The 61,226-nt window shown below is 43.7% G+C and overlaps 2 protein-coding genes and 1 long non-coding RNA gene across 5 annotated transcripts; 2 read left to right on the top strand and 1 right to left on the bottom strand.

Annotated features, from left to right (window-relative positions):
• Positions 1–17,237: 17,237 nt before the first annotated feature.
• Positions 17,238–25,049, top strand: LOC116871700. Of its 2 annotated transcripts, none has more exons than XR_004383485.1 (3): positions 17,238–17,376; positions 22,152–22,269; positions 24,913–25,049. It is a non-coding gene; the product is annotated as an uncharacterized LOC116871700 (long non-coding RNA). The 2 variants fall into 2 exon arrangements; XR_004383484.1 differs by lacking the exon at positions 24,913–25,049 and adding an exon at positions 23,627–23,951.
• Positions 25,050–25,393: 344 nt separating this feature from the next.
• Positions 25,394–37,232, top strand: TMEM14A (transmembrane protein 14A). 2 transcript variants are annotated; one of them, XM_032864532.1, is made up of 5 exons: positions 25,394–25,445; positions 28,900–28,991; positions 33,756–33,857; positions 35,357–35,444; positions 36,943–37,232. In XM_032864532.1, the coding sequence occupies exons 2-5, from the start codon at positions 28,922–28,924 to the stop codon at positions 36,980–36,982; spliced, it is 300 nt and encodes a 99-aa protein (XP_032720423.1). In that variant the 5' UTR covers positions 25,394–25,445; positions 28,900–28,921; the 3' UTR covers positions 36,983–37,232. The 2 variants fall into 2 exon arrangements, with proteins under 2 accessions (XP_032720423.1, XP_032720422.1); XM_032864531.1 differs by lacking the exon at positions 25,394–25,445 and adding an exon at positions 25,497–25,787.
• A 1,613-nt stretch (positions 37,233–38,845) lies between these two features.
• On the bottom strand, positions 38,846–52,740 carry LOC116871734 (glutathione S-transferase-like). Its single transcript, XM_032864555.1, is given in 6 exon segments — positions 38,846–39,016; positions 42,377–42,518; positions 45,178–45,310; positions 47,531–47,582; positions 52,297–52,395; positions 52,687–52,740. Coding segments are annotated over 6 exon segments (618 nt in total). The 5' UTR covers positions 52,708–52,740.
• Between the last annotated feature and the right edge of the window lie 8,486 nt (positions 52,741–61,226).

Raw genomic sequence — 61,226 nt, 5'->3', positions numbered from 1 at the left:
AAAATGAAAGCGGGATTAAGTGAAGACTGACTTCGTTGAAGATGAAAAGGACAGTCCTCCGGAGGCTATGTGAAGCAAGTTTTTGAATCCACATAGAAATAGAGTCTGGGTGCAAAACCTGTCGGATCAATATTTCCTTCTAATGACATGTTCTTTCGTTCACAACCCAACAACGTCTCCTGTTGAGTTGGAAATTGCAGACAAATGTGAAGGGCCTGATATCAGGCCTTACCGATTTGGGATTAGAGACTATTCAGTCATTGAGAAGCAGGAGCTGGGTGACTTCCAGGAAGAAAACAGGGGCTGGGGCTGTGCCATGCACAGAGGAGGACACACAAAGGCACACTACGGCTGTGTCAGTTCCTTCACTGCCCCTGTTGTGAAGTAGCCGGCCACAGTGTTGAGACTGTGTCTCAGTTATAGATATTCAAACTGCTTAGGAATCCAGGGAGCAGCTATTTGGTCAGGAAAAGCCCAACCAAGAAAAACACAACTTCAACCAAACCCAAACGTAATTGTGATGGAGAAGCTGAGCACCTGCTCGAAGGTGGTTTGTGACTTTGCTATGCGTGTGTTGTCTGTGCGTGCCCTGTGATCTTTTGGCTTGAACAAACCCTTACTCACAGTGATATACCTTCAGGGGTCCCATCACTGCTTCCTTTTTCTCTCTACATTTCCCTCCCTCACAGTCTCCCCTCCAGCCTTACAAACTATTTGTCCACTTGCTAAGAAACATAGGGAAAAAGCAGGATTGTGTGAACATTTGAGAGTCCTGTCTCGAGTAGTGAAAACTATCTATTTCAGAAAGAAAGAAACATAGAGACAAAAGCACAGAGGAAAGGAAAAGTAGACACAAAGAATGAAATTGGCAGTTCGGGGCACCTGGGTGGCTCAGTCAGTTAAGCATCCGACTTTTGACTTCGGCTCAGGTCATGATCTCAGTGTCGTGAGATACAGCCCTGTGTCAAGCTCCATGGTCAGCGAGGAGTCTGCTTGAGATTCTCTCTCTCTCTATCTCTCTCCCTCCCCCTGCCCCTTCCCCTGCTCATGTGTGCTCTCTCGTGCTCTCTCTCTCTCAAATAAATTGGCAAGCAGAGGACATGACAGGCAGGTACTTTGACAGAGAGAAAGAAGAACAGACAGTACAGGACACAGAATGAATGAGACAGAGACAGGGAAAACCCAGAATGAGAGAAAAGAGAGAAGCCAAGAAGGAAACTCAGAGAGAGAGCTAGACAGAGAGAGATGGCCAGTCAGTCAATGGAAAGAGAGAGAAACAGAGAGTCAACAGAGAAAACCAGACCGGAGACAAAGATGAAGAAAGAAAGGAAGAAAGAGACAGACATGCTGAGAGGAGCACAGAAGACGGAAGAAAATGAACAGGAAGATGGAGGTGAGTAGAGGGGCAGAGCCAGGCAGGAGTGTGGACGGTTTTGTACACATTCTTGTGGTGAAATGAGAAGCCAACTGGTTTGCCAGAAGGGACAGCCTTCCCAGTCAGGGCTGTTGGAGGATCTGAGTTTAGTCATGCTAAATAGAAACAGGATTCCTTCCTCCCAAGCCTAATTCTGTTCCATCTGGAGGGCAGTGTGGTGAATGTGGTTTCTATGCCAGCACTCTAGGCCACGGGAGGACCTCACAGAACTACAGAATGTTGGAACCGAGATCCTTGTGGTGGACACGTGTGGCTTCCCGGCCAGCCCCTATCCATTTACCCCATTTCCAGTAAAAGCCTCCAATATTTGTGGGGGAGCCACCCTTTCCCACCTTCAGTCCTTGTGGGTTTTGTGGCATTGACCGTACCTCCCCACCATCTCCTATCCAGGGATAGTGTATGACCCGGAGCATCAATTTCTCCTGTGGTTTCACTGATTGGTTCAAGGACAGGCACATAACTCAAGGGAGGCAAATCAGAGCCAATCAGTCTCACTTGGGTTTTCTTTCTGGGCTTCTGGGTTTGCCCTCAGATCCAGACTTTGAACCATGGAGCCATGCTGGCTGAAGCTGGGGCTACTATCTTGCCAACTTATATAGTCTGAAAATGAAGCCAACATCCACAGCAGCAAAGAGTAAAAAGAGGAACAACTGGGTCTTGTGGCCTCTTCTGAACACTGATCAAGCTGTTCTGAAGTCAGAATTACTTCTAGACTTTTTTTTTTTTTACAAAAGCTAATAGATTATCTTTTTCTTTAAAAGTTTAAAACAGTTTGAATTAAATTTCCTGTCACTTGCAACCACATCCTAGTGATATAATTTCTTAGAGATAGATCAATATTGCCACATTCTACAAAAACTGAGTTTAACTTATATATGATTTTAGCTAGTTAGCGGCAGCATATGAAGAAAGGTCTCATCCACTTTGTACCCCAATGAACTCACTCTTTCATTCTCTCCCCCTTATTATAAAATTAAGTTATAGGAAAAAAAATTAAGTTATAGGGACCATTTCCAGTAAATGTCTTTACTCATGTGATTTTACAAGATCTAGAAGCACCAGCCCTAAGCAGTGCTTCCCTTTGTTCTGCTAACTCAAGCCCCTTCCTATGTTTCTCTCCCTTCCTAGTCATGGTAAGCAGAATACAACAGATATCACAGACACTTTTATGTGAACTTACCGAACAGAAACTTTACCTTTTAAAAGAGAACAGTAAAACGAACTGGAAGGAATACATATCTAATGTAGGAATTCCAAATATCATAGCATGTGGGTAGAGAACATACTTTACAGTTGCTGAACCTTCTTACAATTTTCTGAACCGTCAACAATTGAACACTAGGTCCAATATTTTCTTTTATAAGATTGCGAATGAAGACCTCTGAAAAATATCTCCCATGTAATATACGTTTAGAGCAGCTGTTCTCAAAGTTTATCGTGCATTAAATCACTAGACACTTGCTAAAACCCTCTGTGAGTCCCACCCCCAGACCTTCAGCTTTAGAGGATGTGGGGCAATCCTGAGAAATTTGCATTTCTAACGAGTTCCCCAGCGATGCTAGCGATGCTGACACTGCAGGTCTGAAGGGCGCCATACTTAGAAGAACATGTTCCGATTTTAAAACACAACTCTGAGAGGGCTTGGCCCCGGTGGCCTAAAGCCTCAGCAGCGCTCTGCCCTAGTCCTAGAAATTAAGGCCTCCTACCACCCCAGCAGAGATACAGGCTACTGTTTTGAGGTGCAACCTGCGTGATGGGGGGGTGGGCGGGCCCTGGTGCCCCCCGGGTGAGTCTGCTGGTGACTCAGATGAAGGACGATAGCCGAAAGTCCATGAGTGCTAGGATCGGCAGATACGTGCTGGGAAAAGAGTTTTTGAAATGCGAGTTTGGGTGTTCTCTTTCTCTTTCTGATAATTCCTATTACTCTCAGGATCTTCCCCTCCCTACTCTTCTCACCCCTCCCTCACCCCGTTCCAGGCAATAGCCAGAACCGTTGTATTCCCATGGCCCCAAGGGATGATGTCATACAGAAAAAAGCCTATTTCCTGGCTTTTCTGTATCCAGGTACAGAGGAAAATCAGGTTAATGCGGCCAGTGCTGGTGCGCATAGCAAGGTGCTCAGAAGGGCCTGGCATTGGGATTTAATAATCTGCAAAGGCAGTCTTGAAATTCTTAAAGTTTTAACTTGGAATGTATGATTTGTAGAGTAGACTGTGACAGGGCAATGGAGCAAGACCCTAGGGCTTCGAGCCTTGGCTCACAGAGAATCCCGCCCCCAGCTCTCTCCTGGGGTGAGTTCCCCACCTCTCGCCCCCTGGTGCCCTGGTGCCATGGACCTCTTGGCTTCCTTCCACACCTGGCATAGGTGCAGAGAGGAGGAGATGGTGCACAGGCTTCAAGGCAGCTGGAGGTGAGACCAAGGCAGGTGCCTTTGCACCTCAGGTGGCAGGTGCCACAGCCATTGGGTGGGCAAAGCAGTGGACTGTGTGGGGGCACCTGGGTGGCTCAGTGGTTTAAAGCCTCTGCCTTCAGCTCGGGTCATGATCCCAGGGTCCTGGGATCGAGCCCCATATCAGGCTCTCTGCTCTACGGGGAGTCTGCTTCCTCCTCTCTCTCTTTCTCTCTCTGCCTGACTCTCTGCCTACTTGTGATCTCTGTCTGTCAAATAAATAAATCAAATCTTTAAAAAAGGAAAAAAAAAAAAAAAGCAGTGGACTCTGTGGTCTACCCTCAGTCCAGACATGGGGGCATACATATGGATATGTGTACGGCACATGTGTATGGCATGAAGGCCACAATTACCTCAGGATCATCTGCTGGGGGCCCATGACAGGGGGTGGTTGACTTTCCCCAACCCCTCCCCAACTTTATGTTTTCATCTTGCATGGGGCCCAGCAAATGATGTAATCAGCCAGCACTCGGGCTTTGAAACAGGCCCCACACACCTTTACACCCCGGAACACCGGAGATGTGATGAAGGCCGCTGGGAGCTCCATGGAGGTTTTCACTTTTCCCAGCATTGTATGGGAAGAGAAGACCCATCCCCTGCAGCTCAAAGTAGTGAAAAGTCCAGCTGAGAGCAAGCTGGGGCTGGAAGAGAACTCGGGTCAAGGATGACTTAGCTGCTACCCCCACAGCCCAGAGGCCAAACAGGAACAGGCAATACTCAGGGGAGGCTAGCAAGGAGAGACAGTGACCTAGACTAGATGTGTGTATGTGTATGTGTGTGCATGTACGTGTGTGTATAAATCCCACACTGACATATTAAACTCCTTCCATCCAACGAAATGGAGGCTTGAAGTAGAAAATAAGTGGCTTGCAGAAAAAAAAATAAATCTCTTTGCATTCCTGAATGTGCAGATTGATGTTCACATATGCCACACTTGCCCCCAGAATGGACAAAGGCGTTTGTAGAAGCATAGCGTTAAGAACATGCAAGGAAAGAAACCACTTACAGGGCTGAGAGCTGGGAGAGACTGGTCAGGCCTGGCAAGGAACGACCACTGTTCAGAGGATCTAAGAAGGAAAGTCTGAAAGTCACCCACAAAGGCCAAATTGCCCAGGGGCAAGAAGCATAAGGACTGAGGCTGGTCAGGGGAAGCCAACCTAAGGAACAGTATCAAGGCATCGCTTCCTTACAAGAGAGTTGCTGAAATTGTCCATGAGGATATTTTGTTCTATTATGGATACATGTCCCTTGTGTACTTTATTTTCTTCAAAGCAACTTAGCTAAAGTGGTGGGGGGAAATGCTGGGGGCTCAGAGCACCATCCAGATACAGGGTGGTAATCAGAAGAACAAGACTTGATGGAAATCAGCAGGAACTGAGTCTCAGGAAGAGTGGAAATGGAAAGAGTGAAGCCATTGAAAAGCCTGATTTTTTTTTTTATTGGGAAGGTATTTTTGGAGGTTTCTTTCTCTCTCTCTCTCTTTAAATCTCTCTCTTCTAGTTTTTCTACAAGACACATCCTTTACTTGTACAGTTTTTACAAGGGGGAATCCCCTAAAATGAAAGAAAATGTGGGGATTCATAATACTTGTAGTGAAGATGCATTTATGATTCTCATTTGCCTTTCTCTGCATTTGGGAGGAGACAAGGAATAAAGGAGGGGGAAAAAAAGAACCCAAGTAGCTAGTTTCATTCTCTTTCCTATTAGTTGAATCTAGACATAAATGAGAAAACAAACATTCCCAGGGAACAACCAGAAGGGAGTAGGGGCAGGGAGGTCCCCCACAGGAGGCCAGGTCTTTTGAGGACCCTAGGATTCCTCCCCCAGGAGATAGCTCAGACCAAATCTTTGCTGACCTAGACGATGTACCCCAGCAGGTTACTGGGCCTCTGGGGTGGTGCTGGTGGGGCAGGGAACAGATTCTGTGGCCAAACTAGTTCCAGTCAACAGAAATTCTTCTATAACTAAAGATGTTCCAAGTTGTAATAAATAATACAAAGCTCAGATAAAACCGAAACCATTGTGTCAAAAGTAGATGAATAGTACCCTGGAGCCCCTTGGAACTGGATTTGACTTATAGAAGGTTGAGGGGGTGGTTATTTTATTTTAGATTTATATTAGATTTTTATTTTGGGGCACCTGGGTGGCTCAGTTGGTTAAGCAACTGCCTTCGGCTCAGATCATGATGCCGGGGTCCTGGGATAGAGTCCCACGTTGGGCTTCTTGCTCAGTGGGGAGCCTGCTTCTCCCTCTGCCTGCAGTTCCCCCGGCTTGTGCTCTCTCTCTGTCAAATAAATAAAGTCTTAAAAAAAAAAAGGGGGGGGGAGATTTTAAAGTAATCTCTACACCCAATGTAGGGCTTGAACTCACAACCCAGGATCAAGAGTCTCATGCTCAACTGACTGAGCCAGCCAGATACTCCCTTTATTTGTTTATTTTTAAAGGTTCTATTTGGAAGGTTTTAACTTGTCCACTTGGTGCCAATTCTTCCATAAGAGAGAACTCCCAATATGGATGCAATTCATACCTGGGATAAACCAGGACAGAAAAAGCCAAGGCACCCAGAGGGAACAAAAAGGGAGCAGAAAAAAGCAGATGCTGAGAGAAACGGCATGCAACGACTCAGAGCAGATAACTAATTTGTTCCTATGGAATCAGTGAAAAAGGCTTCTGCAGAAGGGGGTCAAGTCCCCGACACATTTAAAGGATGCACACCCTCTTTGGTGGGCTGTCCTTCACTGGTGGGGCCTCCGTGACAAGAGAATTGGACCTGGTTCTCAGAAGCTTGTGTTTCTTTTCTGTTAGAGATCCTGTTTAGCTCCCAATGAGAATTCTGTCCTCATCAGCATTAGTTTCCAAAACTCCCCCCACTGACACAAAATTAAAAGGGAAGCAGAGTCCCTTTGGGACGTTTTCTATCATGAATCATCAGGCCCTTCCTGACTCTCCTGGGAATCCCATCCACACACAGAGGTCCCATTGACTCCTGGGGTCCCTGTCAAAGGCGAATTCAAGAATGGAAAAGATGAGCTGGAGTCGATTTCATGTTGGACACATTGGCTGAGTCCTGTCATGGGGGGCAGGGTGGTGGGGGTCACAGCAGCTTAAGATTAAAGAGCCTGCCATTCAAATACTTGGGGGTTTCTAGCCTTCTGAGTGTAAATGGATCCCATAATTCACATGCAGACTATTTAGAAGGAGAAGAATGAACAGCAGAGCTCCGCAGAGTTCTTTTTAAACATAGAGTGCCACCTGTTTGCGTGGGAACTCAACCTTAAGAAGTGCCACTAAAGGAGGTATTTGGCCAGTTTGCATTATTTTATTTTAATTCTGGAATAGGCAAGGGAGGAACAGAATTTAAGAAAGTACATTCTCAAACCTATACAATCAAAAGCCTTTCCAGAGACATAGCAATTTTGGGTTTTTAAAATACATTACTGATTCAAAGATTCAACAAGAAAAATTATTTTGGGGGGACACCTGGGTGGCTCAATTGGTTAAGTGTGCCTTTGGCTCAGGTCATGATCTCAGGATCCTGGGATTGAGCCCCAAGTCAGGCTCCCTGCTCAGTGGGGAGTCTGTTTCTCCCTCTCCCTCTGCCCCTCCTCTCCGCTTATACTCTCTCCCTCTCACTGTCTTGCTCTCAAATAAAATATTTTTAAAAATAAGAAAAAATTATTTTTTTTATGAACTGAGGCTAGATCCTCTCTGTAAAGGATCCCATACTCTCCCAGCAAGAGAATCGAGGAACATTGGCCATGGCATGGATATCAGAAACTTTTCTTTGGAAATGTGAATTTCTGTATTATTTGTAAGTAAATCATATGACTTCAATTTGTTCACTCATTCACTTTGTTCATTCAATGACCAGCTGTTAAGTCCCTTCCATGTATAAGGCACTGTACTAGGCATGGGGTGAACAAAATGGTGTAAGATAAATTTCAGGGTTCCATGTAAAATGGACTAAGCTGGACTAACTCACATTGTCTCTCCCACTGAATACAGTTATAAAACCTAGACAGAACACAAGGAGCAGGTATTTACTAAGAAAAGTAAATAGTTGCAGGTGGCTTGGGGAAAAAATGGAAATTTGAAGGACCACTAAGCTGGTGGTAAGCTCACCACTTTTCTCCCCCTGGTCCCCTGCCCTGGATTCAAGGCAGCCTAAAACCTGGAAGGGAGCATTGACAAGGACAGACAGAACTTCAGGAAAGGCCCTGTTGTTTTGATATGAGCAGCAGGAAAAGGATCTCCCCACATTCAGAGACAATGGAGGAAATTTCCCATTTTCCCTTAATCTTTCAAACCCCCCTGCCTGTGATAGCCTGCAGGTCCCTAAAACTCTGAGGGATGGAAGGAACATCCTCTCTGATCCTAAGAACAGTGAGAGGGGCACAAATGCCTGCTGCTTTTTGTTCCCCCGTCTCTGTCTTCCCACCTCTTGGCCACTGTAATGAAGAGTCTGACTCGATTTTTGATGTTCGATTGCAGACAGCTCTCAAGCCTCACCACTCCTCCTTCCCTTCCTGCCCCGCATCTGGACAAAGCTGATAAGAAGGCTCAGTTGCTCCTTTGCCACCAGTGGGAAGTCCCCACCATGGAGCTCCAGCCCGTCCCCATTCCTGGCTCTTTCAAGCCATTTTCAGACCAGCTTGGGAGCCCTCTTTGCTCTCTCCAGAAAGTTCCACGAAGTAAGTAATAAACCTTTCCATACTTCCTTGTGGATGTATGGCTCATTGATCTTACTATGCAAATTAAAAAAAGAAAAAACTGGCACAGTGCAGTGGGGGAGGTCCATCCCATTTCTGCTGAACGAGAATAACATCCCCAGATATGGGCATAGTTCCTTGGAAATGCACAGCAGATGAGGACCAAAAAGGGACTCTTTAGAGAACCAGAAATCACCGGGGAAATCTCAGAGAGGAGGCAGCTGGGAGGCACTGGTCAAACTGTTTAAGAACCCGGGCTTATTCCCAGGCTGTGCAGGCACGAATCTGACCATGAAGTGTATCCTAGATGGAGAATGAACCATTGGAGAGATCATAGCCCTGGGGTCGGACTGGCCACTAGGTGGCGCACACATCAAATTGATCCCAGTTGCGCTGCAAAGGCTTTGAAAACGGCGGACTTTAAAACCATAACCCACAGGAGGCTGCTCAGAGCCTGCAGCCTAAAGCCAACTGGGTCGATTGCCTGCTAAAACAAAACAAAACAAAAGTCAGCATTCCATCGGATTTAAACAAGACCCAGAGTCTCATAACATAATCTTCCAACTGTCTAGGATACAACCCAGAATTATTCAGTACGCCAAGAACTAGGAAAATCTCAACTCTAATAAGTAGAGTTGCTTACAAGTACAGAGTGTAGTGCAGGAGACAGAATCATAAATGGATAATGACAAAGCCTTTAGTACTGATGCTGTGAGAAATACGGATAGGACAATGTGGGAGCACAGTACCTGCGGAGTAGAATCAGGAAATTGGATCAGCTTCCTGCAAGGACGGACGTTGTAGTTAAGTCTGAGAGAGCAAGCAGACAAGGAGTTAGGTGAAGCAGAAAGTATTCACAGGGCACCTGGGTGGCTCAGTCAGTTAGACTCTTGATTTCAACTTGGGTCGTGATCTCAGGGTCATCAGGCTCCTCGCTGGGTGTGGAGTCTGTTTAGGATTCTCTCTCTCCCTCTACTATGTCCCCCCCAAAAGAGGAAGTATTCACATCTATGAAAGGGGCAGCAAGAGAAAAGAGAGAAGACCAGGTAGGCATGGGGGGCTACAAATAGTTCTGTTTTGATGGGACACTAGCTGGATAGTGGAATGCCCAGGCCCAGGCCATGGAAGGGTTCAAATACCATCATCTATCACAGTTAACCTTATCGGTCATCCCACCTGATTTCAGTTCTGGCAACACAAACACATTAACACGACATAAAACAGTGGTCATAATGAAATCGTGGAAATCATGGTATCCTCTGGGTCTTGGCTTCTTGAGGCTGAAAATATAAATGTGCACCGATGACCAGTCTGGTCTTCTGTTTCCCAGCCTCCCTTGAAATTAACTTGGCTGTGACCAATTCTGCCTAATGAGTGTGAGTGAAAGTGATGCATGAAACACTCAGGGCTCAGATGTCTCAAGCACCCAGGTGCCTTTCCTCTACTACCCCCCCCCTTTCATGTAGATCTTAGAGGCCATGTGCTTGAGGGACATGCAACAAGATGGAAGGAACTTGGGTCCCTGGGTCATCACTTGGAGGAGAGTCACTTCAAGAACATTCAGGAAGGAGTTTGCACAAGAGAACAATAAGCTTTTCTTGTGTGAAGCCACTGGGATTTCATATTCCAGCCTAATACAAGTTCTCCATCTCTTTACCAAGAGCGTGATAAACCTCTCTCCAAAGTCTTTCTCAGCTCCATAAATCTGACTTTATCTAGAGAAGGTCCTCCTCCAACCATCTTTGCCCAAATTTTTGGGATCAGTCCTGACTACGTTCTTCGTCTCTAGGACACTTCTGTATCTTCCCTTGGAGAAGGGTCATGATGCCAGAGACACTCAGGTTTGGATAGACTCTCAAAACTCACTATTCTAACTTCCTCATACCTGATTCACCTTTCCAATGGTCCTGGTATGTGGTGGTCCAGGGTCTGGTTGAAAACTTCCAGTAACTGGAAATTCACTGCTCTGACTATATAAACATTCTTCCTCCCCCTACATTCTAAGAAATTCACTGCCCTTAATTCATAATCCCCATGGACTGTGCTTAATCTCCTCATTTTACTCTTTAAATGAATGAGTAGTAACTCTACTCGAATGAATGAGTTGTAATTCTCGCGCCATGTGAGCCTGTTCCTGGCCTCTTCCCATCATGGCAATAAATCTTTTTTTCCCTAAACAATGAACTATTTATTTGGTGATGTTGTATGGTCTGTGCATGATAGTCCAGAAATTATCCTTATATTCATCAATTCCATGTGCCCACGAGTAGAGAGCTCTTTTTTTTTTTAACATCTTAATTTTATTTTTTTCAGCGTTCCAAGATTCATTGTTTATGTACCACACCGAGAGCTCTTTCTTTGAGAGGATCTTGTCTGTAATGTTACAGACAAGATCTGATAAGCAGTAGCAGTTTTGCAGTTCAAATCTTTGGAAGCTGTAAGTTTACCTTTATGTCCATGTGGTTTCTCTGAAACTATAAACATCTCTAAAAAAGTCAGTACAGGGGCGCCTGGGTTAAAGCCTCTGCCTTCGGCTCAGTCATGATCTCAGGGTCCTGGGATCAAGCCCCGCATTGGGCTCTCTGCTCAGCAGGGAGCCTGCTTCCTCCTCTCTTTCTGCCTGCCTCTCTGCCTATTTGTGATTTCTGTGTCAAATAAATAAATAAAATCTTTCAAAAAAAAAGTCAATACAGCTAAACAAGAAAACAGAAATGAACATCCTCATCTGAATGGAAATTTTAACATGAACGGTTTCTGTAGTGAGGTACTCTATTTTCTTCAGTGCAAGTTCTGCTTGGTTCATAATGCTGGACGGTCCTTGATCAATGTGAAGAACAATCCATAAAAGGAAAAACTGATAAATTGGACTGCATCAAAATTTAAAACTTTTGCTCTGTGACTCTACTGGAGGCATGAAAAGACACGTTCTTTACAGAGTGGGAGAAAAGATTTGCAAACCACATATGTGACAAAGAACAAGTCTCTAGAACATATAAGGAATTCTCAAAATGCAACAGTCAAAAAAAAAGCAATACAAGTAGAAACTGGGTGAAAGACATGAAGACACATTTTGCCAAATGGTGGTAAATAAACTCATGAAAGATGTCTAACATCATTCACTTGTAGGGCAATGCAAGTTAAAACCACAGTGTGCTATCACTGTACATCTCTCTGAAGAGCTAACATATGAAGGAAAGACTGTCAAATGCTCAAAGGGATGCAGAGAAACTGGATAATTCATACACCGATGGTAGGAATGTAAATGGCACAGCCGTTCCAAAAAAAGGTTTTTTTTTTAAAAGCTAAACATGCACTTGCCATACAGCCCAACAATTCTATTCCTGGATGTTTATCCCAGAAAAATGACAATATATGCTTACATAAGAATAATAGTGAATTATCAGATCAGCTTATTTCTAATAATCAAAACCTGAAAGCCATCCTGATGGTTAACAAACTGTGGTATATCCATACCAGGTACTATTTTACTCAGGAATAAGAAGGAACTAACCATTGATACAGGCAACAACCAGAGTCAATCTTCAGATAATTAGACTGAGCGAAAAAAATTAATCCCCAAAGGTTACAAACCATAGGATTCCATTTATATAATATTCTTGAAATGGCAAAATTATAGAAATAGAGTACAGATTGAGTGGTTGCCAAAAGTTACGAGGAGTTGGAGTGGGCAGAGAAGTGGGTTTGATTATAAATGACCAACATGAGAGGGGGGGCCCTTGTGGTGATGAACATGTTCTGTATCTTGACTATATCGATATCAATACCTAGTTGTGATATTCTACTACAGTTATGGAAGATGGTCCCCTAAGGGGAAACTGGGTAAAAAAAAAAATAAATAAAAGGAATCTCTCTATATTATTTCTTACAAATGCATACATATCTACAATTACAGAAAGGTTAGATTTTTAAAAAAGATTTTTAGAAACATTCCCCATTCTGCAGCTTATCCCAGGTAAATTACAATAGCTGGAGGTGAGAGCCAGGCATTGGTCGTTTTTAAAATACTTAGGTGGTCCCAGTGGGCAGCAGATTTGGGAACCACTAAATGAAACATCTCAGAAGGCTCCAAGGGGATATTTAAGAAAAAGGGAGGGGAAAAGTTTTGTTAAATTTCTGTCTGTAGATACATCTTTGTAAAAGGGAATGACCCAGAAACAACCTATAACATTTTGACCATAGGCTCAGTCAGTGTGTGGGAGAGACTTACACATTTCTTATTCATCTGGCAAGCTCCTGACCTGGAGACTTCACTAACTGAACTTAAACCTAAAAGCCAACCTTATTAACCACTTTGCTAATGGGAATAATTTACCAAAAATTTTTATAAATGTCATTTCATAAACAACGCAATTTCTTCCTCTCCACCTTTATCCTGATAATCTTCATTAAATCTCTTAGGGCACGTGGGTGGCTCAATCTGTTAAGTGTCTGCCTTCCACTCAGATCATGATCCTGGAGTCCCAGGATCGCCCTATATCAGTCTCCCCACTCAGCAGGGAATCTGCTTCTCCCTCTGACCCTCCTCCCTGCTTGTGCTCGCGCTCTCTCTCTCTCTCTCAGAAATAAAATAAAATCTTTGAAAAAAAACTTCATTAAATCTCACCTGAGCCGGTGAGATATACAAATCCTACTAAGTGTTCCAGAGCCTGCCCACGGTATTACAGGTGTGTTGTTGTTTTAAAAGTAGCACTATAGAGGCACCTGGGTGGCTCGAGGGTTGAGCCACTGCATACGGCTCAGGTTATGATCTCAGGATCCTGGGATTGAGCCCAACATCGAGCCCCACATTCTCTCTGCTGGGCGAGGAGCCTGCTTCCCCCCCCCCCTGCCTGCCTCTCTGCCTGCTTGTGATCTCTCTCTGTCAAATAAATAAAATCTTTTTTTTAAGATTTTATAAAAAAATTAAATTAACAATCTATCCACACCTGATTTCAATTTTAGCTTTTTTTTTTAAAGATTTTATTTATTTATTTGACAGAGAGAGAGATCACAAGTAGGCAGAGAGGCAGGCAGAGAGAGAGAGAGAGAGAGAAGCAGGCTCCCCACTAAGCAAAGAGCCCGATGCGGGGCTCAATCCCAGGACACTGAGATCATGACCTGAGCCGAAGGCATCGGCTTAATCCACTGAGCCACCCAGATGCCCCTCAATTTTAGCTCTTCTAATAGTCGTTGTCCTTCTTTCCAAGAAATTTGTTGGGAAATAATACCTAAACTTGCCATAGCAATTAGCCTCTGAGACCCAACCATAAGGAGAGAGAAAGGGATGGAATCTTCCCTTTCATTAAATTTGGACCCAGTTTCACCTTTACAGTCAGCCGCACTGCCCTGCTGAGAGGACTTTTAGAATGTTCTTCAGTTGTAGCTTTTCAAGTATTATCATGCCCTATTTTTCAGTCTACACTTTCTCTTGGGACTTTTCCTTTTCAATAAAAAAACACTTTAAAATGTGTTATCAAAGCAACATTAATGTAATGAGAAAAAGCAGCCTTATCAGATAACCTGCTTTTCCTCAAAGATGCTATTTTTATTCCATTAAGCACTGTCTGCTCAAAAAGATCTGAAGAAGCCAAATGGATTAACCCCATACATCAAGTCCTCTTTCTCAAGAATCCAATTTTCTGTTTGATTTTTCCACTCTGAGTATCACAAACACAATAGTAGCTCCACGGAGACCCACAGAACAGGAAAAATGGAGCTATCTTTAATTTTTGCCTTGTTTTATTTCCAAGAAATCTCTTTGGGCTAAGATCAAGTTAGGCATGTATGCTAGTGAATGTATGTAAATCCATTTTACCATAGACACAAACATAATTCTTTTACGGTTCAGCAAAACACGAGAGTGAGGAGTCATTTCATTGGAGACAAATTCCGGATTTAAGTGTATGCAGAGACAGAGCATTAAAGTCAGCTGAGGACAACCAATGAAAACCAAGCTGTGCACAAAGATGACCTCTCACCCCATGAGGTTTCCACACAGCAACATCTGCAGGCTGCACAGTCCAGATGATTTAAATAGAAGACTCAGAGGCAGGAAACCATGCTCAGCCCTGGCTCTTTGAGAATAGGGCTTGTTGTTGAACCAGTTCACTCTGCTTCTAAATCACAATTCTCCAGCCCCAACCAAGTACCCTCCCTTGGCTCTCAGAAGGCACAGATCACAAGGCACAGAGCCCACTCCCCCGCCCCACTCTGGTCTTTGCTCAGACCATTCCTGCTACCCCCAGTGTGGTTCTCCTGACTCCTTGCCCACTGGCTCCCTCTCAGACTTCATGTTTCAGTTAAGATAATATCCCTTCCCACTCCTCACCCCCACTCCAGAGTCAGTCTCAGACTCGGACCTGTTTGTTTTTGAGTCCGACTCCACGACTTGACATCAAACAGATAACCATTTGCAAAACTAATAAACGCTTCCTCCAGCTGAAAAAAGTAGGTATAACAGCATTCCTTAAGAGAAGTTTCATGACTAGTAAAAATTGATTGTATTTTTTTTAAGATTTTATTTATTTGACAGAGAGAGAAATCACAAGTAGGCAGAGAGGCAGGCAGGGGAGCGGGGAAGCAGGCTCCCCGCTGAGCAGAGAGCCCAATGCAAGGCTCTAACCCACTGAGCCACCCAGGCACCCCTTGATTGTACTTTTAAACACGCACACACACACCCCCATATGATCATCAAAAATAAAGGATGTAATGATTAGCTCAAGTGGCTGAGGATCAGAGGCTGATGCTGGTTGCTTGGGTAGAACTTTAAGCAGGTACTCTCCCCAGCAACCTGTGACCCAGACCTGACCACTATTTCACCACCGTTCCCTCCTCTAACACTTCACATGCATCCATTATCTGTCCCATTCATCCATTCAATAGGTGTCTCTGCTTTAGGAACCTTAGCAACCTCTTTAACCACTGAGCCACCCAGGCGCCCCTCCTCTTAAAGTACATTTTAAGCTCTTGGAAAACAAGGAGCACTCTTTTAATAATAATAGCAAATACTTGAGTATTTCCTAGATGCTAGTAATAATGTTATGTGCTTTCCTGCATTAATAATACACACAGTGGGAGTTGAGACTCGAACCCCGGGCAGAAAGACCACAGAGCCTGCATGCACCTTTTTTTCTGAAACCTGGATCTGACACTGCTCAGTTGTTTACATGACCTTTGGCAAGTTGCCTCCGTTTCCTCCTTTGTAAAATGAGGATGACATAGTACTACCTCAGAGGGTCTTAGTGAAGATTAAACAAAGTTGATACCGTAAAGTAGAAGGTGGCTGGCACACAGCAGGTACTCATTAAATGTTAGTTGTTATTATTATTGTTTATGGGAAAGTACCCAGTCCCGGGAAAGCCCTCAGTCCCGTTTTTTGCACGGCAAGTCCCGTGTCCTTGGCAAAGGTTCAAAATGGGTCCAAATGGTAGGCTGAGGACAGGAAGTTGGCGGATGCCCTGTGGTCACTCTCCACTGCCTGCCTCTCTTTTGGAGCCCACCTCAAAACTCCCCCTAAGTCCTGTAATGGACCTCCCCTCCCCACACAACAAGGACATTAAGGAAACTGCTCCTGAGCCAACGGGCTGCAGCGCCGAAATCGCGTATCTTTTTCGTCTTCCACGTAGCCCATCGCCCTGTTTTCCCCATTTACCGTCAAGTTTTATAACCATCCCTGTTTTCTAAGAGCGAACTATTTGATATTCAGGAAAAGCGGACAAGGTTAAAAGTTCGATGAAACTAGAGCGTCTAGCGCCCCCTGCTGCCTCTTCACAGGAAAGGCAATTAAATAAGAAGAGCCTGATTCATCATTGGTCGTGAATGTTGCCTATACATCCAGGTCTACACAGACACCGGTACAAATTTGAAATTAGACTCACGTTTTATCTTTTCTTAAATTCCCACCCCTGGATTCCAGTTGTTTGCTTTGCCGTTGCAAAAACCGATTTTTGCTTAATTACACTTTTCTCAGTCTTAGGCCTTCCTTGAACTGGCAAGTCGGGGTCTTCCTTTAGGGAATCAAATGGATTTGCCGTCTTGCTCTTGGCTGTTTTCACTTTCGTGGAGCCCGGAGACCGGCGCGCGGGGACGAGAGGCTGCGGTGCAGCGGGCGGAAGGTGCGCCTCCGGCCTTTCCGCGCGGCCCGGGGCAGACGAGCAGTCGCGCGGCTGGACCTCGGGGCGCTCTGCCCGGGCCTGGCTCTGCCGCCCTCTGCGACCACAATTTCCCTCGGATTCCGAGCGCGCGAGGTTGAGGCCAATGGGACGCCGGCGCTGGACTGTCGGGCGGGTTCAGCCAATGAGCAGGCGCTGTGGGAGAGGTGGGCCCGCCCCCACACCTCCCGCGCACCCCGCCCCCCCTGCCCCTGCCTACGCCCTCCATGCCCCGCCCCGGATTCTCCCAACTTGGGCGTTACGGAGTCGGGTGTAGGCTCCCGCCCAGCCACCTTGACTGTGGCTGAGGGAGGGCGAGCGAGCCGGCTGCGCTGCGTCCACCGAGCGGTCCGTCCAGGGTGTCCTGTGAGGGCGCGCCGCCCATGGGAACCCTGGCAGGGCGGAGACCGAGAAAAGGCCACCCGCCAAAGTGACCTTCCAGTGGGGAGCCGCCGCCCCCCCCCCCCCCCCCCCCCCGCCCCGCCAGGGAAGCCAGGACCGCGTCGAGCCCGACCAGATGATGGCCCGGGATGAGCCAGGCAAGAACCAGGAGGACGCGAGGTTAGGTGCCCTGGTGTTGGCGGGAGTTGTTGAATGGACTTCGGTGCGTCCCGCAACCCCCTGGCGGAGAGGGTAGGTGGCCGGGAGTCAAGTGTGCGCTCTGACCGGGTCCGATCCAGGGTCTGGACCCTTCCACGTACCAGGCCGGGGCCTGCATCCTCCCTCTCTCCATCCTGTACGAGCAAAGTCTCTTTCCCAGGATGGCAAAGTTTCTTGAGAGCCACCTCTGGGCACAGAGGGAAGACGGAGATAGATGATTGCACTTTGAGAAGAGGGTTTTTAAAGACCAAACTAACTTCCAGTTGTGATGAGTGCCCAGGGCCTACACCCCGGCCGGGTTGCCCTTTCTTTCCCCTTCCCAGTCCCGGGGTGCCGTGGTCTTCGGTTTCATTAGTGTGAGTGTGGAGTTGGGATCTCAGTAAGAAGGCAGTGTAGATTTGTTAACATCTGTCAAAGGTAGAATGTTTACAGATAGGATGGGTAGGTGTACACCTTCGCTGTGGGTGGTGGATTTATTTATAATCCTTCCAACGAAAGCTTTGGGAGGTCTAGTTCTTCCTTAGCTCACGGATTTCTTGAAGACATTCCAAGCTCATGGCTTCCTTGTAAGACTTCTTATTGCCCTGTGTCTTGCCCTACCATTTCAGAAAATTATTTGTTAATGGCCTGAGCTGGGACACCAGCAAAAAGGACTCAAAAGACTCTTTTGCCAAATGTGGAGAGGTTGTTGACCATACTATAAAAATGGACCCCAACACTGGAAGATCAGGAGGGTGGGGCCAATCCTCTTTAGAGATCCAGCGAGCATGGAGAAGGTAAGCTATGTAGTCCTTCAAAGGCCCTTGTGCACGGGATTTGATCTCTGAAAGGATAGCACTCCTGTATCACAATCACTGTCTGAGCTATCTGTAGCCAAGGTTCTGAGGGAAGCAGAATTTAGGGACTTGTTTCTGTACAGATTTCAGGGAGAATAAGAAGTATATGGGTTGGGGCACCTGGGTGGCTCAGTAATCAAGGGTCTGCCTTCAGCTCAGGTCATGATCCTGGGGTCATGGAATGGAGCCCCGCATCGGGCTCCCTGCTCAGCAGGAGTCTGCTTCTCCCTCTCCCACTTTCCCTGCTTGTGTTCCCTCTCTGGCTGTGTCTCTCTCTGTCAAATAGATAAATAAAATCTTAAAAAAAAAAAAAAAAGAAAAGAAAAAGAAAATAAACCACATATGCTGTAAAATAGGCATTATTTAAGTGCCATTTTACAAAGGAAGAGATTAAGGCCCTAAGAAGATTTAGTAAGTAAAACACATTGCACAATGTATAGAGGGTTAGCACAGTGAAGATTCCATGCCCAGCAGCCCAGCTACAGCCTGTGCTCCGAATTCCTGCTGCTTTACCTCTGGAGGAAACAAGTCTTAGGTTGAGACTACCAGGACAGGAAGAAGGCATGCAGCAAGCACAGAGACTCCACTGGACTAAGGTCTGATTTATGTGTTTAGATAAACCAGCTGGATTTCAGGTTTAGAGAAAATGGGGGAGTTAGGTTTAGGTAGTGTGTGGTGTGTTTGGAAGAGATGAAATGTTTTGTGAACCAGCGGTGGAGTCTTGTGGCTCAAAGGAAAGGGAGTAGCGCAGGGTAATACTGCTAGGAACTGCCAGTGAGAATTAGAACCGTCATCTGTCTGATTCCCGTCTCAGAACTCATTGTCTGGGTTTTAGGAAACCCCAGAGTCTCCAGTCTTAGTAATTCCCTCAACAGGGAAATCCCTCACTTAGCACTGAAAGTTTCCCATTCCCATAGTCCTGGGCAAACCTGGACAATTTGATCAACCTCCTCCCTTCCTTCTTTCTTTCCTTCCTTCCTTCCTACCTTCCTTGCTTCCCTGACTGGGGGAAAGAAGCAAGGCTTCTTTCTCCTCCTCTGGCGTTGGTATGTCTTATCTCCTATGAGTTCCCTTTAGGTCCTAAGCTAAAGAAGTCACCAGCCCTGAGCTTTGCCTGTGTTTTCAGATCAAGGCCATTGAGTTGTATGTGGGTTTTGTTGTTGTTGTTGTTGTTTTGTTTTTAGGGACTTTAAAAAACACATATTTATTTTAGAGAGGGGGGCAGGCAAAAGGAGAGAGTTCTCAAGCAGATCTCCCACTGAGCACAGGGCCCAATGAGGGGCTCCATCTCAGGACCCACGAGACCACAACCTGAGCCAAAACCAAGAGTCAGATGCTTAACCGACTGAGCCACCCAGGCGCGTCAAGGCCACTGAGTTTTCATTGGATCCAGAGTCCAAAAAAAGACAAGGTTCTGTTTTCATCATCTTTAAAGAAGAGAAACTTGAGAAATATTCTAGAGAATTTTCACTCCATCAGTGGAAGCAAGGTGAGGAGTCTCTGGCTCCTTGGGCCTGCCTTCGCACCTCTGGAGTGGTAGCCTTTGGATTACTGGAGACCCAGTAAGGGAAGCGATCATCCCAATTTCACACTGAAAGTATCATGTCCTGGGAGACCTTCCCTGGAGTATGAAAGGTCCTGGTCTGGGTAATGAGTGTGGAAGACTGGAGGAAATGAACAAAGCCCATACAGTAACCCTAAAAGAGGGGCTGAGAGCAACATTGTCTTAAGTGTCAAATGAATATAGTTGCCCATTTCCTCCCTGACCACTGATGTTGTCACCCACAGTTTGCAGTTGACACTAACAGTTGACCCATCCACGGTTGCTTGCCGGAGAGTGACTTCAGTGTGTCATAATTAGGAAGATTACGGTCTGTCCTTGACTTTCCCTGTGGATGACTGTTGTGATGTGTATCAAGTCAGGCTAGTTTAAATTTTTAAACTTGTGCATATTGTTTTCTAAGAAATCAGTTCATGAAAATGAGAACAATTATACCACCAACACAAGCATCTAGATCCCTTCATCTAGAAAGAAGACTAAGTGGGCTGTGTTATTTTAGTGACAAATGGAAGGAGATCTAGAACTGGATCAGGGAGGTAGATAAACAAAACAGAGAATACTGCACAATATGCAGGAAAGACTTTGGGATTGGGCATAGTGGAGAAAGGGATGTGAAAACACATGTGGAGACTGAATCTCACCAGTCCAGAATGAGACAGGCAAGTGACTCTAAACCAATCAAAAGTATTTTTATTCCCCCAAGAAGATAATCAATGTTCAGTCAAAAATAGCAGCTGTCGAATGAGCTTGGGGATACCACACAAACCAACGGGTATCATCCTATGGTTCCCTTGACTGCTCTGTGAAACTGAAGAAGTTACTTTTCTTGACTTAGGGATTGCAACTAAAATACCCTGTGGATGATCAAAAGGAGAAACTCTGATAGCAGAGCTGTTGGCCCCTTACAGTGTAGAGCTGATTTGGTCCTTTCTCACCAGCCATCATGCTTTCTACAGTCTATGCACTGAACCATGGCAACAAAAAAAATTTTCTCTCTAGTTCTTAGGTCCCTTGACTTGAAAAATGGGATTTCAGATTACCTTCCCGATTTCTAGAGGATTTTAATGGAACTGCTGGAATCACAAAGCAGAAGACTTATTGATATTTTGACCAAATACAAACTAGACTTAGCTCATCTATCTCCACATTCATCAGACAGTGCCCATGTAAATTTGGGCAAATCCCACTCAGTCTATAAGTGTCTCACCAGAGAAAATGAAAAGATCTTACCTATTCAATGCCCTGCACATCTTGTATATGACACTCCTAAAAAGGGTTGTGGTTTGGGGTGCCTGGATGGCTCAGTCAGTTAAGCATCTGCCTTCAGCTCAGGTCATGATCCCAGAGTCCTGTGATCGAACCCCCACATCAGGCTCCCTGCTCAGCGGGAAGTCTGCTTGTCTCTCTTCCTCTCCCCTCCCCCTGCTCCTCTCTCTCTCTCTCTCTCTCTCTCTCACATAAATGAAATCTTTAAAAAAAAAAAAGGGAAGGGTTGTGATTTATATATAGTATTGAGACTTTCATAAGGAAAGTTTTTGGTCACTTTTCAGTTTCGTCAAAATGTGCAGAAGCTCTTAATGAGATTTTTGACTTTAAAGAAGTGGAAGAAGATAGCCTTGTTAGATATGTGCCTACAAAATGGACCTCATTGCTCCCAGTCACAGAAAAGATTGTAAAGTGTCGGCCTACCATAAAATCATAGTTTCAACATTTGGGACAAGAAGACTGTTCTTCTTTGATTTGGAAATATATTGAAGATGGAAATGGATATGAGGAGTATAGTAAAATGGAAATTTATATGCTGTGTCTCCACAACGGATGGTCTTTGAAGAGGCTATAGGAAGCCTAGAAAAGGATCAACAGACCGTACCTGAACTGTCTGATGTTATGTATAAGTTGAGACAAAAATTCATACAGTAGAAAAATTATTCATTTTTTGGAAATAAGACTGCTTCAGAACTTTAAAAAAAAAAAAAAAAAAAAGTCTCCAGAAAAGGGTAATCAAGTTAAACAGGACTTTCTTAATTTCTTTACTAAAACAGTAGCTTATTTGGAACCCAACTTCAATTTTACCAGTTCAAATTATCTCTATGCTTCAAAACCATTTTCCCTGAAAAGGAGATGTTCACCTTATGATGGCTTCCAGTGTGCTTCAGAGTGCTTAAAAATGATGGACATTGGGGTGCCTGGGAGGTTCAGTTAGTTACGGATCCAACTGATCCAATGGGCTCAGGTCATGATCTCAGGTTGTGACACTGTGCCTCTGTGCTGGGCTCTGTACTCAGCAGGGAGTCTGCTTGAAATTCTCTCTCTCTCCCTCTCCCCCTCCCCCTGCTCATGTGCACACTTGTGCTCTCTCTCAAATAAATTAATCTTTTTAAAAAATGACAGCCTATATGATGAATTTACAGATACAAAGGACCTGACTAACAAACTGCTGACCTTAACAAGCCTGTGGACACAAAGTAGATGGACCTTTTTGGAGAAATGAAAGCGAATGCCTACAAATTTAAAAACCTGCTGTTGCTAGTAAGTAAAATCCTAACTATTCCATGCTCACACACTTTTATTGAAAGGATATTTAGCCTAACGTCATCACACTGGGCTGATGCAAGGAATCCGTGTCACGTGGGCTTGAGGAGAGCAAAGCTGCAGGTCAGAGTGAATTTTACATTTGACAGTATTCAGTTTTACCACTACATGAAAAAAAAGAAGGATGTCCTAAAGGCTGCAAACAGTTCAGAAAAGTATTATTGGGAAAGAAAGAATAAAAATAGTCTACTGTACCATGGGACAGAAATATGTCATTTTTAATTAAGCATAGGAAATCTCTGTTTCATCCTATTCATGTTCTCCTTTTAAAGTCTTGTATTATGTATCTTATTTTGATTTATATATTTGTATTTAAAAATATGCACAGCATATTAGCACAGCAGTAGGTGTCTAATTTAGAAATAATATACATATATTGGGATGCTTGTTCAAAATTTCTTTTACTGGGGCTCCTGGGTGGCTCAGTCATTAAGTGTCTGCCTTTGGCTCCGGTCATGATCCCAGGGTCCTGGGATTGAGCCCTACATAGGGCTCCCTGCTCAGTGAAGAGTCTGCTTCTCCTTCTCCCTCTGACCCTCTTCCCACTTACTCCCCCTCTCTCTCTCTCTCAAATAAATAAATCTTTAAAAAAAATTCTTTTACTGATGAGCAGAGGCCTAAATGATCAGTAACCCTGTGGTATCTAGAAGAAGAGAAGGATCACGGACCTGAAACAGACTTTTTTTTTTTGCTTAAAAATCAGTAAGTCTCTTGTGACTTCTATTTTTTTTTTTTTTTTAAGGTTTTCTTTATCTTGGGGCACCTGGGTGGCCTATTCAGTTAAGCATCTACCTTTGGCTCAGGTCATGATCCCAGGGTCTAGGATCAAGCCCTGCATAAGGCTCCCTGTTCAGCGGGGAGCCTGCTTCTCCCTGTCCCTCTGCCCCTCCCCCTGCTTGGGCTCCCCCTCTCTCTGTCAAATAAAATTTTTAAAAAAATTTTATTTATCTATTTAAGAGACAGAGAGAACATGAGCAGGGGAGGGGCAGAGGAAGAAGCAAATTCCCCACTAAGCTGAAAGCCCAGCACAGGGCTGGATCCCAGGACCCCAGGATCACGACCTGAACTGAAGGTGCCCCATGACTTTGGTTTTTATGAATTAATCTCCCAAACCCAGGGTGCCCACAGAAGAGCTGATAACAGACTGAGTTTGGGAACATTGTTTGAAAACGAGGATTAGGCTTGGGATCCACAGAGCACTCACTGAGGACTAAACATCCTGTGAGGTCCTGCCTGAACGAGCGGCCAGTCTGTCAGTCAGTCAGGCTCTCAACTGTACTCTCCTCTTTTCCAGTTCCACCCATACACCACTTAGGAAAGCCTGTGTTACTATACATTGGGAGTTCTGCAAATCCAAAGGGGCCTGAGGATGGAAATCAGGAGATCTGAGAACATGGATGGAGAAAAGAAATTTCTATCCTCACTAACCTCTAAAGTCTAGCATTTGTTTCATAGGCCACAAACCACCATAGTATCAGTACCTGTGACTCTGTCATCACGAGCAGATATTTGCATGTTCCAGATACCCGAAAATATTGTTTAGGTGCAGCACCGCTTGGGAATTACGGTATTATTATCCCCATTCTGAGATCCTGTAATATGATAAAGAAGCACATTTATTAGATCACAGATATAAATTGTTAATAATTTCATAACTGTATTTCAATAAAATTGGCTTCCTTGGAAATCCTGTTTTTTATTGTTCATGTGTTTTTCCAGACTGCCAAAGGCAACTGATGGCTCATCATAGGGCCATCTGTCTCTGCTGGGATCATGAACAGACAGTTTGACAAATAGGTAGAGACAAATATGCTTGGCAAGGCACCCTTGCCTTGCGCTCTAACCTTATTACTAGCTGGCATATGAGTTGAGAGGACAGTGACCCCTTTGCCTAAGAACGTTTGTGAACCCACATGTCCAAGAATATGGAATTTCCCATCATAGAACGTTATTCTTTTAGGTTTAGGTGAAAATGCCTTGAGTAGGAATTATCATGGGACTGTTTCCAGCTTCCCATACCTCAGTGACAGGGTCAAAGGGATCTCTGAGCAGCATCTTATAAATCCAGGCACTGACGTCTGAATTCAGGAGCAAGTTTTTTACTGGAGGTCCTATCAGGTAAAGATAAGGGAAGCATTCCAAGAGGGTTTTTAGTTTCATTCTGGATAGGGCAAGTCCTGGAAGTCTGGAGAGAGGGTTGGGGGAGGCTAGGGTAAGGATGGGTAAGGAGTCTGGTTGGAGTTATAGTATGTGGTTTGGAAGGCAAAAGTGGCGTGAAATGAGCATTTGTTGCCAGAAGGAACAATTCCAAATCCACTGAATTCATTTCCGGGATCATATGATCCTGGGACTAGCCATGGCTTAAAGTGCATTGCACGTCTGTCAGTCTCTACCTTTCCCTTCACGTAATTAGGCCCAGCAAATCCTGGGCGTGGAGTATAAAACCGGGATCCTGAGCTCCCCTCCACATCTCGAGTGGAGATATAATGAAGGGAGTGATATAATGTGTGTGATATAATGAAGGGAGCTCCAGCTTAGAAACCAGACAAACTTGGGCTCTAACCTTTGTACCCCACTTAGGACCTGAGACCGTGGACAACTCAATCACCCCATCTGTCTGAACCTTAGCTCCCAGCACTGAAAATGGGGACAGTCGCTGGCGAGAATCTAAAAGGCCTGATTGCTGTCCTCTGAGTGGTGAACGAACCTCAAGGTTAAAACTCCGCCTTCTGGGATCCGCTACACCCAGACCTATTCTCTGCGGGGGCTTCCCAGTCCCGCCGGATCCGGCAGGAGGCAGCAGACCCCAGCACGCCTGTAGAGCCAGAGCGGAAAGCCGGGCAGAAAGAGCAAGCGGCGGAGGAACCGAATGGCCTCGGGGTCCGCAGCCTGTGCGGGGCACGCCGGGCAGAAGCGAGGGTAAGCCTTGGCGCATGCGCGCCGCGGGACCGGCACCGCCCCGAACCAGCAGTCTCTGCCAGGGCGGGGAGGTAGCGCGCAGAATCAGGAGGTGCTGGCAGCGGGGACCGCTTCCGGACACCAGGTACGAGGCTAGCCCGAGGCTGGCTCCCGATTTTTCTCTTTTGAGCCGCGGGGAGGGCTCGGGGCTGCAGGTGAGCTGTACACCTCGCAGTTGAGAACTTCCTCTCCTGAATTTTCTTGTAAAGGCCCAGATCTGAGCAAAGATGCTAATGACCTGGGGAGGATTTTGCAGGAGATGGGGGCTGCTTCTTCCAAGCATCGCTTCTCTCCGTCTCGTGGGAATTCCCGGAATGTCTTCCTTCCGCGGCCCTGAATCTCCCACCTGTCCTCCTTCCGACCTTCCTGGAACTGGGGAGAGGCGGGGAAGGGATGGGGTTCTCTGACCATGGCAAAAACGCTTGGCAGTTTAACCTTGCTAGTACCACCCAGCCTTCATTCGAAAATGGTCTTTCGAGCCCTCAAGGAGTACAAAGGTAGGTAGTTTATTATACAGTAGCTTACGGAAAATCTCTTAGTGGGTCCCCCAAATTTTGGAGGGCAAGGCAGGGCCCTGTCACCTGGTTTCATACGCGGTGCAGTAAATCACTTTTGCTGCATTGCACGCAAGACGCTTTCTGGCCTCTCCAAGCACTGAGGTAGTGTTTTCAGTGAGAGCCTGTGAAGCAAGGCGCCCATCAGCGCCTACTTCCATTACTTCCCTGTGTGGTTCTGGTCATGTGGTCCTGCCATGGACATGGAGCAAGAGGGATGTTTGCTTTTTGTCTGCAATTTCTCTCTGTATTCAGAAACTTCCTGCAAGGTTTGGGAATAGGTGTATGTATTTTGCCTCCTTGGAATACTCAGCTCAGTAAGGAGATTAAGGGAACAGACTGTTGCCTGGCAGTAGAGCTATACTGAGGGTTGACCAGTTACAGAATGTCTTCCTTCAGGCAAAAGTTGTTCCTTTGGTTCATTCAACAAGTATTTCTGCACACTCTGCCTTGTGCGTGGCCATGAGCTTGGTGATGTGGGGAGGACAAAGGTGAACTGAATTTGAGCTTAGCCCCGGAGGAGCATGGCAGGGACAGGAGGTAGGGAGGGGAGCTCAATGTAAGTAACTCGATGCCAGGTAGAAGGGGTGGGGCCCCAGGAGAGGGTCAGAAGAAGACTGGGAGCTCAGAGGACAAAGAAGAATCAGCCTTTTACATCAGGTGGCCAGCTTAAGGAGAAAATTAGGTTCCCAAATTACTACCTGATGATGAGTGATCTCATAAGCTTCCGATCTGTGTGTAGAGGTGTTTTCCTCACTGTGTGTCAGGCATCTTAGACTAGGTCTCAGGTAGGTCCCACCATTCCTGGATTCCTCCCTCCGCCTGCTACCACATGCCTGCTGGTCCAGTGCTCCCTATCTCCGGGAGGAGCATCAATGCCCCCCCCCCCCCGCCTCCCACCTCTTCTTCCTGGTGTGCCAAACCAGAGACCTAGACGTGAGTCATCTCTGAATCATCCCTCCCCTGGACTCCCCACATCCAGGCTTATTGATTCTGTTTCCTGAATGTCTCTCAGAGCTGACCCACCCTCCTTGCCGTTGCTCCAGGCCAGGCCACCACCGGCTCTGGCTTAGCTCAGCTTCCTGCTTCACTTCATCCCATCTCCCGATACCACTGCAAGGAAGCACTGGCTGGAATTAAATCTGGTGGAGAGACTCCCTTCGGTCCTCCCTACTGCCCTTGAGACAGAACCCAGCCTCCCTTTACAGCACTCAGAAGTGTCCTGGCCCTGTCTTTTTCCCCAGGCCCATGTCTTCACAGCTTCCCTACTCACCTGTCCATTTTGAGAACAGGCCATGCTTTCTCATGCCACTAGGCTTTTGCACACGTTCTCCCTGCTGCCTAGAACACATCCTTCCTGGCCACCCTCTTCGCTCGGCTTACTCCTCCTCTCCCCAAGATCCCAGCCGGGACCCTGTCTGCTCTAGGAATCCTCCCTTAGGCTCACAAGTCACCGTAGGCTCCACTTCTTGATATGGTGCCTGTGCATCTCCTCATAGGGCTCATCCACACATCTTTCTCCTCTGCTGTGCTATACTAAAAGGCCAAAGCCAAGTCGAAGGACTTTCCATGCCTTCCTGCTGCCTTGCACAAAGAAGACGTGCAGGGGTGCCTGGGTGGCTTCGTTGGTTAAGCATCTGCCTTCTGTTCAGGTCATGATCCCGGGATCCTGGGATCAAGCCCCACATCGGGCTTCCTGCTGAGCAGGCAGCCTGCTTCTCCCTGCCACTCCCCGGCTTGTGCTCTCTCTCTGTGTCAAAGAATTAAATAAAATATTTTCCTAAAAAAGAAGACATTCAATAAATAGTTGTTAAATGTAGTTGAGCATAAGCTGTAACATTATGGGTTGATTCACTGAGTGCCTGAGTCATAAATTCACTCCATCTCTGTTGTTTTCTCAGCAAGCTGGCACAGTTATCGCCTCACACATGTCAAGCTTAAAAATGGGTATAGGGGGGACGCCTGGGTGGCTCAGTTGGTTAAGCAGCTGCCTTCGGCTCAGGTCATGATCCCAGCGTGCTGGGATCGAGTCCCACATCGGGCTCCTTGCTCGTCAGGGAGCCTGCTTCTCCCTCTGCCTCTGCCTGCCATTCTGTCTGCCTGTGCTCGCTCTCTCTCCCTCTCTCTCTCTGACAAATAAATAAATAAAATCTTAAAAAAAAAAATGGGTATAGGGTGAAAGAGAAGAACAATCATTATTCAAGCAGCTAGTATTTGAAGAGTGCCCAGTACATGCAGTCCCTGTTGTAAGCACTCTTCAGTATTACCTCATTTAATCGCCACAACCCTGTGAGGTAATTTTATCATTATCCGTATTTTACAGATGGAGAGACTGAGTTGCAGAGAGTTTAGGGACCACGCACAATGTTACATAGCTAGCAGGCAGTGGCAGCAGGCTTGGAGCCCAGCATACACTGTGGAATTCGATTAAGTCTTTGGGAACAACCGTAGGTCAGACGGACCATGAGAAGCTGACAGGGCTGAAGATGGAAGGCATGCAGTGTGGTCACAGCTTGAAGCTGTGAGACCAATGGAGGTGACTGATCTAGAACTTTACAGATCTGAGAGACATGAGTTTTATTTGCATATAGATATAGAAGCGGCCCTGGGAATCAGAAATTAATTAGAAAGCTGCAAGGAACTTTAGGGTTCATCTCATCTACTCCCCTCACTTTGGGGGGGAGTCAGTGTCAGGGATGGGGCATGAGTCAAGGCCCAACAGCCTGCCACTGACCAGTACCCATGTCTCCAGCCTGTAGCCAGCACACTTTCTCCTGCATCTTACGGATTCCTGGGTAGGATTTTCATGGAACTTCTCACCCCTAGGTCTATATTTCAACTGCTGCTATGAGACACATAGGATATTCTCATCACTCACGTGATTTTATGCCAGGAGCTTCGTTGTATTCATCAGTGATTTGCTGTTGATTAAGCATGCGTGTTTCCGGCTGAGCTTGAAATTAATCTCTGTAATTCCGTGGAATACATACCATTTTTGTATTACCTATGCTCCCCCCAGTTCTTTTTATGTTGTAAAACTTGTCCCTTCACCCAGTAGTAGAATTGCAACCTTGCCAATGGACCTGATCGGTTTCGGTTATGCGGCCCTTGTGACATTTGGAAGCATCTTGGGATATAAGCGGAGAGGTAAGCCTTAACTGTGTTTTTCATCCAAGGGCCTTGGTAGGGCATTGGCGGTTGTGCTAAGGTCATCTGAGGGTTTCAAGTTGGTGCAGCCACTTTGGAAAACAGTGTGGAGATTCCTTAAAAAATTAAAAATAGAGCTACCCTATGACTCTGCAATTGCACTGCTGGGTATTTACCCCAAAGATATAGTGAAAAGAAGGGCCATCTGTACCCCAGTGTTCATAGCAGCAATGGCCACAATCACTAAGCTGTGGAAAGAGCCCAGATGCCCTTCAACAGACGAATGGATAAGGAAGATGTGGTCCATATATACAATGGAGTATGATGCCTCCATCAGAAAGGATGAATACCCAACTTTTGTATCAACATGGACGGGACTGGAGGAGATTATGCTGAGTGAAATAAGTCAAGCAGAGAGAGTCAATTATCGTATGGTTTCGCTTATTTGTGGAGTATAAAGAATAACATGGAGGACATGGGAGAAAGAGAGAAGTGAGTTGGGGGAAATTGGAGGGGAAGAAGAACCATGAGAGACTGTGGACTCTGAGAAACAAGCTGAAAGTTTTGGAGAGGAGAGGGGTGGGGGGTTGGGTGATTCTGGTGGTGGGTATTATGGAGGGCACTTATTGCATGAAGCATTGGGTGTGGTGTATAAACAATGAGTCTTGGAACACTTGGAAGATCATCTGAAAAAATAAATTTAATTTTTTAAAAATGTAAAAAAAAAAAAAAAAAGGATCATCTGAGGGTTTGTAAATAAGACAGGAAGCTGAAGAGGTCCTAGAGGTAACCGAGGACCAGCATGTCTTGCATGGAAGGGAGTTGTAGAGGGCAGGGGGCTGGGTATGACGGAGCAACCCAACCCAGCTGTCTGGGTCTCTCTTCACCTGTCATTATCAACTGTGTAATTAATTGACTTAACCTCCTCAGGGCTACTCGCTTATTATCAAATGAGGATTTTTATTTGTTTACATACTCCTAGTATCAAAAACTGAATTATGTTGATACAGTGTTTTGCAAAGGAAAATTTGTTAAATGCTTAGATATCTTCTCAGAGATTGTCTCTTCATCTATATCCAAAAGAGGAGAGAAAAAAAAAACAGTTGATGAGTTTTCATGCAAAAAAATGAAAGGTTCTGTTTGTGACATTGGTAGGCTGCAACTTGAGTGAAAAAGCCAGGTCTACATAGGTATTAGAGGGACCCCTTATTTAGCGATTGCTAAGAAGTCCAAGGCCAGAAACACAGGTCTCTGTAGGGACTGAGGGGTAGCAGGTTAAAACAGAGTATTTTTTTTCATTCTACAATGTTTACTTCTTTTATTTTTTTTTATAATTTTTTATTTTTATAAGCATATAATGTATTATTAGCCCCAGGGGTACAGGTCTGTGAATTGCCAGGTTTACATACTTCACAGCACTCACCATAGCACATACCTTCCCAGATGTCCATAAATCCCCCCCACCTCCCCCCACAACCCTCAGTTTGTTTTGTGAGATTAAGAGTCTCTTATGGTTAAAACAGAGTATTTTCTAAGATTCCTGAGAACCTTTAATTCACTTGGACTTTTGTCTGTTGCTCTTATGTTCTTTCTCAATGGGTGTAGCATATGTATTCGATGGAAGGCACCATTGTGCCATCATATATTTTGGTGCCATCATTTTGATGGCACCAAAATATATGATGGCTCAGCTGCACAATATGGTCCCTTGGCCTCCTGAACAATATGGTCCCTCCTCCTGTAGGAGCCCCCAACTGTGTGATCCTGGAAGCCCCTGGAGGCATATGTTCACAAAGAAGCCCACTCCCCTGTAATGTGGGTTAAGAGCACAAGCCACAGCATTAGACTTTCCTAAATTCTGCTCGTTACATTACTCCTTACTAGCTCGGGTACTCATGTGAGTTGTTTTAATTTCAATTCCCCATTTGTATGTTGATCAGTTAGGATTAAATAAGATAATGCATGTAACACATTTCACATAGTGCCTGGCTGGAAGAAGGTCTTGATATTCTTGTTTCTGCTGCTACTCCCTGCCAGGGGGAGAGTCTGTGGGCCAGTGAGGCAAAATACCTTTTTCTGGTTTTGTATTCTATATTCTTAGCTGCTTCTGGCCCCAGTGTCTTAGAGCTTTTGTATAAAGTGAATCAGTTCTTTCTGTTTTTACTTAAAACTTCCCTAGACATGAATCCCCTAGAGTTCGGCCCGGAGACCCTTCACGGGACAGTTACTGAGAACAGTGTTGAGTAGGTTGAAGATGTGATGTCAGGATGATGTTTGGTAAGAGGACAAGTATATCTGAATCCTGTACAAGACCAAGACCAAGACCAAGGGCCGGACATAGTTGGGTCAGAGTGCGGGGCTGATAGATTTCTTCTCTTGCTGGGAGCAGACAAAGGGGAGAGAGGCAGCACAGCGGCACCAAGTTCTAAGTTCACCCCTCTCCCACACAGGTCCCCAGAAAAGTGCATACCCAAGTAGACACTATGATTTTGAGGCTTTTTCTGAGCCAAGTAGCCAGTGCCCAAAGCCCAAGATGGGCAGGAAGCTCTCTTGGCCTTCTCCTGTACCAGGGCAGAACCTGGCTACCTACCTTCTACTCCAGTTCAAGGTCAGGGCACAGCAGCCCCTCCGGAGAGGAAGAGGGGAACAGGAGAGCAGGTGTCTTGCTCTGAGGGAGAGAGGCCCTCATGGGCACCTCCCAACTCCTTTGAAAACCCCATTGAAACTCCTTGAGACTGGCCCAGCCAGGTTGGGTCTTGAAGGAGGGGTTGCGGGGCACAGCTTGGCACTTTTTTCTTTTTTGGTAGCCCCACTATAGACTGAGCTTTTTTGCAGGATCTGGCTCCCTTCCACGAGCCATAGCCTTCTTACAGCGTAGAGCCTGCCCATCCTCACTGTTTGCTCTCTGACCTCGGCAAAACTGGGGTGCAGCTGCTTCCCCTGCCTGCACATCCGTCAGATGGGGAGGGTCCCAGCATTGCAGAACTCATCAGGGTGTACAGAAAAGAGTCGAGGTCCCTAAGTGAGAGACACCTTAATTAAGGTGACCTAGTCATGCGTTCCAGAAAATGCTTCAATCCCCTTGGCTGTTTTCTAATCTGCCGTCTTCAGCTAAACATGACCCATTTAACAGGGAGTGCCCGGGCCTGCATTTTGTCAGCGTTTATCAAGTGCTGACAAGTACCCAGCACTGGGTCAGGCCCTGGAAGACAGCAGTGAGCAAAAAGAGATGGTGCTTGCAAGCAAGTCAGGGGGCTGACCTTAAATACGCGGACAGGTGCGCAAATACAGGATGGCGAATCGTGGGAGGCTCTGATGGGGCCCCTCATTCAGAGTGGTGTGTCAGAGGAGATGTCTCTAGGAGCTGACCCTTATAGAGACAGGTGCGCTGCAGTTGGCCAGCCGGACAGGGCGGGGAACAGCATGTCTAGAAGCCATGAAGAATAAAGACTTCAGGGACCTGATCGAAGCCAAGAAGCCAAGAAGCCAAGGCTCCCCATAATCGAGTGGACTTGGGTTTTTCTCTAAGTGCAGTAGGAAGCATTGACAGTTTTTAATCAGCGGAGTGACCAGTCTGGATGTATGATTTTAGAAGACCGTGTTGCCGTGTTTGCAGAATAGATTTGGGGGGAGGGAGGAACGACGAGGAATTTAACGTTCTCTCCAACTGTAACATTCTAAGCCTTTGTGTATTTGACGTCGATGGTATTACTAACACTGTTTTGCAACTGACAAAACTCAGAGACTAAATGCCTTAGCCAAAGTCCTTCGGGCAACAAATGGAAGAATTAGGACTAGAACTCAGCTTGTGTGTCTTCTCATTCAGAATGCTGCTGTGTGTGTGCGCGCACATTGCTGCAATGGTTTTTAACCCTGGTTACCATCTGAATTTCCTATAGATATTTAAAACATAGGGATGCCTTGGCCCTACCCTGAGGGATTCCAATCTGATAGATTATAAATAGAGTGAGCTCCATGAAGCACTGACTCTGTGTGTGTGTGTGTGTGTGTGTGTGTGTGTGTCTGTCTGTCTGTCTGTCTTTCTTGTGCACAATGTCCCAGTCATGAGGCCCATTGCCGGTGGGCCGGAAGTGCTTGGTGTTGATCACCGTGCCCTGGGGCTGTGGATGAATGGACTGAGGGCGGGAGAGCACTGGGTGGGAGGCTACTGGCTCTTCCCATTTCTCAGTACAGTCCCCATTCATCCCTGAGTCCTGACATCCCGAGGCTGGAAGCTTTGTTAATTATTCGGGACAGAACCATTGCTTGCTTTGCATGGGACTTCTCTTTCTACCTCTATGAGCTAGAATACCATTGCATCCTATTATTATCACAGCCTGAGTAAAAAGAGGGAGGCAAGGAGAAGAGGGGGGAAGAAAAGGACAGAGACAGGTGTAAAGAAGTCAACCGATTGTCTAGGGTCATGCAATCAAGGTCAGAACCGCTACCACCAGGCAGGCTTTCATATTCACTCAAGCCGTATCTAACCCTGGCATTGCAATGCATTCCGGGTTCAGCAGGGACCAGTCATATTAGAAATTACATATTAGAATTACATATTACAATTACAAATTACAAATTACATATTAGAAATTACATATCTGCCTCTTCTGTCCATGAAGAGGCAGATATGTAATTTGGCTTTGTCTAGTTACAGTGCCCACTTAGATATGCATTCAAAGGTGCATGTATCATTCTTGAAAGAAAGGAAGGAATTCCTTTCATTTGGGGATTCTCTCTCTGAGCCCTTTTTATTCCCCCCAGGTGGTGTTCCATCTTTGATCGCTGGTCTTTTTGTTGGATTTTTGGCTGGCTATGGAGCCTACCGTGTCTCCAATGACAAGCGAGATGTCAAACTGTCATTGTGTAAGTAAGACATTTTTTCCAGTTATAAAGGGTCGAACCTTGGGAGTGACTTTTTTGATACTCTGTACTAGGTATACTGGAAAACGTGCAGTCATGTGGTAAGTAGATAAGCATGTGTGGAGACCGAACATAATTCTTGTTCCTTTCTAGACTGACCCACACTCAAAAACAAGGATATTGCTCCCAGGCCTTCAGATACAGAAGCATGTTTCTATGAAAATTATTACTAGAAAAATAAAATTTTAAGGAATTATGTCCAGATTTTCTGCTAATACCCTTAAGTGCCTATTAGCATAGTTTTTGTGTTGCTATTAAAATACCAAACAAGACAGCCTCGCGTTATTTTATTTAATTCACAAGCAGCTTTTAGATCCTGTTTTACCCTAGGACTCAATCTAGAAAACCAAGGCTGACCTTTTTTTTAGCTTCTTCCCTTGTCGGGCTTAGCAGGGGAATGTCCACAGTAAAAATGGAAACCTGTGTGTGTAGGCCCAGGATGCTTGGCTCTCTGTAGTCTAGCCTGAGATCCCGTGAAGGTTTGGGAATTGTTTCCATTTAATTTGATTATTATTCAGAGTGCCCTGCTGGTATGGAAGACAGGACAAATAAAGACAAATTATATCAGTTCGGTCTTCAAGGGAGAGAAAGAGACTTAGTGTTGTATTTTTTTCCCTTGACTTGTTTGAAATAGGAGCTAGGGATAGTTTTTAATAATGAAATTGTGTCAACAGAAGAAACATATCAGCAAGATGTGGATATTTGGGCTTTTTATTCACATGCATTTAAGTAGTTCACGTGTGTTTATTGTCCGTCATTTTGTTCTTTATATCAGCAAGTGATTTTTCCTTGAAAGCTGTTCTGAAATTGCGACATCGGCATCCGCATCTCTTCCATAAAACATTCTCTCTCCATACTGGGTCAGCTCCTCAAAGGCTGGCGGGACGCTTCTGAGTGTAATATTATTGCCCAGACTGTTCTTACTTAGCCTCCGGGCATCCATTTCCCAAAATGCAGTACTGCATATTACAATCAATCAGCCTTTTTTCCTAGTATTTTTTTACTCATCAGGTCTTACTTAAAAGACTCTGATTATTTTCTTTACTTTCACTTAAATGAGCATTTATTGGCTGTCTCCTGTGGGTCCAGACAGACTCCCCAGAGTTTGTGAGGAAAGCTGAAGAAGACAGAGTCCTAGCCTTCCAGGAGTTTCTACAAACAGAAATTTAAGTTAGACAAAGATTTTTTCTTCTGAAGATATTTCAGGAGTGGATTTTAACATGTTGCTTACTCAGAAACCTTTTTGATAAGCTAGTTTATAAAGTCTTTTAAGAGAACATTTTATCTTTTTAAGAAGATAGCAATTTAATACTTATACATAATAGCTGTTATATTAGCAAGCTGAAACAATGTCTCTTTCTCTTTTTTTTTTTTTTTTTTTTCATGAGCAAGCATTGATAATGTGTTTGAAACTCTGGTTCATGCATTGGTTGGGTTTTTAGTTACAGCTTTCTTCCTGGCCACCATAATGGGTGTGAAGTATAAGAGATCTAAGAAAATCATGCCAGCTGGGCTGGTTGCAGGTTTAAGGTAAGAAACACTATTTTTCTGTACTTTTTCTTCTGCCATCATTTAATGTGGACTTTTTGGCAAGAGTCCGTTTTAACTTGAAAAGGTCAACGTGATTTTTGTTAGAGTAAGCATGACTATAAAACCTTAAAGTATCATGCCTGCGGTCCATCTTTGGTATTGATGTCCCCAGGAACATTTTTGTGGAATACATGGAGTGTTGCTATAGTATCTGACTGCATGTACTCACGTTTTTTAGAATAAAGAACTGAATTCAGCCTTTTTTCCTCAAGATTTACTCATCTGAAACAGTAAATGTATTCATTTAAATCTGATACTCAGTCTCTCTTAGAGCATTGGACAAAGTGATAGCCTGCTACAATTCTTTGAGTTTTCAAGGGAGGACAGTTAATATTTTTTAAAAAAATAAAGAGGGAGCCTCCGATTTCTCTTAATTTGATCCCAGTAATTCTATCCATGAGATTAAGCATATTACCACGTACAAATTTATAGTGACATTTTTAGTTCTTCCTGGAGGCAGCCTTTATATGTTGAAAGCCTTAAAGTTGTTTACTTCCTTTGCTACACATTTTTACTTTTTGGAATGTATTCCAAAGAAATAATGAAATGTATAGAAAGGCTGATGTTTATTGCAACTTTATTTCTAATGGAACACATGATAAACTGAAAAATTAGAAACAACCTAAAAACTCATCAGTAAGGAAATGTTTCAATAAGGCTTTTGTCCACTTAATGAAATATTGAACAGCAATTACATGACACATTTTCAAAAACTATTTAGTGACATTAGAACATCTTAATGATATAGTGGGAGATAAAAACAAATAACCAAATCTGAGTGTGATCTCAGAAGTTTGTGTATAAAAAACCAAGATAGGAAAGAGATGCTTCAGACTTTAATAGTGTTTATCACTGGTTGATAATGCAATGAGTAAATTTCTCCATTCTACTTTCCTTTAGAATTTTCTCATGTGGCTGTGTATTACGTTTATGACTTGGTGGGAGGGGGCATGAGGGTCAGGGAGGACTGTGACTACAAAGGACTCTTTTCCAGTTATAGCTGTGTTCTAAAAATGATCTTGGTGATAGAAGGAATCAGAAGTAGGGTTTATGGGTCAAGAAGAACAAGACCCCAGTCGGTGGAAAGTAGCTGAGATTATAATGATAACACCCCAGAATTGCTCCTTGCTTCTTATTTTTAAGCCACTTGTCCTTACTAGCTTATGAAAGGTTTGTGTTCCTCTCCAAACCTTTCTCTTACAAAGGTTCACCTCGGATTTTCAGAATCATGAGTTCTGATTTTGCTCAGTCAATCAGCATTTTTAACCAGGTCTGGGAAGTTCCAGTAAAGGGATAATTACGGAGATCACCCCTGCTCCAGGAGAAGCGAGCATGTTGGAAGCCAAAGTTTAGTAATAGTACGGGTTAGGTGAACATATGAACCTCTGTCTTATGCCACATAAGCATGACCCGTTCTTTGCCTTTTATTTTAATCCAGCCTCATGATGATTCTGAGACTTATCTTACTGCTGCTCTGAGAATCCAGAGGAACTGAAGACTAAATTCATATGATTCTACTGTAACGGGCAGAGCATACACTTTGGATTTAAAAGATAAACTTCAAGGTGGAATATTACGTGTCTTATTTTACATTACAAACAACAGAAACGCTCCAAAATGAACACCAGTTTGAGGGATTTTTTTTTAAAACCGAAAACTCAACTGTTTTCTACTTGTCAGATAATGGTCTCGTTAAAGATATTCAATAAATCATTATACATGCTTTCAGTTACCATGTCTACTTTTATATATGTAAGGGTTTGGTTGTTTTTTTTTTTTCTTTTGACAATTCGAAATACTCCTTTCTGAAGTTTAAATGAAACTGTAAGTTCCCAGATAATGGAATGCAAGAAGTGACCTTCACAAAAGATGCTGATGTAACTGCTTGTCCTTTGTGTTATATTAGAAATTATAGTTCTTGCATTTTAATTTTATTGCTGCCAGTTTTATTTTCCCCTTTAAAAAAACCTCTATTCTCAGTGCTGTCTCCGTACTAACAATCTATTCAGTATTCAAATAAAATGCATTCTGTTTTAAACCCGTTTCTCTCATTTTAGTGTCCTCTCTCTATACGCGAATCATGTTCAACATTTAGATGTTCGATTATTCAAGAAAGAGACTGGGAGCTCTTCCTCCACAGCAGGTGTCCTCCCTTGCTGGAACAGTAAGAATTCTGAAACAAAAATGATTTTGCCCATTTTGTCCCAAATCACCACTTCATTTTTAGGTAGAGTTAGGACACTGTCCACAGCATTTACTTTTAGGCCCCAGACTAAACGTCAAGAGACCTGACTTCGAGCCCAGTTCTCCCACTGACTGGTTATAGGTTCTTTGAAAGGTCCTTTATTCTTTCTGGGTCTCAGTTTCTCATCCTTAAGGAGGAATTGGGAGTAAACGGTTTGATGAGATCCCTTAAAGCTCTAAAAAGCTGCCATGTTGATCCCGTTGCCTCTACCCCATGGTGTTGGATTACAAACCCATTCTTTATATGAAGTGGTGGGTGGAGCCCCAACTGGTACTATTGTGTTCAGTTTCTTTTCCCAGCCGACTTTCAAGGATGGCATTAGGCTTCCAGTGATACATAATTCAATTAAGGGAAGGAAGGAATAAAGAAAGAACTTACCAGTTTAACCAAATAGAAACCCCAGACTATGATTATAGTTTGAAAAAAGTATAAAAGTAGAAACTAAATGTGAAATTGATTATAAAAATATATGCCATATCTGTAAAATTACTCTAGTGATTGAAAGTTAGAAACTAGGGGTGCCTGGGTGGCTCAGTGGGTTAAGCCTCTGCCTTTGGCTCAGGTCATGATCTCAGGGTCCTGGGTTAGAGTCCCACAGGGGCTGCTCAGCAGGGAGCCTGCTTCTCCTTCGGCTTCTGCCTCTCACCCCAACTCATGTTTTTTCTCTCTCTCTTTCTCTCTCCTGCTAATAAATAAAATCTTTCAAAAATAAAATTAAATAAAATCTAAAAAAAAGAATAATAAGAAACTAGCTTGAAGCTATGCCCTGTTCTGGACTTTTTCCAAAAGGACGTGGAAGTGAGTGGCAGTATTTATATTTGTGGGGTGTTTTGTTTTTTAAAGAAGCCCTTGAGATCTGTTGACTTACTTACAATTTTACTCTTTTGCAAAAAGTAGAATGCAGAAGAATCTTTATTTGGATGGTTCTGATTTATTGGTGTTCTATTGTTTTATGGAAAAGAGTTGTCCGATTTACAAAGTATTTGGTAGTTTATTTCCTTTTGCTTATTATTTTATTAAAGTGGCCTGATGGTATTGCTCTAGGCACTGCTGTGAAAGCAAAGTGAAACATTTATGAGTTCTTGAGAACTCTTTGCTAATACTTGGCTACTATAGTGCCCATGTTTTTGAGAAACATGCCACATTCAAATTTGAAGATGTTCTTCACGGTCTCAATGGAAACTTCATCTAGTGGAGGCTTCCTTTGGCTTCCAGGCTGCAGAAATTTGTGAATTGTGGGAATGTAGCTGATTCTGGCCTTGAATTCCTAAAATGCAGAAGTATGCTATCCATGAGAAGAGAATATGGCAAAACAGACAAAATATAAATGATGCATATTTTTGCATGTGACAGAAAGTGTGTAAAAATTATATTCCTTATAGCTGGTAGGAGCAGGGGATAAAATGGAGTTTTCATTCATCGTGTGGCTTTGTGAAGCAATACTACCCTCATACAAACCAAGTTAGCAATATTTCTCAAGAACCACAAAAATGTTCATAGACTGTAATCACGTGACCCCATTTTTCAGACTGCATCCTAATGATACCATCTTAAATGTGGAAAAATGTATTCCCATGAAGGTGCTGTTGTAACATTATTCATAAACATAAATATTCCAGAGAATCCTAATGAATAATTAATAAATAGAAGTCCTTATGTCATGAGGATTTTTCCATGTCATTCTGTAATCTTGGAAAATACACCTTTAGGTGTTGCATACAATTCTACCCAATGGATGGGTCTTCATTTATGTAGACCCTTTTCAAGTACTGAATATTTCAATTGTTTATGATTTTCAGCATTTAAAATAAGGTTATTCTGAACACAGCACATAGAATTTTATATAATCATGAGATTTTTAAACAATAGAAGATCATGTTGTATCCAAATGAGGTAGACTACATAAAAATACCAAAACATGCTTAAAGCATAAGGTAAAGTGGGAAATTGTGGCTGCAGAATTACCCCAACTTGAACAACTACTATTTTAAAGAAGCATATTTTTAAAAGGTTAGAAAGGAATCCATCAACACAGCCATGGGATCAGGCCGAGGGTAGCATCCGGGTCCCAACCCCTGCTGACCATATAGCTTGAGGCAAAGTTATTGCACCTCCTGGAGCCTTGTTTCCTATCCATTTTGAGAATGGAATAACATCAGTGAGATATTGTGCCTTTAGTGTTTGTTACAATGCTCGCCACATAAGAGTGTAGTTGATGGTTATGGTTATTGTTAAATAGTGACTGTGTTAGGATGGTAATATCCTAAATGTTTTCTGTCATCTTATCAAGATTCTGCTACATCAGGGCAAAACCTTCGAGACTGAAAGCCTGTCAGAAGTCAGCCTCAGATCCCCATGCTGGCCCAGATGGCCCTCATCAGCTTTCCTATTCCACTTTATTTTTAAACTTGCTACCTTATATCGACGTTATAATCTATGTGCTTGTTTCACCCACTAGATGTGTTCCTTGAGGGCATCTTTGTGTCTTTCGGGCAGGTCTTGGCATAAAGCAGTTAGTGGGTTCTTCAGTCATAATGAATGACTGAATGAAGGGATAAGTGAATGATACAAATTCACCCTTCCTGCAGTTCTTGGGAGTTATTTGGGTAGCACTACCTGTAGCAGAGGGAAGCCTGCTAGGACATTGGCTTTGCACTCTTCCGCCATTAAGATGACTTCTAGGAGCTGTATATCAGCCCAGCTCAGCCGATCGCCCACGAGGAAATCTTGCCCATGGTCTCTGAGTGCCTACAGGATAGTTGAGAAGAAGGTAGAGGATTTAGGAGCACACCTAGCAGATGACTTAAAGTCAGGGCGATTTGGCAGAAAGTCTTCCGGACGTTTAGAGACCTGGCTCCTAATCTTGGCCTCTGGCTAGCTGTGTGAGCACATATGAATCCCATCTCTGAGGGTTTCAGCTTGTTCATCAAAAGAGGTGGGATAAGGGCACTTGGGTGGCTCAGGCGGTTAAGCGCCTGCTTTCTGCTCAGGTCATGGTCCCAGGGTCCTGGGATCAGGTCCCTCATCAGGCTCCTTGTTCGGCGGGGAGCCTGCTCCTCCCTCTGCCTGCCGCTCTCCCTGCTTGTGCCCTCTCTCTGATAAATAAATAAAATCTTAAAAAAAAAAAAAAAGATGTGGGACAGCCTGAATCCTCCTGAGTTTTCTGAACCCCAGAAACAGCCTAATTCCACACACCTATGTCTTCTTTTCATTACATCCCCTGTACCTATTCTATGAAACTTTATAGAATAATTTTACCCCCACAGCCAGGATTGGAGTTCCTCCCAGGTCTGGGGTGATGATTCTCTACTCACACCATTTGAGGTCAGGATTCTTAGTAGGGTGCTGCTTTTTGTGGGAGAACATCGTGCTCACAGGGACCCACGCCTCATTTCTGTAAGCAGATTTTCTTCTAATAGGGCTCTGAGTTAGAGGTCGCCTTGAGTCACAATCAATTGAATGTAAAGGTTGGAGTAGAAGGTCACTACGGTATTGTCTAGCCCTCAAACTCTGTGACTTTGTGGCACTTGGATGTGGGATGAGGAGGTAGAGAGACCTGAGTAGAGGCCCCAGTGTGGTGAGTTGTGCACCATCAGGCAAACCTTGCTTCGTCTACAAAATGGGGATAACAATGACACATCTTTCCTGGAGTTAAAGGATGACACAGAGTCATGCATGCAAAATGCATGGCACGGTGCTTAGCACAGAGTAAGCACTTAGCAGAAGTGAACCATCAGGTGATTAGCTCTGTTGTGGTGATGATGACGACGATGATGATGATAACTGTTTTTAGCCACAAGAGAACACTCTGTACTTCATAGTATCTCACAACAAAAACTTAAGCCTTTGGGAATAGTGATGTTAAACATTCATTCCATTGTCGATATTGGTAAAACTACAAGATAAAAATCGCTTAAGTGGCGCCTGGGTGGCTCAGTGGGTTAAGCCTCTGCCTTTGGCTCAGGTTATGATCCCAGAGTCCTGGGATCAAGCCCCGCGTCGGGCTCTCTGCTCAGCGGGGAGCCTGCTTCCTCCTCTCTCTCTGCCTGCCTCTCTGCCTACTTGTGATCTCTGTTTGTCAAATAAATAAATAAAATCTTCAAAAAAAATGCAGAGACAGTGAAAAGTAGTACTATTTGGGGAAAAATTGTTTTCTTAACATTTTCAGTATTGTGTAGAATTCTGATAAGCCTTATAAAGTCCCCTGAGCCTTGGTACTATGAAGTGTATTTTATAAATAATATCCATCCTTTCCCCTCACTCTCCCTCTCTAATTAGTGTGGGGGTTTTTTTCCCCCATAGAATCATCTTGATAAGACTCGGTTTTTACTCCAGAATTAAATCAAGCAACTGAAATTCTGTCAGCACTAGAACCACAAATTTTGCTGAAGTTATCCATGAAATCCTTTAGAAAAAGAACAAAATGTAGAAGACCGGGGTGCGAGGAAGAAGGGCAGACTTGTTTTGTAACTGCAATGGAGGGAAAAGTTTTGCTTTCACAAAGTGTTTTTGGGATCTTTCATCCACTGAAGTTCTTTACTTTGAGGTTATTGAAGTTCTCTACTCAGAGTTTATTGCTTTTTCTCCCCCTTGATCCAAGTCACAGGGCAAGACAGAAGTTTGTCACTTACCTTCTCATAGGGAAGAATCTTGTAGTGGCTTTTTCAAGGATGTATTCAAGATTCATCTCCTTTTCTCCAGGCAGGGAGAGTGGAAAGAACATAATCATGTCGCTCAGGTCTCTCAAGCCCTCTACATACATGTCAATCCTAGAGAAGGGTCCATAATTCAAAAGAGTTGCAGATAAAGGAACCATCATTTCAGTAGCCAAAGAAACAAGTTAACGAATGCTGGAGTGCCTCCTGCCTCGTGGCTGGTATCTCAGTGCCCCATGAGTTAAAACCAAGTATTTCTGCCTGCCTGCTCTTCCTCTGAGATCTTAAGATCAATTTGAGAAATAGAAAAATAATAGGACTAAAGTGTGGGAGCAATTATGTGAGTGTGAATATCAACTGTGTGATGTAAGTGCTAATTAAAACACACACAATGTATTAAAATAATCCTAAAGTCATAAATGAGGCAAAGACCATATTTGACTATTTTAAAGTTATAATAACAGTGAAATGGCCCCTGTCTATAAATGTTGGGGAATAGATCACCAGGGACATCTATGCTGCCAACAACTTCTCTGTCTGGATTGAAGGTTCTCAAACTTAGTAGAACAATTCAAGAAGGCACAGGACTGACAGGACAAGTTCCCCCTTGTCACCACTCACATCTCTGTGCCAGAATGAATCGAAAAATAGATTTCATGTTAGACAAGGTACCGTGGCATAGTGAAAAGACTACTGGTCTGGGCACTGGGAAACCACTGTCCTGGTCCAAAGTGAGTCTCCTAATCTTTTGGATCCATAGTTCTTTTAGCTTTAACCTAGAATAGCAATGAGTATCTTGAAATGGCCTGAAATTCTTTGCTACTTCTGCCATTGAGAATAAGTCTCATTCTCTCTTTGAATCTGAATGCGCCTCGGGGACATGCTTGACCAACAGAATGTGGGGAAGTAATTTCTGAGACTTCCGAGACTAGGTCATAAGACGCCTTAAGCTTCCACCTGAGCAGTACAAAATTTCACTCTGAGGGAAGTCAGCCACCTCATCGAAGAAGCTCAAGCTGGTCAAGTCATGTGGAGGAAGAGACATACCCTGCCAGGCCCATTTGTTCCAGCTCTCCCAACCCAGGCACCAGGCATCTGAGAGAAGAACTGCCTGAGAGACCCTGAAAGGGTGCCATCCAGCTGATTCCTGCCGGCTCACAGAACCCTCAGATGTGGTGTCTGCAGCAAATAGCTCAGGTCATGATCTCAGGGTCCTGGGATCGGGCCCCACATCGGGCTCTCTGCTCAGCAGGGAGCCTGCTTCCCCCTGCCTCTCTGCCTACTTGTGATCTCTCTCTCCCTCTGTCAAATAATTAAATTTAAAAAAAAAAAGAAAAGAAAGAGATGTATCGGGTTAATCTGGGTTGTCCAAGAGGTAATAAGGAGTATCAGAGACCACTAGAGTAAGGTCAAACATTCCAGGAGCCACTTCGCTCCCACTGGCCAAGAGTAGGACAATTTGAGCAAAAATAAGAGTAACAACTGAAGTGAATTGAAACGCATCAAAGATGCGTAAAATGAAGAGCCCATAGTGACACTAGAACAATAACAATAATTAATTGGTAGGACACAGATGAACCAACTCATCTGGAAAACTGGTAAACAAAAGTCTACCATGTCTTTCCTAGAGGAAATTGTATTCCAGATAACCAGATGGAAGATGAAGGAAAGTTTTTCTTTATAGAAGTATCCCAGATAATAAATGCAGAAGGAATGATAGCACTGAACACCAATGGCTGTTACTATCATAAAGAAAGGACAAGCAGACATTTTTTGCTTCCTGATTGGGGAATGCACCAATACCTATGAAATAGTGCTGCAAAAACCACTAGAACTTGAGTCTGATAAAACCTCTATATCTAACAACCAAATGACAGGAAACACAGAGACAGAAGAATGGGTTAAACTACACTGCTGGGATGCAATCAGCAGAAATTTGGCAGATTCGGTTAGAAAGCAAGAGAAAGCTTATGTTAAGATTTAAAAATCAAGATCTATTTCAAAAATTTTACTGCTTTAAGCATTTTAAAGTTAAGTTTCTGAAAATATATATACTCTTTAAAACCATGAGAAATTTATTTAACACACACCCCCTTTGGTAAAAGTGGACTTTGTTGTTTACCAACTAATAGTTTTCTAATTCTGTGCAATAATTTGTAATTGAGTGTTGCTGTTTTAAAATTCAGTTAAGACAAGACTGTTTGCTGGTTTGTAGACAGGTCTGCCCATTGCAAAGGGACAAGTGTGTACATGTGAAAATTAAGAATGTGTGGGACACTGGGGGGGGGCGGGCGGCGGGGGCAGGGGAGGGCTATCTGGTGAACCAGAGACTAAGGAGGTGGTTTCCAAAGGCTACTTCCGGAATCAGTTTCCCAACGACCGACTCCAAATTTTGAGTTTGTTCTTGTGATTTACCCTGTGCTTTACTCCCACCTAGTGGAGAGAAACAGAGATTGCAACAGGAAGAGGCAGACTTCCTTCACTGGTTTTTGTCCTTGCTTTGTTCTCAATACAGAATCAGAAAATGAAATAAACTGGGTAATTGGCCATAAATCGATAATTGTTTAAAGTAAATGTGTTCATACGGTTTATTTAACCATTATCTCTCCTTTGATGTGTTAGAGTTTTCCATAATAAGAAATTAAAAAACAAGAAAAGAATTTTCATTCCATCAAGAACTACATAGGATTGCTAACATGACTAAGGGTTAGAATTTCCTTTTTTTTTTTTTTTTTTTTTAATTTCGTTTTAAGTAAGAAGTAGTTGCTGTTACCAGGCTTGTTCCTGTAGGTTCCTTCCGTACAAGTTGCATTTTGCAGCTAGGTATCGTAGGATAGCTCTGGTTTCTACCAAATTCATTCCATCGATTTGGACCATGGGCACTTGTTCATACATCAGGGTTCCACCTTTAAAGGTACAAAGGAAAGTTGGGCTCTTTACTGTCCCCGATGGTAGCAACGGAGTCTTCTTTAACTCTTAAGGTGCTACAGATGGGACTACGTAATTGAATAGGATTAAAATATGTTAGAGACGTCTCCAGAAGGAGAAATATGTATGCATTTATTCACAGAAAGACATGCGGAGGGCAAGACTTGGGGCTGCGTCCTCTGGGAGATACAACAAAGTGCAGAGAAGCTTTCTCTCTAGCCAAGAATGTCCCTTTCTCATCATTATTCTCCATTCCTGTGGCCACCCTGCTGGTGAGACTCTTTCCCTCCAAACCATTGTTAATAATGTCCTAGCTGTTAACTCAACCCTCACAGGGCCCTCTTTTTTTTAATTTAATTTAATTTAATTTTGTGTGTGTGTGTTCCAAAATTCATTGTTTATGCCCTACACCCAGTGCTCCATGTCCTTTTTTTTTTTTTAAATTAAGCTTTTTAATTTTAATTCCAGGACAGTTAACGTACGCTGTTCTATTAGTTCCAGGCATACAATATAGGGATTCAGCAATTCTGTGCATTCCCCCAAGCTCACCAAGGTGAGGGCGCTCTTTAACCCCCTTCACCTATTTCACCCATCCCCCACCCTCCTCCCACTTTGTTCTCTATAGTTAAGAGTCTGGTGGGGGGTTTTTTGTGCTTCTTTTTGTTTTTGTTTTTGTTTTTTTGGCTTGTCTCTTGTTTTCATTGTTCATTGGTCTTGTTTCTTGAATTCCACGTAGGAGTGAAGTCATATCGTATTTGTCTTTCTCTGGCTGGCTTGTTTTGCTTAGCATTGTACCCTCTAGGTCGGTCCATGTCGTTGCAAATGACAAGATTTCATTCCTTTTTTCGCTGAGTAATATTCCATGGTATACAGATACCACATCTTCTTTATCTATTCATCTATGGGTGGACACTTGGACCGCTGCCATCATTTGGCTATTGCAAATAGTGCTGCGATAAACATAGAGTGCATATATCTCTTCGGATTACTGTTTTCATATTCTTTGGGTCAATACCCAAAGAGTGGGATTCCTCGATCAGAGGGTAGCTCTATTTTTAACTTTTTGAGGAACCTCCAGTCTGTTTTCCACAGTGGCTGCAGGAGCTTGCATTCCCCCCAACAGTGCACGAGGGTTCCTTTTTCTCCACATCCTCACCAACACTTGTCTTTTCTCGTGGTACTGGTTTTAGCCATTCTGACAGGTGTGAGGTGACCCCTCATTGTGGTTTTGATTTGCATTTCCAGATGACGAGTGATGCTGAGCAGATGGGCCCTTCTTATCTCTCCCACATGCACTGCCTGCTTGTTTTCCTAAGTCATAACACCAGCTTAAGCCTTTCCATTACTCCTCTTCGCTTAGAAGACAACATTTAACCTCAACCTGGAATTCAAAGCACTCCTTGACATTTCCCTCCATGTACTTTTCTCACATTGTTCCATGCCAACTCTCCTACATGAACCTGAGTCCCAGCGGCCTCCCATCAGAGAGACAGCTCTTTGTTTTGTCTTTCTTGTTCAGTCTTCCAGGGAATCCTTGCATTACACAACAATGGCAACTTAAAAGGGCAGTGGTTTAATTCAAAAGAATTCCACTCTCTCTGCTCCATCCTTCCCTCCCTCCATCCGTCCAAGTCTGTCTGACGCTTCCTCAGAAAGGCAACAGTAAAGATGGCACTTTTCCCACTTTTCCTTAAGTTGAGCCAGTTCTCTGGACTGAATCCATGGCAAGAACATCCTGGTTTTTCTGCAATTGCCTCCAGGTTTCACTGTCAGGACATTTCCTGCCCCCGAACTACATCAGCCAGGATCCAGATGGAGGCAGAAGTTACTTGAAGCATACCGAGTTACAAAGAAGACGACTAGGTCCTGGAGACCTGAGAGGCAACAAAGGGACGATACAGTATCATGAAGGTGACAGCTACAGAAAGTATCATCCCTAGGGCTGAGGAAAAAAGGAGATGGTGCTGAAATTATTACAATTTAGCTCGGGGGCAGGGCTCCTCCTGCTGTGAATACCCATTTGCTTGTTGTAAGACCCAAGTGCTGCCTTCCTGACAGATATCATAGATATTGTCTGCCTAGTTTTCTCCACTCTTAGAATATGTGTGCACATATGTTTGTGTGTGCGCGCGTGTGCGCCTCTCAGAGATCTCATCCTTGGTCAAATGTAGCAAACATGCAAGTCTTTTTTTCCTCACCTTGGATTAATCTCTCAAATTCTTCACGTGTTTCAAAAAGTTCTTCTTCAAACTAAAGAACGAAAGAAAGAACATAAGAATATGTTGCTACTATCATTTTTATTGTTATTCTTACTTTTGATATCATGGAAAAAGAGTTGAGTAGAAGTAAAAGGTCTAACCACCAAGGAAACCAATGTTTCAAGTAATTATTGAATGCATACTGGCCTTTTCCGGGTTCGATGGACCTAAGGACATTTTTATATAAAACCAAAGCGAAGGGTTTACTGAATTCAGGTGACCAAGTGACACTGATACCCCCTGTTGTGTGGCCGGAGCCTTTCAGGTAGACTTCCCAGATCACAATCTGAAAGCAGGCTACTACTCCCCTTCATTGGCTCAGATAAGATAAATTACTCTCTTCTAATTTCAGTTTCCTAATGTGTGAAAATGAAGCTACTACCTACGCATGATGTTGTCATGATGGCTAAAAGAGATCCTATCTAAGGAAGACTAACTCTCACGTTTGGCTCAATATTGAACGTTGTTACTGTTTGCCTCAGAACTTTCCCTTGGGTGGTGTTTGTTGTCCCTCATTTCCAGGATTCGAGAACAAGCAAGTGTTAGTTTGATCATTTTATTCTATATTCTCTTTTTAAACCCAAGAGGCTTAGACGCAGAGAAATAAAATTGCCGCAAATCTCAGGAACTGCGTGGTGGCAATGGAACAATAGTACTGAGTAAACTCAAAAAACACTTTGTGGCATTAAGGAAACATAAATCGAGGTGTAGTTTGTATCTTGTTGCTTTCAACATCTTGTCTTAGATGTCTGTTTTGTTAGATTATTACCAGTTAACTTCTGGATACTTTAAAATCTATCTTTAAAACACATCCATAGATTGGACATGTGCATTTTGTACAGTATAATTTTAATAGAAAATTTAAATGAAATGAGTTTTCTGTATTCTTTCTGTCATCATTATTAGAGATGGAAAACCCAACATGTACTTGGAAAACAGTTTTTCCCCCAAAGATTCTATTCTACCCCCACTGTCACAAAAATAATTTTTAAATTTTACATGTATAATTTGGAATGATGAAAAAATATTAAGAAAAGATATTGATAATGTGGTTCCCTGGTGGTGTTCCTGGATATTTAAAATTAAACCAAGATATCAGATCACCCTCATTCCTAAACCTTGAAGACCAGCATTAACTATAACTCTTGGTGCTCTTCTTTTCCAAGCCTTCGTGTGATGCTTATGAAGCCCAGAGAGGTTAAGTGACTTCCCTAAAGTCCCTCAGCTAAAAGGTGGAAGAACCAGGGCTAGAATCCCTTCCCTCCAAACCCACTACATTTTAGATAGCATCATTTTGCTAACTGTGTAATTTGTATTTCGATAATCTTAGGAAAAAGTCACCCCAAAGTTGACATCAAATATGAGAATACAGATAGGGATAACAAGGGTATAAAACCTTCCCAAAAAGCATTTTTCCTAAATTTGAATATTACTTACGACTATCATATAGTGTGATGGGGGGGAAAGTATACCTTTATGGTTTCAATTTCTCCTCGAATACCTCATGTCAGGTGCTCCAGGGTAACTTTTACTATCTGCTTTGGCCAAGCTGTAAAAGATCAGGACTTGGAGCCCAAACTCCAATTCCAAGCCAGGCGTTACCAGGTCAATTCCTGAGAGCAGGCCGGGGAGAGGGCCGCACCCAGGAACTCATAGTCTGGGTGCGGCCATGGACCAGCATGGGATACAGCAAAGCTCCACAGACCACATACCATCCGGGGAATTTTCTGGTAGGTTTAGACTGAGTTTGACCAGATCACACAGCAAAGGTTTCCCACCTGAATTTTGTTTTGTTTTGTTTTTTAAAGATTTTATTTATTTGACAGAGAGAGAGATCACAAGTAGGCAGAGAGGCAGGCAGAGAGAGGGGAGGAGGCAGGGAGCAAAGAGCTGGACAGAAGGCTCAATCCCACGACCCTGGGATCATGACCTGAGCTGAAGGCAGAGGCTTTAACCCACTGAGCCACCCAGGCGCCCCTGAATGTTTTTGTTTTTAAGGGTGTGTCTTCCTCAGCGATACCTTTTGCTGGAAAGCTTACTGTAAGAGAGGCCCTGGGCTCTAAAAATAAATGAAGCAGGGCCATTTTAACAAAGTTGTGTGTGTGAGAGCATGTGGATTGCACTTTTGAAAATTTGCCATGACTCACATCAAAACGTAAAATCAGTCACGGAAGGTCAATATTGACTATAGAATTTTCTTCTAATTATGACCAGCTACAATACCAACTCTGAATATAAAAACTGTGAGGAGTCAGAAGATCCAGGAAGGACCTTCATATGGTTCAGAAAGAATTGTCCTTTTATTGTTTTGAAGAAATGACAAGTTCAAAAAAATTTTTTTAAATTATTATATACTAAAAAATAGTGCCCCCTCTGGAGAAATTAGAATGTTTTTGATACGTGGGTTTTGAGTTCACGTTGTCTCCTCTGTGCTTTGCAATATTTTATCCAGATCTAATGCTAATGCAACAATACATAAAAATTGGGATTTATAAAATAATTATCAAGGAATGACCCTTATTCCCCGCTGTCATCATTTATTCCTCTCTCTTTTATCCATCTCAGTATGGATGGATCTCAAAGACATAATATTGAGTGCAAGGAGGAAAATATAGAATGATTCACAAAGGGAAACACATAAATTCTTTCAAAAGGCACAGAAGTCAGTTTTTGGTGAGGACACACATAAATGTAAAAATATAAAGGCTGGACTAACTGGATAGGGGTTATTTAAGTGGACATGGGTGTGATGGCTGGACTGAATTTTAGCTTTATCTGGGGACGCCTGGGTGGCTCAGTGGGTTAAAGCCTCTGCCTTCAGCTCAGGTCATGATCTCGGGGTCTTGGGAGCAAGCACTGCATCAGGCTCTCTGCCCAGCGGGGAGCCTGCTTCCCTTCCTCTCTCTCTGCCTGCCTCTCTGCCTGCTTGTGATCTCTGTCTGTCAAATGAATAAATAAAATCTTAAAAAAAAAAAGAATGAATGAATGAATTTTAGCTTTATCTGTTAAGAGTATATGAATATATTACCCCCCCCCCTTTTTTTAAGACTGAAGGCAATGGGCACCTGGGTGGCTCAGTCATTAAGCATCTGCCTTTGGCTCAGGTCATGATCCCAGGGTCCTGGAATGGAGCCCCACATCAGGCTCCCTGATAGGTGGTAAGCCTGCTTCTCTCTCTCCAACTCCCCCTGCTTGTGTATCCCTCTCTTCCTGTCCCTCTCTCTCTGTCAAATAAATAAAAATCTTAAAAAAAAAAAAAAAGACTGAAGGCAAATATGACAAAATACCAGTAATTTCTCATTCCACATAGTAGCATCATGTTTGTTTGTTTATTATAACGTTCTTTATACTTTACATATTTTCAAAATTTTAATTTAAAGTTTAAGAAAATTCCTAACAAAATAATTTTTGAAAAAAGTAATAATGAACTTTTCACAAGGATTTGCTGCTTTATTATAGCAGAAATTCTTAACCTGGGGGCCTAGGATACAGTTGTGTATTTTGTGGCTTCTTGGAGTCCCTACAATTATATGCACATGGGGTGTTTTCCTGGGAAGCAGCTTCATGGGTTTCTTCAGATTCTAGTATAAAACATCTGTTCTCTTCTCCTAAAATGTCTTCAATCTTCTGTACCACCAGATACCATAAAATGGCATGTTTCATAAAATATTTAAATAATAAACTGTGTCCTAAGCCGCGTTCATATATGGTATCTGCGCTTCTAGTGAACAAATGAATGTCATGTCTACTGTCAGGGCCCAAACAGAACACAGAACATCCTAACAAGTACCGAGTGAGTGGGATTACATGCTATTCGCACGTTAAACCACTGAGTGTGAAGAAAACTCCCTGTTCTTTCATCTTTGGAGTGACTAGAAAAAAAAAATTCTGCGTGGGTTACAGAAGAGGCTAATTGCTTTATATTCACAGTGAATGTGTATACAGATACAAATATTTATCTTTGAAAGGTCAGTATAAACTTCAATAGCAGCTTTGAAGTACGTTGAGAATAGAATTTTTTAAAAAGATTTTATTTATTTATTTGACACACAGACAGAGATCACAAGTAGGCAGAGAGGCAGGCAGAGAGAGAGGGGGAAGCGGGCTCCCTGCTGAGCAGAGAGCCTGATGCAGGCCTCGATCCCAGGATCCTGAGATCATGACCTGAGCCAAAGGCACAGGCTTTAACCCACTGAGCCACCCAGGCACCCTGATAATAGTCTTTTTAAAATTCATTAAAGTATAGGATGGTTATATTTTTGGTAATGAATGATATGTTCTTACATCAGCATCTCTGAGACCCTTCTGTGCATTTAAAGAAAACTACCTGTTTCTCAATATTCATGAGACAAATGTAGTTAAATAAATCCAACACTTGGCTGTCAGGGATGAACTGAAAAGAGGCTGTTTGCTAGAACGAGTCCCTTCCTTCCTTCCTTCCTTCCTTGTCTCCTTCCCCTCCCTTCCTTTCTTTATTAGTCATGATTACTTCACCGTGGGTCCGCTCAGTCCCCACAACCAGTTTCCACGATATCTGGGTGCGTACTTAAAAGAACTAACTCATTCACTCACAGCCTAGTATCTAAAGGGCAGGTGGCAAAATTGGCTTTTTGGTCAGGAATCATAGGCGTTTCCTACACCTGCTCCCCAAGGAAGTGCTCAACGACCCCATGATGAAAATAATATGAATAAATCCAGCGTCTTACCTCTACTCCTGCTGCAGCCAAGAGCCACCGGATGGACTCCATTCGGCCTCGGCCATTGAAGTAGTGAAGCTTGGGTTTCCCTGCCATGCTTAAGGCTTCCTGCAAACCGACAGAGAAAGACTGATGAAGACTCTTCTGCACAGACAGTGAGAGAGCGGAGAGAAATGCAACCGGACAGAGCAGTGCAAAGTCATGCTTTGGACTTGTGTCCCAAATCACAGCTGCTCCTCATCCCCAAGGCTACCCATGTTCCGTGTTCCATCTCACAAATGGAGTTTATCGTCACACATTGGTGTTCTCAACACCGAATGGAATAACCAATACATTTTTAAATATAGACAGAGGACAAGTGAGGAAGCCAGATAGAAAGAATTCAAAAAGAAGACTGACCAGCTTTTCCTCCTGTAGCATGTGATGACCTTCTAGCTTTCCAATCCTTTTCCTTTTTATCTAGTCAGATCCTCCTCCCTCCTCTTGCCAGCACAGCCCAGACTGGCAAAACTGGGTGAGATTAGGGGAGGCTGATGCTTTTCCCTTTCCAAATTAATCTCGGGACTTTAATTCAGGTGTCCTCTGGAACCTGGAGACAGGATTCGAGAGGATTTTCGATGACTCATTAGGATTTAAGGCAAAAGTGCAGAGTTAGGCACGGTGGGTCTTTTCACACTTTCTTTTTCCTCCGAAAATGAAAATAGCTTTTTTAGAAGAAAACCGTCGCTCGCTTAAAAAAGGTGAAGTAGTACAGAAATTAAAACCCCTTCCACGTCACCCCCAGGATCACCTGTGAGGCTTGTGGGACATGAGGGGGTGGCCTTGGTGGGGAGACAGGCTCTGGACATTCAAAAGTAGCTTGAGGTCCCTGGAGAGGTGGGTCCCTGGGAGCACGGGAGGCTGTGTGGAGAGGTGTGAGTGGCTTCTTGCTAGGAGTGGGACCTGATTTATTTTGCAACATGTCACCTGGCTCAGTCTTTAAAAGAGCACTTCAAACCATTAAGAGCTCAGCAAAATAAGTGAAGAAAAAAGGATAGATTGATAGGTTGGAAACCAGAATGAAAAAAAAAAAGTCACCTAGACCTATTGCTTTTCAGCCCTCTATGTGGAACCTATTAGAATCACCTCATTGGGGGCTTAAAACACACGCAGGTGCCCAAGTACACACGCATGTTCTCTCTCTCCTTCTTCCCTTGTCCCCCTGCCTGAGTCCCTCATTGATTTGGAAAAGGACTCTGGCACCAGTGTTTTTTAGAATCCTTCTAGGTGACATGCAGTCAGCTTTAAGAACCACTAATCTGGACGATGGTTCTATCAACGGCTACTAAAACTACTGACAGAGATCTCAAGAATAGAAAGGTCAGGCCCACCACTCTACACACCTAACATCACTAGAAGTGGGACAGCCAGACATGACAGTCCTCCCGATGCCATGCAGTAGAAAGTGGACAGCACTGCCTGTGAAGGATTCTTGCCAAAACAACTGACCAGAGGAATTCAGTCAAGCTTCAAGATGCTAATTTATGGGAAATGCAGGACACAGGTGAACACTTCAGGGATGCAATCAGCAAACTCAGCAAAATCTGTAGCATGGAGCTCAACAGGCTGTGGTTCAGAGAGTGGTCCCTGCACTAGCAGCATACAGATCACCCGGGAAGGTGTTAGACATGCAGGCCTCGGAGGCTCTACTCCCGTCCCTCTAGAATGTACATCTTAAGATCCCCAGGGATTTCCATGCACATTCAATTTTGAGAAGCTCTGTTCTGCAGGCCAAGTGACCAACACGTTCCCAAAGAATTCTCTACTCTTAGATCGAGGTGATAGGAGTTTTTTTTTTTTAAATTGCATGAAAATCAGAGAAGCAGTGGGAATCTATAGGTTCGAGAGATTTAAGAGATTCTTTAAACAAATACAATGTACAGAAACTTTTTTTGGATTCTGATCTTAATAGAGCAGTTATTTTAAAAGTAGATGAGATGATTGGAGAAACTGAACCAAGAACATTTAATATAAGGGAATTACTATTAATTTTTTAGGTATTATGATGATATTATCAACGTTTTTCAGAAGGAATCCTTATCTTGAGAGATGCTGAGCAGAAGATCCAATTAACCTAAAGCTGGTTCCTGACTTAAAAGAACTAGGAAACAATAAATGGATGCTATTCTCAGCACCCCCCCCAAATCCATATCTTTCAGAGACTTATGTCAAAGGATTTATGGATGAAATAGTATGATACTGGGATTTGCTTCCAGTTTTAACCCAGTTGTCAAGGTTCATGAGTGGGAGCCTAAGTATAACATGAGAGACATTTTGTTGCTAATTGCTACAGCTGGGTGGTGGGTATATGGGTTGCATATGCTATCCATCCATCTTCATAAATATATGAAATTTTCCATCATAAAAGCATTTTTAATTGCTCAGCAAAAGCTGACGTTATTCGTAATGGACTGAAGCTTTAAAGGCCCTGGGGTGGCTTCTGAATCACAAGGAGAGTTGGAACAGCGTTCATTCCAGCTTCAGGGATGAATGTGTGGGTTGAATAAATGCTCAGCCTAGATTTAGTCTGTACCCCTGGTAGAATGGGGCTCAAAATAGAAATTAAACTCAGTTATAGAAATAAAAGAAAACATTTTGTACTCTTGAATTCGTGAACTAGCTCACATGGCTCTCCACCCCACAGTATCCACTCCGAGAAGTTCCCTCTGAAAAGCCTGAGGCCCAGGGCGCTTAGGAGCTGACCCACCTTCCCATGTGGTCTCGCCCACAGCAGATGCGGTGCAGATGTGGAAGAAAGCAGGTGCCTCCCCCAAGACAATGGGCTTCTGATCCTCATGCTGTCTTGGGGAGCTGCCTGAGAGGGGCTGAGTGCATGGAGCCTGGGGAGGCCCCTGTGAGGACCTGTGGCTAGATATCGTGGTTGCTGGTTTCTGGGCTACTTTCCACAGAGTGGAGGCAATTGAGTGGGCTTAGGTCATGTGCTGGGGAGGCTCTGACAAGCACAGCTTGGGGCCTGAGCAGGGGAGGACCTGAGCCACCCAGAACTTCACTTGCCATTCACAGAGCCTGCACCCCGACTCACAGCAAGTCTGCCAAGGGGACCCTGTCCAGACCCTCCCCACCATAAGCATTCACTCTTGGGGGTGGTTCCCAGGAGAGCCACCAGCCTGGGGCATGAGCTCTTGTCCCCTCTGCTTTCCCTGGACCCTCCTTGGGCATACAGAGCCTTGGTTTCCCTCAGGTGGGGACATCCCCACCATTCTGCACCTGGGATTACTGGGGTCACCGCCACTCCCCAGCAGTTGACTAGACCAGCACAGGGCTCCCTTATTATCCTGCTCCTCCTCCCACCCTACTTTTGGGGGATGTGGAAGGCCTCTGCCCCCAATGCACCTGCCTGCCTGTTCCCCAGTTGGGGACTGCGACATTCATGAGTACTTGACCTGGGGGCAGCTTATCTGGGCCTTAACAGAGGAAGGCACACATTAGAAAAAAGAAAGCAGGGATGGGCCAGGGCGATGGCTGGGAGAGCCCCCAGATATGTAACATACAATGGTAAGTCCCCAGTCCACTCATTCCAAATGTACATATTAATTTGAGGTGAGAAACTTAAAAGAGTATTTGGCAAATATAACTAAATCAATATGGTTCATAAACCATTCGAATTGTAATTCAGGCTTTCATTAAAGCTATAACTTTATTATAAACAGAAAAAAAAATGGATCTGTTGTAAGTATCTGTGACTTATACCCAGAGTAAACACACTTAATTGTAGCATAATTGCACACCTCCCGGATTTTAAAAACTGACCTTGTTTGCATAAGAGAAAGTACTGACTTTCCTCCTACAAATGACCCCAAATACATTTCCAAGCAAAACAGCATCTTTCACGAACTTTTTCCAGCTGTCTTTCCTTTTGTAACTACTTCCAAATCTGCTTCTTATGGAGGTCGTGGGAAATCAGAAGGCTCAAAAACGGACTCTAAGAGCACTGATGACAGTGTTCCCCCACCTGTCTGGAGAAAATAAAAGGGGATTAGAAGCAATTATCGTGCATTTATTTCATTCTAGCTAGAAGAACTCCATTAGGCAGGTAAGCCTGCTAAATAGATAATCTCACAACTTTCAAGCGGGCATCTGAAATTGAAAAAAAATCGAAGTTAATAATCCATTGTTTCAAAAAAAAAAAAATAAATAATCCATTGTTTCAAGGGTGTAAGATTAAAGGAATTAAAAAGACCAGTAACTACATGTCTTTTTCCTTGACCCTCAGTCTAGCATTCTGGAATTTTATCTCCAATAATCTTGGCATTGTGCCCCCTTCTGCCTAGTCTATGGAAATCAGATTTTCAGTAACACTGATTCCTGAATAATCTAAGAGAAAGAAAAAGGATGTTCCCCTCTATAAAAGTCTAACCAGAACCTGGTGCACAGTACATTTTCATGTGTCCTTGGATATTGAATGCCTATTTTCTGGTCTCTGGAAAATCTTTCTGTCCTGCTGATGACATAAAGTGAAGTTTGTTTTGCTCCCATAAAGATACTTTTCTGGCACACATTGGTCGGTTCTGGAAAAGTCTGTGTTTCAGTGTTGTGCCCAGAGGATTGCTTGTTTAGGAACTAAATTCTTACGAATGGTGGAAAAGGAGGCTTGTTATACTAATCAGATGATAGCCAGAGAAGCAAACAAATCAATTTATTTAAACTATATTGGAAAACATTTCAGCAAAATCAATGATTTCTTCAAGGAATCCCAATGACTTATTATATATTCATCTCGTGTTTTCAAATTGTCCAACAACCTTAAAACATGAAACTTCGCAACTAGGTACGATTCAGCCCAGCAGCACCCAGGACATGTTTTCCTCAGGTATGTGTATGCGCGTGGAGTGTACGTGTGAGTGTGCAAACACAAAGACAATCGTGTCCCAGAAGTTTCGAGAAAGCTCAGCATGATAGTACTCATTTACAAAACAATATCAGAAGCAATTATCCCCACTATTACGGGGCTCCTTTTGGTTTTGAAATGATTTAGTAGGTTTAAGCAGGAAGCTTCCTGGTGTACTTAAATGATTCTGTTAAAATGTGTTGATTCACTCTTCCCTCCTAGAGGGTTACACCCAGCAAACAGTAGTCTCAATTAGAATTGTTAGCTGGCCGTGTCCTTTTCACGCCATTACATCATAACTCAGTGTTTTACAAGTTTTACAAATCAACATACTTATCCACGAAACTCCAGAAGGTAGCTTAATTTAGTTTGGCAAATCCACACACTGTGACTGGTTTTCCGTTATCCCATTTTTGGTGCAAAAGCAAATGAGATTTGCTTCTATAGTTCAAGTTATGTCTTCAAATGTCTATAATGTGAAGTTATTCCTCCCAAAATACTGTATCGTCTGGGCAACATCTTATGGGAAACAGCCAAGCATTGAATTCCCATTTCATCTAGGATAAAATCCAAATTCCTTGACAGGACTGGAAGGAGTGTGTCATCTGCCATCTGCTGCCCCATCCCAGGCCACACTGCCATCCCCCACTTTCCAGCCCAGCCTCTTCTGACTTGGGGTACACAAGACACTGCATACTTTCCTACTTGAAGGCCTTGAGGATGCTGGTTCCTTGATCTGGAACCCTTAATTTATTTATTTATTTATTTATTTTTTTATAGAGAGAGTGAGAGGGCAAATGAGGAGGAGAGGCAGAAGTGGAGAGAGTGACCCAGGGGATCGATCCCATGACTGTAAGATCATGACCTGAATTGTAATCAAGAGTCAGATGCTTAACCGACTAAGCCATCAGGCGCCCCTTGGTCTGGAACCCTCTTGCCCATCTCCTTGCCTGCCTGTTTCTTCTCACTTTATATGTTTCATCTTAAAGGTCATTTCCCTAGGGTGGACTTCCCTCACCATCCATGTAAAGTAGAACCCTTGTAGATAAAGGCGTACAAGACTTTACCTATAAGTGTAAAGGTATGAGGATCCAATGTGTAACTTGGCAATTATAGTGATAACGCTATTGTATAGATGAAACTTGCTAAGAAAGTAGAACTTAAATGTTTTCACAAAATACAAACAAGTATGTGAGGTGACGAATATATTAATTAACTTGATGGGGAAAATCCTCTCCCAATGTTTATGAATATCAAACATCATATTATATACTTTAGATATCTTATAATTTTATTTGTAAATTCTACCTCCATAATCTGGAAAAATATAAAGCAGAGCTCGCCCCATATCTGCCCCCCAGCTACTCTCTGTTGTAGTCCCTGTTTAATTTTCTTCTTATCCCTATCAGAGACTATAACTGTGATAATTATTTGTTTGATTGTTTGTTTGTTTGTGGTCTATTGTCTCTCACTAAAATGTAAATTCTTGGAGGTCAAAGGCCTTTGTCAATCTTGCTGGTCCCCATGTCTCTGCACCCTTGCAACATCTCATATTAGGATTCAAAAGATATTTCCTGAGTCAGTGAATAACTGGGAGAGGCCTTGGCCTGTACCAGGAGATCTGGCCTCTAGGCTGAACCTACCATTGACCAGCCCTGTGGCCCTAGACAAACCCCAACCTCTCTGGACCCCTGCCATTATTCATCTAAAATAGGGAGATTAGATGTCTTGAGGGTAAGATGGCTGCCAAGTTTTGATACTTGATTCTTCCTTCCTCGTTTTCTCACAATGACACTGGAACAACCAGTATTTAGGGCAACCTCAGAAAAAGTATGGGTAGGTCTTGAGGTAGAATAACAGGGTCAGAAGGTTTAACAACAGAATTTCGATCAGCTTCCATGCTTTCCCATCTCCATGCATGGAGCCCAGCCTTAATAGCCACCTTCCTACTGAGTAGGAGATGTTTCTATCACCCCCTTGCACACCTTCCCCAGTCTTAGGTGGTGAGGCAACTATAACCTGAGGACATGGGAAGAGAATGGAAAGAAACATTCATATCCACAAGTGCTGGTGGGAATGCCTAGTATTTTTTGAGTTCATCAGTGAAGGAACTGATGGAAAAGGCACTGATAGACTGGCAGACAGCAGTGGAGGGAACATTCCAAGATAAGACGGAAAGGAGTTTAGAGAGCGTGGGACAGTAGTCATGTCATTCTTGATGCTTGTCCAATTTGCCATGTCAAATGTTGCATTCAATGTCTAATGTCAGACTCTGGAACATTTTTGTAGCATCCTTCACAAGCCCGAGCTCTGGAAGAGAGAGGGCTGTCACTGATAACTTGTTATTCATCTTGTGAAAATTCTTTCCTTTTGAAGTGAAGCTGGATGGGGTGCAATGAGTGTGACAGCATGTTGGCAAGAAAGGCATATAAGTCACTCAACTAAGCAAAGGGAGCCCCGGATTCTGTGAGCATGAGAGTTTAGTGGAGGGTAGAGCGGGGCCTCTGGCAGAAAGTTGCTGATGGAAATGGAGGGTGGGCTTGGGTTTACAGTGAAGATGGAATGGCAAAGAGAACTTTGAATCAATAGGACAAAGATGGTGGTTAGTTCATTGGTTGTGAAATAAAAATTCAAGACTTTGGCTGTTGGGGCCCCTGAGTGGCTCAGTGGGTTAAGCCTCTGCCTTTGGCTCAGGTCATGATCTCAGGGTCCTGGGATCAAGCCCTGCATCTGGCTCTCTGCTCAGCAGGGAGCCTGCTTCCCCCTCTCTCTCTGCCTGTCTCTCTGCCTACTTGTGATCTCTCTCTCTGTTAAATAAATAAATAAAATCTTAAAAAAAAAAAAAAAGACTTTGGCCTTTGGCAGGAGAAAGTATAGCCAGAATGTAGACACCTGGGGCTTTGGAAGTGACAGGAAAGAGGGAAGGAAATAGTCAATGGGAAAACCAGCCAGAGATAAAGGACTGTTTTGATTTGTTTTGCAGTGTTTGTTGGTCTTTGTTCTGTTTTGTTTTTGAGGGGTGGAGATGTGGAGATGTAGGTGCCTAAGGGTATTAGGACAGGAGAGATCAAAGTCTTGTAATTAAAAGGTGATATTCCAGAGGCAAGGGAGGCAGACAAGGCAGCTTGGCAAGCAAATTGTCCAGAATGACTCTCTATGGGACAGATTTGTGGGGCTTTATTTGCCTCCATTACTATTATTACCATTATTTGGTGGCATAACTGATCTATAATAAAGTATACCTCATTTGAGTGTACAATTGGATAAGCTTGACATACGTAGACCCCTGTGAAAGCATCACCACAAGCAGTAGAATGAACACGATATGTCTGAAGCCCCATCGTGATCACCTCTTCCTGTCTCTCCCCACACCATACCGGTTTGCTTCTTGTCATGCAAAGTCAGCTTGTGTTTTCTAGAATTTCATATAAATAGAGGCATACAACAAGTACTCTGTTTTGTCTGGCTTCTTCCAGTCAGCATCATTATTTTTAGACTCATATCTGTTTTTAATGTGTTTTCTTTCTTGCTTATGGCGAAGTAACCATATTCGTTTCCTGTGGCCATTACAACCAATGACCACAAACTGGGTGGCTCACAGAGCAGAAATTGATTCTCTCACAGTTCTGGAGGCCAGAAGTCTGAAGCCAAGGTATCAACAGGTTGGTTCCTTGTGAGGGTTGTGAGGAAGAATCTGTTCCATGCCTGTCCCCTAGCTGCTGGGGGCTACTGGCAATCTGCGGCTTTCCTTGGCTTGTGGGAGCATCACTCCAATCTTTAGCATAGAAAGGGGTAATGGGAAAGGAATACAGGACTGATGGACAAAGATGAAGAGATGAAGGAGGAATAAGTAAGAAGAATGAACTGGAAGGTGTTGAGGGGAAGTGTGGCAAACTTTCCCACTCGGCCTTTCAGTCAGAAATTTCTAGTTTCCCTTTTGGCAGTTCTCCAACACAGATTTAAGATTTTTTAAAAAATGTAATTTCTCTGTTCCAGCGAACAGTTTCTAGCAAAGAGGCTGGACCTACTCTGAGAAGTCAGTCTGACTCTG

This window comes from Lontra canadensis, unplaced genomic scaffold (assembly GCF_010015895.1).
Source record: "Lontra canadensis isolate GAN:19392208 unplaced genomic scaffold, GSC_riverotter_1.0 scaffold27, whole genome shotgun sequence".
In the NCBI taxonomy this organism is placed as follows: domain Eukaryota; kingdom Metazoa; phylum Chordata; class Mammalia; order Carnivora; family Mustelidae; genus Lontra; species Lontra canadensis.
Note: the sequence above shows the minus strand (reverse complement) of the source record. Positions and strands in the feature narration are given on the sequence as shown.

Excerpts from the sequence above, each read along its gene's own strand:
- TMEM14A (XM_032864531.1), top strand. The coding sequence starts at position 25,684 with ATGGGGTTCTCTGACCATGGCAAAAACGCTTGGCAGTTTAACCTTGCT. Across the intron at positions 33,858-35,356 it reads AGATGTCAAACTGTCATTGT|TTACAGCTTTCTTCCTGGCC; the intron begins GTAAGTAAGACA and ends TTGGGTTTTTAG. Across the intron at positions 35,445-36,942 it reads GGGCTGGTTGCAGGTTTAAG|CCTCATGATGATTCTGAGAC; the intron begins GTAAGAAACACT and ends ATTTTAATCCAG.